The sequence below is a fragment of the Leucopleurus acutus genome (assembly GCF_964270905.1).
Source record: "Leucopleurus acutus genome assembly, chromosome: 13".
NCBI classification, from domain to species: Eukaryota; Metazoa; Chordata; class Mammalia; order Artiodactyla; family Delphinidae; genus Leucopleurus; species Leucopleurus acutus.
Genome location: NC_139155.1, coordinates 12,472,385 through 12,544,473, shown reverse-complemented (window position 1 = coordinate 12,544,473; position 72,089 = coordinate 12,472,385). Strand labels below are relative to the sequence as shown.

Sequence of the window (72,089 nt, the reverse complement as noted above, 5' to 3'; positions counted from 1 at the left end):
TGATTTTGGGCCTAATGGGTAAGTTGGTCCTGGACATCCTAACTCAGCCAATATTATCTCTTCTGGGCCTCAAACATGCAATGTTTTTTCACTGATCTCTCGTGTGTGTGTGTGTGTGTGTGTGTGTGTGTGTGTGTGTGTGTGTGTGTGTGCCTTTAAGGCCTTGCAGCCTCCTCAGGGGTTGCAAATTCCTACCCAGCCATGGAGACGCACCTCAAATTTTATCTCTTCTGTAAAGTTTTTCCTGAATCCCCAGGTAGAATTAGTCATACCAAGAAGTTCTCTTGGTACTTTCTATACAACTTTACAGAATTGAAGAGAAACCTAGCAACCACCGTTGTAAATATCTTGTACTATCACTTACCATATTTGTTTTTGGATGAACTTTAAATTTTGGAATAATTTTTGATTTACTGAAAAACTGCAAAGATACAGAGAGTTCCCACATATGCTTCACTGTTTCAGCTATCCCTGACATCGTTATCTTGCATTATTGTGGTGCCCTTGTCAAATCTAAGAAACCAACCTTAGTACTTTACTATTAACTAAATTTCAGATTTTATTCTGATTTCATCAGGTGTATGATCAGGCCATTCAAGATGGCTGTTCTCTTGATCTCCGTACATCCCCTGCTCCACCAGTCCCTGTTTCAATCACATGACTATCCAATCCTCTGAATTATAGGGCTTAATCAGTAACTGCCTGCTAATTGCCCTCTGCCCCAACCTCTGGTTTCCCTGGTAACTGATGAGCCAACCTGATGTCAATCCCCCTTATAAATGGTAGCCTCCTTCTCCCCTGAGTAACGAAGATTGCTACCTTGTCCTGCCGCGTTTTCTGTACCGGGTGGGGAGCTGCTCCAGGACTTTTGTTTCGCATGTGTAAGATCCTCTATCCAATAAACCACTGATATCACTGTCCCTGTCTCTAGATTCTCTCTTACGTAGTGAGGCTGGGCAATTACTGGACTTTTAGGCCTGTGGGGTGCAGCCTAACATCAAGTTTTCCAAAAACGTTTTTCTTTCTTTCTTTTCTAGGATCCTATCCAGGGTCCCCTATTGCATTTACTTATCATGTCTCCTCAATCTCTCCTGGACTGTGACAGTTTCTCTGGATTTTTCTAGTTTCACGTGATCTTGATACTTATGAAGAGGAATGACCAGGTATTTTGTAGATTGTCCCTCAGTTTGGGTTTGTTTGTTTTTTGGCTGTTGGTTATTTTCATGATTAGACTGAGGTTATGGAATTTTGGAAAAAATACCATCACGGTGAAGGATCCTCTCATGTCGTATCAGAGGTACCACATTAATTGTGAGCTGTGTATCTACATGTTTACTTCTTTATTAAGGATAGGGTCCTGGGTTAAACTGAAAGTGCTTGTATTTCCCATATTCACTTAATATATTCTTAAATAGCACGTTGATTTGTTGTCTCCCTTGCTAGATAAGGAGCCTCTTAAACTACAGACTTGTCTTGTGCATTTGCTTCTCTATACCCTCTGCACTAAGCCCAGTACTTGGTGTAAAGAAATGCCAAATAAAGGTTTTGAAATTTATGTTAAATTAATTGTTCACTCTTTTTCGTAGCTATTTTCAAGGGCCTGCCATGTTTAATGTGTTCACACAAAGAAAGTAGTTGGCAAGTCACAGGCTCTTTTACTTAAGCTGATAAATGGTTATTCTTTGTGGTAAGTGCAAATAAGACTCAAATTAATGCTCTTCCCCGTTTATGAACATTAGTCCAACTTGATCTTTACAGAACAGAGACTTACTGAAGCTGTACTGAAGCACTGCCTCTTAATGCTGCCCCCAGGGTCTGTACTAGGATTTCTTATTCATTAGAAGTTAATTCCTTCACTAGGAGACACTCTGAGTGCTCCTGGCTTATGCTGAACCTGGCCTAGCAATTTATGACACAGGGGAACTAATATGGTAGATAAAAGAGAAAGTGATACAAAAAGGCTCCAAATTAGAGAACTGATAGAGGTTAGTAGGGCGGCCAAGAAGAACAAGGCATAATCTAAAGATCTTTAACAGGACAATATTTACATAAATTATGAAACTAAATATAATGGGCTATTAAATAATCATTACAATTTTTGTTTAAAAAGCAATTTTAAGGGCTTAAGTTTTGTTCTTTGAGACATAAATAGTATTTACTGGAAGAACCGTTAACAAAGACACGCAAAAGTAGAATATCCCCAATCCCACCCACTCCTTTTTCCTATTCGTATGGGTGATGTCGAAGAGAGGAAGACAGACTGTCAGAACAGAGGGACAGACAAAATGTGTATATGCTGGTCTTTCAACAAAATTGGGCTTTTCCATACACATTATTTTGTAGGATTTCATGTTTTGTGTAAGCAATCCACACATTTTTTGGATATTAAGCTTGCTTCAAATAATTGTTTTATTGAAAGTTTAGATGTTTCAAATTTTCTGTCTTATAAATAGTGTACAACAGAGTAATGGTGAAAATCAGTTTGAGTTAAGAAAACATAGTAAGATATTTTTTAAAGTGACAAATACATTTAAACATTTTGGTCAGTTCAATAGTCTACTTAGTACCACAGACTACAAATATTAAAAATCAGTGTTTGTTGTTTAACATTTTGATTTTAATATTGAAGATATTAAAAATATCTTATGGGGTACCAAAATTAACACTAGTTAAAAGAACAACAGCCAGATACATTTATTTTCAATTCATCATGTTTCATCAAATTCTTTTTGTTTCTCCTTTTGCAATTGATCTCTTAAGCTCTTCTTTTTATCATGTGTTTTATAGTATAGTCACTAATTTATGACTACCATAAGATTCTCTAAACAAATAACAATATAATAATAACAACAATAACAACCTTTTAGTACTTATGTTTACTGAATGTGAAGGACTGGGCTAAGGGTTTTACAAATAATAGCTTACGTAATCAGTACAGTAACCCTCTGGTCTAGGTATCATCTATCCCATTTTGCTGATGAGAAAATTGATAGGCTAGGCAACTTTCTAAAGGTCACAGGGATAGTTAAATGACACAGTAATTAGAACTGAGGACTTTAGATCTACATACCCCCAGGCTTTTCCACAAAGTTGTCTATCCTGCCTCTCCAAACTCTACTGCCTGTCTTCCCATCCTCACTGAAAATGTATTTTCTACCTATAACGCCATCTGTTAGGAAATGTACGTGGTTCAATTTAATGTGCTATAGGTGTTGAGTCTAGCTTATGGTTATTTTACCTCTTATCTCATATCTCATCCATTTCCATTCTCTCTACTCTTTTTAGAGCTATGGCATCATGGTACAGCATATGAGCATAGGCTCCAAGGACAAATTTAGATCAGGTGAGGTTCTACTATTTAATAGCAATTTAATCAATACTTTTCAGCCTCATTTTCCTAATCTGTGAAATGGAAATCATATTCTCTTTCACCGTTCACCTTTGTGAAGACTAAAGCAGAGGACTCACGCAAAGCACCAGACACAAGCTTGATGCATTCCCTCTTGAGTACTTGTATTAGTTTCCTTTTGCTGCTGTAACACATTATCACAAACTTCCTAGCTTAAAACAACACAAATTTATTAGTGTAAAGCCCTGAAGATCAGAAATACAAAGTGGGTCTCATGCGGGCTAAAATAAAGGTAACCACTGGGCTGTGTTCCTTCTGGATGTTCTGGGGATAATCCATTCCTTGCCTTTTCCCGTTTCCTTGGCTTGTAGCCCCTTCTAGCAATGGTATCACTCTGACCCTTGCTTCTATTGTAACATCTTCTCCTCTGACACACTTGTGACTAAACTGGATTCACCCACATAAACAAAGATAATCTCCCTATGTCAAGATCCTTAATCGCTTTTGAAAACAATTTTTTTTTTTTTTTTGCCATGTATGGTAACATATTCACAGGTTCCAGCAATTAGTGGATGGACACCTTTCAGGGCAACCACAGGACTCCTTTCCCCTTCCTCCTAAAATACAAGTCAGATGTCATTATTTTCCATCTTAAAAATTACACACATACACACACACTCATACACACATACACACACACATTTGGTGGATTTCTAATATCTCAGACTAAAACTCAAACTTCTTAGCAGTAATACTTGAGACCTTCCATGATTCAGCCCATTCACAATCTTTTCTAACTCAACTTCTCTCACTTTTCCCACCCACCACTGCCAGCATTCTTCTACCTGCATGTTGTTTTCGCAAAAAAACTTCAAAGCCTTTGCCCATATTTTTTTCCTGGGCCCGGAATCTCTCCCTCTCCTCCCACCCCAACCCTCCATATGTGGTCTCCAAGTATGAGCTCAAATTCTCCCTTTTTTATGAAGCTTTTTCTGTTTACTTCAACTGAAAGAGTCATTCACTTTCCTGCACAGACACAAGTCTTTGTGCACACTATCAAACCTATTTCATTCTCCTTTGCGTACACCTGTTTCTCAGGCCACTACTACATCAAGAACAAAGCCTGCCTTTACTTTTTTGTAACAGAGCCACAAAATAGTCTGTATGTGATATGCAGCATCTCCAGACCTTTGAAATTTTGCCCCCTCAACTATTTCTGGAAGACCCTGAGGCTGCCTAGTATCTGCCTGGTTTGTGTAAATAGTTTGTTGCCATCCATATGGCAACCGCCGTTTTATTTCTTACCATTAACTGCAGAGATCTGGAGCTGAGGGTTCTAAAGATGGTGCAAAGGACCAATGGATGTGACAAAGCAATATACCAAACTCCCTGCCAGTACTGTTCTAGGAGCTGTCTCCTGACATCTCTGCTACCACAGTGAAGTTGTCCCAATGTTGCTCATTGCTGAAGCCTATCCACCTTTGTTTTACACTCTCTCTGAAAGCAATAGTACTTGAACATCTCATTTCTGCCCCCGAAGATTTAGGTGCTGTAACTCTTTCAGTTTTTAGTAATAGTTCCTCTGACCCTGAGACGAAGCACAAGTTCATAGGGAATGGGCTGTGTGATGATCTAATCCACTTTCCTTGGAGCTTTGTTCAAAATAACTTGATTCTCAGGTTTTATTCTTAGATCAAGGTGTTATGGTTTGACCCTTTCCTCTGAGATTTGAGTTGTTTGCTAAATGCCTCTCAAGCATGCATGCAACTAGATTCCTGGCAGAACTACTCTCTAGTCTTCAAGTTATGCCCAGATATCCATGAATACTGGGATGCCCTCTAAAATTACTTTATGATTCATGTTAACATTCTATTATGATTTATTGTTTATGTGTCTTTCTGTTTGAATATTATATAAAGTCTTTGAGAGCAGGGAATAATTTCTGCATCTATCCCAGTGTTTGTGTCACGCTTTGTACAAAGTAAGGGTTGAATAAGTAATTTTTGAATGAATTTAACTGGGCCATTTGTAACATGGAAACTTTTCTCCCTATGCAGTTAGTGAAAGGGTTAACTTCACTGTTCAAAGAAGAGCTAGATCAAGCACAAATAAGTACACAATAAATGTGGGTAGCCAGCAGATTCTGGAACTCTGCCAAAATGTTTCAGGATATTTATTCAAATCTGCCATTTTCTCCATGCATACACAGGCACAGTTAGGGTTGATGTGCCCTGGGAGAACTGGCATTCATCAAGGTTTTCAAGACATTACTTTTTCTATGTGCCCTAGCTGACGCTCCCTTCAAAAAATGTGAAAGGCCTGCTACTTTCTTCCAATGAAAGAGCAACAGAGGCACAAAAGTTGAAACCTGAAAGGTCATTCTGTGAAATACACAAGGTGGGGGGCAATGCCCAGAAATAAGAAAATGAAAATGAATTCATTAGATCATCAGGGTTCTATTAATAATCCTTAATAAATATGGACATTTGGTTCCCATTGAAAAGGAACTTAAAAAAGAGCATTTGTCTATTTTGAATTATTAAAATACCTATCCTTTTTCAAAATGTTTTTGAAAAGAATAATAAATAATGACAATATAGTTTATGGCAAATTCTCTTTACATTATTATTGAACCTCCTGAGGATGACTAGGAACTGAGCAACTTCTGGAGGCCAGTTCAAAGTCAAGGGTTCATCAAGGCCATGCTCTCTCTGAAGGCTCTGAAGAAGAATCCCCCTTGCCTGTGCCAGCACCTGCTGACTCTCAGCAATCTCTGCCATTCCTTGGCTTGTAGGTGCATCACTCCAATCTCCGCCTCCATCTTCACATGGTCATTTTCCTTCTGTGTATCCTCTCCTCTTCTTATAAGAATACAAGTCATTGGACTTAGGGCTCTGAGTTTTTGGTTAGATATGAATTTGGGGGAGACACTAGTGAAACGACTTCAGGGTATTATGGCCAGAGCTAGGCAAACAAGCATTTCAATCAACCCAGAGTCCACATCGTAATGGGTTGCAAACATCCCACCAGTAGCCCAAAGGGCTTCTTGGTGAGAAAAAGCCTTTCCTCCATCACAACACTTACTGCTATCTGCAGGAAAGTATATAAATCTAGGATGACTACCCATGGGAATGGTTTCCTAGAGGTGAGTGGGCCACATTCTCTGCAATGTAGGTAGCATGTGTCCTCAAGACATTCAGTTACTTCTCTGGACCCCTCCCTGGGAATCCAGAGGAACATTTGGGAACGGAAAATGTGCAGAAGACTGAACTTCAAGTGAGTAAGGCACGTGGGAATGCAGACCATCGAGACGGGGGGAAACTGTAGAAATTGTGACCAAATTTATACTCATCAACTCTTCAAGATATGAAATCAGAATCTTGGAGTATAGTTTTTCTGAAAAATCTCCCTTTTGTCTAAACAATTCCAAGGGAAGTTCAAAGCAATCACATTTTGTAAGTAATTTACATGAGAAATTTAGGTGGAGGTAGGGGGTACCTGAATTGTGGAGGAAATGGCCTTATTTCTCTTTCCAGCCTTTGTGGCAGGAACTTTTTTTTAACCTGTTTGATCCTGGAAGTCTCTCAATTTCTCAGTGTTTCTTTTATCCAACGGCCCAAGGAAGAATTAGGGAGGCTCAGGAAGCAGGTGGTTTGGAGGTAAAAATGTTCTCTGTTCTGTTTTTTCTAATTATTTGCTTGCGGCATGTGGCGAGAGAGAGTCAGGCGGCTAGGGTACGGACCACCAACATCCTTATAGATTCAGATTTGCACTTGCATCCTGATGGGACACAAGCAGGAAGCTATTTGTTTCAGGGATCCTAACATTTTAACTGCTACCAAATCTAGCCCCTTCTAGAATGGAAAGCAAGAGCTCTTTAATTGCCCTCAGTACCTCCCTCTAAAAATTAAGAACAGGAAGTGAAAAGCATGGAGTCCAATTCCAACTGCAAAGGCAATAACTAATGAGAAATAAGAGGTCTTGTTGTTGTAGTTTCTTTTGGTTCTGATAAACAACATTGGTTGGGTATTCACTGTGAATTTCACAATTTATTTCAACACAGAGCTGTGGCACATTAAATGTGTAGTACGAGCATTGTCTGTAAAATTTCATGCAGTGGAAAATACTATGTAATGGCTGGTTTATAACAGCAAGTTATGGTGTCCTATGAAATATATTACAAGATTAAATAGAAATGGTTTGAGAAAAAAGAAAATAATTGTTGAGCAAGGGGATGCTAGCGGAGAATTTTGGGGGACTCTTCTTCACTGTATTTGAAGTGTTCATTTTCATAGGAAGGTTGGATTTGCACATGTTGGGTCAAACACATCTGGGTCCAGGAGTGGATAAGAACTGTCCACATGGATACTTGTATATGAGTCCAGACTCAGATCCAAGCAGAAACCAAGAGGTCCTGGTCCAGCTGTGACAACTTGTTTGCTTTTGTAGACTTGGCCAGGGTCTTGCTATGAGAAGATGTATCTGTGGTAGCCAGTATGAATACCATTAAAGACAGTGCAGGCATACATTAAACAACTGCCACCCATCTCATGCATCTAGGGGCAGGAGTTGGCTTTGTGGATTATCTCGGAGAGATATTTTATATCACACACAACTTTCTCCTGCCACTCAGTAGACTTCTGGGCTGTGGATCTAGCTACCACTCAGAGCGTTCAGAGGAGACAAACCAGTACAGACTTTAATCCAAGGGGTCGGGGACAATTGGGAGGTAGATGGTTTTCTTTTAATTAATTAATTTTAAAAAATATATATATTTATTTATTTTTGGTTGCATTGGGTCTTCATTGCTGTGCACGGGCTTTCTCTAGTTGCGGCGAGCAGGGGCTACTCTTTGTTGTAGTGCGCGGGCTTCTCATTGCGGTGGCTTCTCTTGTTGCGGAGCATGGGTTCTAGGCCCGCAGGCTTCAGTAGTTGTGGCTCGTAGGCTCAGTACTTGTGGCTCGTGGGCTCTAGAGCACAGGCTCAGTCGTTGTGGCACACGGGTTTAGTTGCTCCGTGGCACGTGGGATCTTCCTGGACCCGGGCTTGAACTTGTGTCCCCTGCATTGGCAGGCAGATTCTTAACCACTGCACCACCAGGGGAGCCCGGATTATAGTTGTTTCTTAAATGCAGGTATAAATTGGTTTTGTAGTTGAAGCAGATGCTGTGGATATCTGCCTGTATCTCCTTGGGTCACCAACTCCCAGTACCTGTAACTCTTTGCCTGAAGTCTTGCTCTACTGACAGAGCCCGGACTGCCCGAGCATGTGGCAGATCAACATGCAATGAGATAGATCCTCACCTCCACCCCCAGGCAGCCCCTCACCAGTGGCTGAAGGAGCTGGGGGATTAACATCCTGCAATCTTGCCCTTGGGCATAACTTTGAGGTGCATGTCCTCACCAGTTTTCTAAGCGCTTTGGTGGGAGTAAGCTTCAGTTCCCACAGTGGCAATTTGGTCAATGATACAAACTTTGCTTTTGACCTTCCCTCTCCTGTCTCCCTTCCTTGCTTCTCTCCCAGGGTTTCTTGGGATTACCTCCCCAAATACAAGACCTGAACTTGAGTGCTGCCTCAGGCTGTGTTTCTGCAGAGCCCCATGTAAGAGAGCAGTCACCTTCCACTTTTTATTATCTTGCCAGATTCAGAAAGCCAATTAAGCATGCATTGAAACAATGCTTGCTATGTGTCCTGGGAGCCTGTTATGTGCTCAGACTGTGTTGGGAGCTGCACATTTAGCGTTTCTGATCCTCATATATCCATCGTGATGGGACTCAGTCACTGAATAAGTCATGTGCTCAGCCCGAAATCCTAACCCAATCCCTCTGCATCTCACTCTCCCAAGTTAAATAGTTATGAGGTGCATTTTGAGAAACAACAAACATGAACGCACCACTTAGCAGGACTTTCTCCTCTGTCATCAAGTGTCTGTGCCCAGGCAGAAGGGAGGCAGCCAGCGTGAGGCTCTCTTGAGGCCCCGAGTCACTCGCTAAAGAGGCAGTTAGGAATCAGAGAGTGCAGGAAACTTCGGGCAAAGCCGGTTCATTAGTGCCTCTGCCGATTAATCAAGACTGGGCTGCCACTTTGTTAAATGCCTCGAGGTGAGGCTGGAGGCAATCAGCTCCGTGGAAATTGCTTGATTGCTTCTCAAAGTGGCAGTTTGCTTTTGGACACTGTACTCATTCCCATCAGATCTGCACTGTGACCTTCAGTAAGGACGATGACCCTGCCTCCAAGTGCACAGTGTATGATCACACTATCTTGGAGCCGGCTGTACGCAGATAGTTATACATGAAGAACCAGCCGCAAAATCCCCGAATGCAATTATGTTTTGGTTTCATAAACGCAGCTCAATTATTGCATTTGTCTTGCTTTTGTATTTAGCTTGGAACAGGCACTCCCACTAAATGTGCCAAACGCTTTATTTTTGTCTCCTCTTTAGACCGTACATCAGGAAAATGAAGTGCGCTCTTTCTCCCTCCCACAGTAAACAGCCACATAACTGTAATAAGAAGCTTTCTGAATAATTTATAATTTGCAAACAAAAATTCATCTGATTATGCTGAAATGACAGACACTCTGCATAACAATGGGTATTATCAAAGAGAGCTTTTTTCTTGTTTCCATTCTGGTTACTATTTACGCAAATGGAAGAGAAATTACTATGTACACTATTACCTTTAAATTATTTCTTAATCTACCTTTTAATCTCTCAAAACTATACAGGAAGAATATAATTATGCTCTGCCAATCACTGATGATGATGCATTCAGAAGTGTTTTCCTATGCGGATGAACGAAACACACGTTCAAGATAATATGCTGTTTCCGAGGTAATGGGTGTTTTAGGGTTACATATCATCAGCGGCTCATGACTATTTTACGCTCAATTTTCTTTTCTTACTGGCAAAAAGCAGATAATACATACATTTTGCTCCGTAGTTACACCATCCCTTCTTTTCTCCTCTTGGCTTAGTGTCAAATGTGAAAATGATGGAGCTCTTATTTTGTTTCAAGGCAAAAGTCTTTGATTAAAACTGATGGTTTGGTTGCAGCCACACTGAGAACTAATCAGAAGATATGGAGAGCAGAAGACGTAAGCCCTCTCCAAGATGCTGGGGGAAGATTATATAATCTGGAAGGAGTATGAAGTTTGGCTGAAAATCATGACGGTGTGGATGAATCCTCTGCGGGGCTCTCCACATATGTTTAAATGATAGAATCTCATATCGTGTGATTGCTCTGGAGCTACAAGTCACAGCTGGGTTATAACATATAACCTCCTACGTTTTCAGAAGAATGATGATTTTTCTTGATTGAGTTAATTGTTTCCTCAAACAATCCACAATACCAACATGTTTTCCCAAAATTATTTATTATTACCTAATTTTACCCCATGTGGGTTTTTGTATTGCTGAGAAAGGAAACTATTTTTTTTCCTACCCTTCTAGGTCCTTCTGGCTGGTTTAAGAACTAAACTGACATGAGGCAGATGAACAGGAGAAAATCCAGCTTAAATATGTACATACGGGGCCCCATAAGAAAAATGAGACTCACGGACAAATGAGGCAGTTGAGGCTTATACGGCATCTGAGAGAAGGAGAAGCAGGTAGGGGGTTGAGACTTCACAGGGGAGGGAAAGACTCACAGGACGGTGGGGGAAAACAAATGTTTGGTAAACACATGTTTGCCATGATATTGAGAGAACCTTTCGTTTCTCAAAAACAACCAACCTAAAATAATCCTCAGGCCAAAGAGACATATTTTGGGGTGGCAAATTTTGCTCCCCTACTGTATATTTCACCAGAATATATAAAAACTGGGTTATTGGGTTAAATAAGTATGCATGGCATGATTCATGTATCAGACACCTCTTTTCCCACAACACTGTAGCTAATTCTGGGAGACTTTAAGAATATTTAAAAATTTACAATATAATACTTCTGCCTTCTAGGACTTGAGAATTCATTTGCAAACAACACAAAATTACTGTCCGTTAGAGCCACAGATTCCTAGTATTTGCAAAGAGAGAATTTATTTTTAATAGCTTCAGTTGGGCATTTTCCCATAGAAATGGGTATTCAGGTGGCAACTACACTGCTCATCAGGTTAGAACCCAAGAACACAATGGGAAATTGACCATAGAGATCCGCAAGGTTTATGGTCACCTGGAACCAGATTTCCTTTTTAGAGGTGCAAACTAAAGAATGTCACTCGCCATCTGGCTCTATAAGGATTAAGTCACTAGACACTGCAGTTGCTGACCTTTAATACACCCTGAAAGGGGTTCGGGGTGGAGATCAGGAATGAGGCGCTCTGTGCTCTCGGAAAATCTGGCAGAACAGGCCTTCAGATAGATAATTTCGGGAGAGAATTTTACTAACCCAAATGTTTCCATCTTGTCATACTTAGACAAGTATGACACTAACAAAGACATCTGCTCCTTGTGACCAGCAGCAATCTCCTACCAAGGTGTGTGCTTGACTGCACGTACCCCATTCACCAAAGTCATATATATACTGACCTCCTCCCTTCCCCCTCCACCTCTTCGGAGCAGGTCCTCAGAACTATCTGAGAGGCTGTCTCCTGGGCTATCATCCCCAGTAAGGTCCAAATAAAACTGAACTCACAGCTCTCACGTTGTGAATTCTTTTTTTCTTTTTCTTAGTAGACAGAGGAATCTGGCCAAACCTTTAGAATCAAGCAAAGATCTAGAAATCATCTGTGAACCCAGAAATTCTGAAGTGTGTGCATTCTGCCTTCTCTTGGAAGTACATGTGAATAACACTAGAGGCCAATTGGAAAAGCTGCCACCACCGTGGTAGCCAGCTCTGCTTCTTTCTCATCCCAAGTCAATAACAAGTGTGGTGACAGGAGGAGCATGGGCTGTCTGCAAGGTCAGTACCTCTTCCTTACAACCTGGCAGCGTGCTGCAAGGGGAGAACACTGATGTTTACAAGTGTGTCCAGTGTGTCGGATCTGGGATTAAATGGGTGGTCTCATGGCAGCACTGTGGGTAGAACTGGGGTCTGGTTTGATTGACAGCACTTGTAGGCTCCCATTATTTCACCATCAGGGTGAAACCTGCACTCTTGGCCTAAAACCATTTTGCACCAACATTGTCTTTAGAAATTCCATTTGGCTAACATTTCTCTGTGTATAATTTCACTAATATTTTACTTGGAAAGCAGCCACTAGTTCTTTTTAAACTCCTTAACAGTTGTCAGATGATGAAACTTTCCATTCCATAATAACCTGGGGTGGATTAAACTATGTCATATTTCCCAGTTTCCAAATCATCCCATCTCCCCTGTATTAGCACATTTCTTAATGGTTAGGAGAAGGCAGACAGTCCACTTAGAACACTCCAAATAAGAATGTCAAGAAGGAAGACACCTCTACGCTGAGCAGTGGCTAGTGCCAGCTCTCTTAGTTTGAGGAATCTGACTGCATAATAAGGCAGGAACTTTCTTGCATTGGTGAAAATGATTTAAATAATACATTTAAGGATTTTATTTGCCTTTATCTGTCGGGGGTTTCAATTTCTATGCGGAGGAATATTTTTCCGGTCCTATAGTAATGTGATGAAACATGTCTAGAGATTCAGAAGTATCCCATCTATAAGGAAAGTACTACAGAAACCCAGATATGGGCCAAGGAAACTGTTCTTTGCCCCTTTGTGTTGATCTTGCCTGAGCACCCTAAAAGCAGCCCCCAGAGGGGATTGATGTTGGGCTGATGTCAATTCTCCAGGGCAAGAGATGCTCCTCCAAAGAATCGTATGTTTATGGTTTTGATCCCTGTACTACGGTTTAGTTGCATTTTTGGTAGGAACACAAGTGACCTTGTGAAGGACAACAGTAAACAGGATGGGAATGGACCAGACACTATCATAATAAGGCCTCTGGAAACAGACATTTCATTCCAAAAATTGAGTCTCGAATATAAAACTCTATTTTTTATTGTCTCAGCAATGACTCCATATACACAGGAGTTGGCTAATCAAATGTTTCCTTGATGATTTTCACTCACTCAAAGTTAGGGTGATGTTAAAGGATTTAATGAGATATGGGTCCTGAATTTTTATTAATTTTTAAAATTCTCATTTGTATTGACCACCAACAAAAAACAGTAACAAGCCAAACAGAGCCAGAGTTAACAGGAATCCAAATTTCTAACATTTGTCTCTTCAAAAATTTATTTGGATTAAACTTTAAATAAAATGGAACCTAAAATATGTATTCTATGAAGGGAGAGTTGAATGGGAATGGAAAATGTTCTTACAGGGATAAAAATGGAAATTTACAAATCATTTCATATTTAGGTTTCTCTTTTCATATTTGAAGTTTATGAATCTTTCCTCCCAGCAGAAAGGAAAAACCCCATAGTTACATTCCTTGGCCACATAAAGGGGTTGATGATACATCTGAGGATGTTTCCTACCTAGAAAAGAAGCCTGGAAGGACTAAGACTGAGAGGGCAGAACATTTTTTTTCCCTGGTACGCGGGCCTCTCACTGTTGTGGCCTCTCCCGTTGCGGAGCACAGGCTCTGGAAGCGCAGGCTCAGCGGCCATGGCTCACGGGCCCAGCTGCTCTGCGGCATGTGAGATCTTCCCGGACCAGGGCACGAACCCATGCCCCCTGCCTCAGCAGGCGGACTCTCAACCACTGTGCCACCAGGGAAGCCCGGGCAGAACATTTTTGTGAGAGCAAAATAAGATCTCATGTGAATGGTCCCCTTGCAAACACCTGGCACATCACAGAAATTAAGGAACATTGTGACCTTCCCTACAAGAAGAGAGAAGTGAGTAGCCTTCTGGGTCAGAAAAGCTCTCTTTTTACCTTTGGAGGTTAGTGAAAAAGAGCTATTCCTCCAATAATTTAATCTTTGTCTTTCTGAGCAAGGGCAAAGTTCTTTCTGATCAGAGAAGTCTTCTTTGATAGCGTCTTTTGTTATCCCAAAGCATAAATGAATTGGGACTGAGTTTTGTGGTTGACCTTTTTCCATTTTCTTCAGACAATGCTAGTGTTGGACAGGAGAACAGGAAGGACAGAGGACAAGGTGAGAGCAAGTAGAATTATATTTATGAAATATGATAGCAGCCACCATTGACTGAGCTTCTATAATACACAAAAAGTGTCATACGTAGTATTTTACTTCTTACAACGCTACCACAAAGCTAGTGTTATTGCCCTTATTTTACAGATGAATGGAACTGAAAGCCAGAAAAATTCAGAAATATTATCAAAATAATACAACGTGCAAGAAGCAGCTATGATTTGAAGTGGAGTCTTTTGGATCCCAAGTTAGTATGATTTCCATGGTGCTTTACTGCTTCTCACTGGTTTATCTCTGCTACATAAGAAAACATCCCTAGCCGTTGAAGTGGGACCAGGTCCTCGCACTCTCTTGGTGCGCCCTGACCTCCTACACCTACTAGGGGCAAGTCTCCAAGACAGTGGCTCTCACGACTGGGCAGTGACTTGTTGAGATCAAGGCAAGAACAAAGAGGAAGAGGTAAAGACAGGCACCAGAAGAGAAGACCTGGGCAGGGGCCAGAGGAGTGAGGAGTTTAGGGAGACGTGACCAACAATCAATCGTAAATTTTGTGTGATGCTTCCTAGACGAAGCTCACTCCAAACTGGCTCCTTCACAGTTACCGAGGGATCACGAGGATCTGTCTGCCGCATTCCAATCTTTTTTATGCACTACCTGTTGCTACTTAACAGATCTTCTATACTTTGCCCATGTAGAAAGAACAGAATCTAACAGCTGCATTACTGATCCCATTCTTCAGAGGCATGTGCACACCCAGTCTCTTGGATTTTCCCAAGTCCTGGTCCCCCACTCCAGCAGCAATGGGAAATGAACTTGAAATTGTGCATGGGAAGGAGGACTCGAGCAGTGCATTGAAAGGTAAGGACATCAGTCTTCCTGTCAAGAAAGACAAAGACACCCACAAGTGGGCTTGTTTCACAGAAGACTAAAGTCTCATTTATCTACTACTGCTTAGACCCACCCATTCAGTTTTACTGTGGTTCAGAATGAGGTCTCTGTGGGCACTCCTGTGCCCTAAGGAGTCTCCTTGGGGTGTTGAGGGTACTTCCAAAGAGCTGGTTTCTTTTTTTTTCTTTTTTTTTTTTTTTTTGCGGGACGCGGGCCTCTCACTGCTGTGGCCTCTCCCGCTGCGGAGCACAGGCTCCGGACGCGCAGGCTCAGCGGCCATGGCTCACGGGCCCAGCCGCTCCGCGGCATGTGGGATCCTCCCGGACCGGGGCACGAACCCGTGTCCCCTGCCTCGGCAGGCGGACTCTCAACCACTGCGCCACCAGGGAAGCCCAGAGCTGGTTTCTTGAGGCCGAAGTATTGAAAATGAGCAGGAGGCTGGGAAAGACGCGCAGAAAATTATGGTTGGGGGCGTTACCTCCTCCACCTTTGTTAGCCCTGTCAGTCTTCGTGCTGGAGAGTAATGGGAAGAAGAATTTGATCAATCGTCCAGAAAAGCTTGTGGAGGAGAAAAGAAGGGGAGTGGATTCTAAAGTACAGCTGCTGAAGGGATGTTCGTTCCACCTTGATCAGTGGTGCATCACCAAGGGACCATGGTGCCAAGGGCAGCACTGCTCAGACACATTTCCCATCATTGTCTACACTGGATACCTACTGGCTACTCCAATGAAACATACAGTCTAAGTACAAAGTGTGTTTGCTAAACTAGTACAGCTCTAGGCCAAGTATCCAAGCTCATCATTCCAACTAGAAGGAGCCCCACCATAAAGAGATTCTGAGGTGGCCACAGATGTCACCATAAAGCACAGATTAAGTCTGACATACACACTGAGTGACTGGGAGTTAATCTGTCTACAAATGTGTAGGTGTATAAATTATATATATATATATATATGCACATTTATATGTAGATAGACAATGCACAATTCACAAATGTATACTCGCCTCCCCCCTGTCAATCTATCTTAGAACCCAAAGGTTCCTAAACTCCATTTATGAAAATATAATCATATTTAATTTAACACCATATTTAAGCCAAATAAACAATTTTAAATTACACTATTGTGAATCACTCTTTGCCTCATCTTATTTTGAGCTTAGAAGTACAATTACAATATCCAACATGAGGACTAAGTTTCAGAAGACAGGAATCACAGGTGTAGGGAACTCAATTATTTGATTTCAGACGTAAAAAGATACATTCTTACAGGGATCGTGGAAAGAGGAGTGCATTTACAGATGCTCAGCTGCAATTTGTAAGAGAAGCATAAAAACAAAGGAGCTGCTCCAACGATTATCCTTGCCCTGGTCTCCCAACAGTGGGCTGACCCTGAAGAACGCCTACTGCTAGTACCAGAGGAAATATGGCATAAGGGAGAAAGTACTAGACTTTAGAAAATATGTGTATTGGGAAATAGAAAATAAGACAGTTGTAAAGGCAGCATTTTATTAAGGGAGCTGCCTGGGAGGACTCTGAATGCCAGAGGGACAGGAGCTGGGGTGGGGATGGAAGGAGATTTTGGTTCACCACCCTCAGTGCTCTCGTTGATTGGATTTCAAATAGACGCATTTTGTCTTTTGAAAAAACAGTATTCTCTCTGTGACAAATAGGAATTATTCTCTCCATAACTACACACTGTTAGTTTAAAGAGGTCTCTTTCATTCTGACATGAAATTAGCACCTTTCTGTCATCACAAGAGAGTGAAAGTATTTCCCAGATAAGTTGGGAGCAATCTTGAACTTTAGGCAGATATGTAAGTACAAAACTCTGATGCCTTTAATAGAAAATTAATATTTCATAATATTTTGTTCTACTATAAAGGAAAAAAATAATCCTAAATCTTAGGCATAACTTGGATGGGGGCATCTCAGCTTCCCAGTGCCCTACGTTCCAGAGGAAAAAGGAAGACGTATCTGTAGAAAAAGTGTTAAACTGGGTTTCCCTGGTGGCGCAGTGGTTGAGGGTCCACCTGCCGATGGAGGGGACACGGGTTCGTGCCCCGGTCCGGGAGGATCCCACATGCCGCGGAGCGGCTGGGCCCGTGAGCCATGGCCGCTGAGCCTGCGCGTCCGGAGCCTGTGCTCCGCAACGGGAGAGGCCACAACAGTGAGAGGCCCGCGTACACCGCCCCCACAAAAAAAAAAAAAAAAAAAAAAAGACTGCCAACAACTTGTAACCTAAGAACCTAGAAGTAGTCACGAAAAATACTTACCTCTCTTATTTTATGTTTTCTCTTGCACATTGACCCTTAAAAGGAAAATCATATTGTACCCCAACTGCTTTTCTCTACATACAATTTTTGAGAAAGATACAAGGGAAAGCTACACTGCATTCGTTCTGAAACTAAACAAAGGTGTAAACGTAAGGTTATTCTCCTTCAGAGAAAGGTTATTTTTGTTTGTTTTTGGCACTATCTGGTCACTAAACTGGAAGATTATAATACAGTATCTTTTGCTGTGGTTCCCATTTCTACTCCTTATACTCTGGCACCTACTCTATTCCAGTGTTTAAGAAATTGTTTCTAAATCTAGAAACAATTTTAGCATAGTCACTGCATCAATACCTGAGCCCACCTTTTGAAAAATGTAAGTACCTTTAAAATATGTGCAGGAGGCACATATATGAAGGAGGCAGAGGAAATAAAGAATATATAGGAATATAAAGTCTAGGTAACGATTTGCATTGAGCAGCAAAAATTTTTTTAATCCAACCACACTTCATATTTAAAGTATCTACCTTAAACACCTTAATGCATTCAGATGATTAATCAATGCTGACACTTTTTCATTTTGAGAGGAAAAAAAGGAAAAAATAATGAGATAATCTCTATTAAAAATAACAAATTTAAAAGTCCACGTTTAATTCCGTTTATTTTAATGCATTTCAACACATGTTTATTGAGCACCTACTATCTTCCAGGAATTCCCCTGAGGACGGGAAGCATAGGGATTGACAAGACAGAACAAGGCACTTCACTGCATGAAGTTTACAGTAGAGTAGGGAATAGAGACATAGAACAAGTCATTCTGGTGTGATGACTGTTAAATAGCAGTGAAGTGTAAGGAGCTATGAGAACACAGAACAGAGGAATTTAACCTATTCCAGGGGTTAGGGAAGCCACGCTCACTCCATACCTGGGATGCTCCCGACTGAGATATGAGTTGATATGCTGTTGCAATCATACACTGGGGGATGGAACTGAGCTTCCTATGTGCGCTTAAATCATGCATATTTGGCAAAGTATTTGTAAACATCTTTGTGGTTTGTTCAGTTCATTTTGAAAATCCAACTGAAGAATACCAGAAAATCTATTCCCCTATTTAGGTGATCCTTCCTCTCTTCCACATAAGATAGTGGGGCAGGTTAAAAATCCACTTCTGAATGCTTGAGTGGAATGATGTCTAGGACTTCCCACCCTCCCTCTACACCTGAGATACTTCCAGGCCAAATAGATAGTATTTGGGGTGAACCCCTTGCAGTGCCTTATCCCAGGGAAAGTTCACTCAGGAAAAGTACTGACTGTCCATACTGGTACCAAGGTCTCTATGTGTTTTCTGACGCTCTACTAGTTCCCAAGAATAGCTGTTAATGGGCCTCTTCCTGGTTGTTTGTCTTCTTCCTGTCTCTTGATCTCCAGACTGTCAAGTTCTTCTCATACTTTTAGGATGAAACACACAGAGAGAAAGGGTCTAATTGCCTTAGATGATTTTCCTATCAGACAGTATTATTGTTGGTTGCCAACTATCTTTGGGTGAGATGTCCATTTCTGACTCAATTATTGGCCACCTCTGAGTAAAGAAAGCCTTGTAATATTTTCCCAAATGAGGATTGCTTAATTCTAAATGGGGAATCTGAGAAGGGCAAATGTGATTATCTCTGTTACAAGAGAAGTACAGTACTACTCTCTCCTTACTTCATATTCCTTCATTGTATTCATCACTATTTGATGTCATAGTATTACATATTTACTCATTTCTGTCTGTCTTCTTTGCTAGAATTAACTTCCAGGAGGTCGGGAAATTAGTTTTGGTCACTGCTGTGCTCAGGACGAGAACAGCTTCCCAAAGTCAATTGTCAACAAATATTTCTTTAATGATGCATGAACAGTTAGAACATTCAGGCTGTGTGCATTTTTTCCTCCAACATGCACAGGTTTCCAACATTTTATATAAAATCTAACCCCTAGGATTTAAAGTTAAAATTTAAGGCAAATTTTAGATTTAATAGTAATTGGTCCTTTCTTTTCCCAAAGTTTCACTGTTTAGACATGTTATAATTGTTACTAAGGAATATTTTATGAGAGCTATGAAGACTGCTTTCGCCAGATGAAATGAGTTCGAGGAAGAATTCGAGGTTCTAAGATATAAAATCACCTCTTAGAAATTGTACTCCATGGGCCTTGACTGAAGCCAGCACATTCTCTTGGCTCTATTACAACACTGAAGAGACTCCTGGGGTGGATTAAACTCCCTACACGAAAGTCATTTCTGGACCCCTCTACAGGGTGAAATTCTTAGTAAGGGCATTTCAAAGGAAAACACTTACTTTCTCACCTGGCTCACTGTTTCACTAACTACTGGAAGAAATAGTGTATAATTGTGGTGAACACTAACATAAAAGGATATATTCACTTTAATTCCAAATCTGTATCTTTTTTTTCACTCTCCTTATAGAAAACAATGTCTCTAAAAGTTATTCCTACTTGCAAACATTGAACAAGTTCCTAAACCCACCCTAGCCCCTTTAGGGCAACAGCATGTGAACAACTCTCCTGCTAGAGGATGCCTTTTTGAATTTTCCCAGTGGTACACTTAAGGGGGCTAAGGATCATGATAGTTTTCCCTAGAGCTGAGTGAGCAGATTTGCTAAGACCAGTACAAAGTATTTTCACAAAGGCGGGGGGGGGGGGGGGGGGGGGGGGGGGGGGGGGGGGGGGGGGGGGGTCTGTGATTTGAGCTAGTTTGTAATCGTAATTGCCTGGAGGGCTTGTTAAACAGATTGCCAGGCCTCACTTCTAGCACTGAAAATCAATAGGTGTAGGGCCTGCAGCCAGTTCCCAGGTGATGCTAATGTTGCTGATTGAAGACCCCACTTAGCCACCTTGATGGCCAAATTTGCATTGTAACGTTTACACCTGGCAATTAATTCTCTTTAAATTTCCCTGTGAATTCTCAGGGTTCCTCGGAAGAAAGCTCACAGAGCACTTTGCCAACACAGGATCTAGAATAGTGAGTAAAATCTGACCAAAGGAAGGGTGTCCTTTCCTGCTCTGATGACCTTAGCTGTGATTCTGAAATGTAAGTCCTTAATGAGTAACCTCATACAAATGTTGACTATCCTAAACTCTTAAAATAGTGGCCTAAAAACTCTAAAGAACGCCACTTTTCCCCATTGTGCCTATTTTATGAGGTGGGGAACAGTAGGAAAACCTAGAGTTTCAACAGCACAGAAGAGTTACTAATTACTTTTGATTGCTCTGGGAATGTGGGAAGTCACCCACCATGACGTCCCTCTTGCGAGGAGGTAGGGAAGGAAGGGGATGTGGGGCCAACGTATGATATAACGGATCTTGGAAGCTCACTTGGGTATGCTAACGCTTCGAGTCATAAAGAAGTGATTGAAAAGTGGGTCAGATTTCCACCTCTCTAATTGGGATGTCATCCTGGTGTGTAATGCCTGTGAAGGAGCGTGTATAAGTGTGGACATAATCAGCCTTTTGTGTAAGCTCCCTCTGAGCTTACTGAGGAAGGAATTTAGGCCAGGCCTACCTTGCGGGAAATCAAGATTCCAAAAAAATAGCCCTTGTTCCAGGTAGGTGAGTTAAATGCATTCCCCTTATGAGGCAAGAGTGAAGTGAAGGTAGAAAGTGGATTCATGAACAGCAGAGTTTTAAGTATAGAGGCGCCCTTTTTTTTGCCAGTGAAAGATTCAGAACGAACACCTATGGCATTGTTTAAAAGTGGAGTGAGTGCAGAGTTCAGAGCCTTATTTTTGTTTGGGTAAGGTACATTCAAGCAAGTTAGGCAATTCTGAATTAGAACTCTAGACCTAGAGAATATCATTTAATCAAGTGTATAACCATCAGCAAACTAAACGATTCATGAGGAGGATGAGGTGGGCAGCAGGGCTTAAAGTTAATGTAGTTTCTAAACCTGTTCATCTAGATTCTTTCTGTGTAGCAAATCAATCAATCAATCAATCAAATTGGTGGTTACTTGCCTCTATGGCAGAGACTCTAGACTTTTGTTTACTAATTGCAGTACCTATACCTGGTCATTCCCTAACTGTAAAGACATCACACATGCTGAATTCATTTTGAGGCAAATACATTCCTTTTGAACTGCCTCGTTTTTAAGGTAAAAATGTGTTCACATTACAAAACCACTGCATCAAAGCACTTCTATTAAAATAGCCCTGCTGCTTGTATTTAATGCTTTCTGGACTGCCGTGTGGCTCAGAGGGGCTGTGTGAAGCACATGGAGGCGTTGCAGTAATCATTAAAGATCAAGGGCTTTCCAATTATCAAGTCATACTTAGTAGACAATAGGCTGAGATAAATGAAGCATGGCTCGGCAGTTGCATATTCTGAAGCAAAGATTTTCAGAATAAGGGAAAGATGCCGGCCCCTTATGAAAGACACAGGCATTTGTCAATACATTCGAGGAAGACGCTCATCAAAACTCTCCAGCAATTCCCTGTTTCCAAGGTTTTAACAGAAAATGTTTATATGAAATTTCTCCCTGTGATAAAAAACCCGGGGGTACATTTGCAAGACCACTGCCCACATTCCCATTCCAAAGCTATTATTCCAAAATAAGGTACAGTACACTGTCCATCGATGAAATCTACTAAAGCTTCAATTAACTAGCAGTTTTGTTTCTTCTGTGCTTAATTTTAGTAAAGAGAAAGTTCACAAGAAACTGAGCTGTAAGGAAGGATTTTTTTCAAAAGACTGACTTCCAAGGTATGTCCTGAGGTCAAAGAGACACAGACCAATCTTCTTTTTTCTTTATATTTACAACTACAGCACTGCACTGTGATTCTCGAGACTCCAAATGATCCCCCCAAGGCAGTGCAAGATGCTCACTCATCTTAGAAAGATTCAATTATATTTGCTGGACAGCATCTGCTAAGGCAGAAAAGGGGACTAATGTGTTTTAGGAAGATTTCCAGCAGCAGGAGAGGAAGAAAAAAGACATGGCTGGGTAGTCTCATTTTCATAAAGTGCTAAGCACAGTTCATTGCAAGCACAGGGAGATCAGCTCCGTGCTTTGTGACCACCTAGAGGGGTGGGATAGGGAGGGTGGGAGAGAGATGCAAGAGGGAGGGGATATGGGGATATATGTATACATATAGCTGATTCACTTTGTTATACAGCAGAAACTAACACAACACTGTAAAGCAATTATACTCCAATAAAGATGTTAAAAAGTGTTTCTTTAATTATATTATATTTAAAATAAAAGATTGGTTAGCATCAGGTAATTGGAGGCCAGATCATGTTCACGACTGCTCCCAGTTCGGGCTTGCTTTCTATGGCAGTGTAACCTAACTTTGGAAGACATGACCACTCTCGGTATATACATGGGAGAAGCTTGTTTCAAGGTCTCTGTAGGCATTTAACTCATATTTAGGTTTCTGTTTCTTCCATTCAACAAGGTCTCCAGACAATAATATTTTTAAAAATTCTCCTCCTTGCCAACTTACTCAGATCCAACCAACATTTATTGCATTATTACTATGTGTGTGCACCAGGAACATTCATGCAAACTTAATTACTTTAATCCTCACAAAAATCATGTAAGAACACCAATAACATTTCTAAGTGAGAAAAATGAGTCTTTGAGAGCTAATCTATCCAAACCACTTATAAAATAAATGACAAAAGGAGGATTTGATACAGGTGTGTGAGTGTGTGTGTGTGTTTATTTCTACAATTTTGGTGTTTGGTGCTCTATACCGTTCACTCAAATATAGTGCACTGGGATTTGGGGCCAAAGCTCCTCTCTTCAACCAGAGACCGTATCCTCTTGGGTCTCCCCGGCTATTTCTTACTTCCAAAGGCTAAGGGTTTCTCTCCCACTCAGCCCAGAGAGTCAGTGTTGAATAGCTCTTCCCTGTCTTCATAATAACATCCATCATATACTGAGGTTTCCTATGGTTCTTACTTCTGTGGGCACATCAGGGGTGAGACAGCCTTATTTTAGCCCTTGAATGCCTGTTAAAGAGTGTGTCACCATCAGGGCTCTGCTCATTCCTCTGATGAGAACGCAATGCTACTCAGCTATTGTAAGGAGAACCCTCGGGAAAGAAACTTGAATTGCCTTAGTTATGCTCCCCTGGTCCAGGATGCATTCTCGTAACTTGATTCAATATTACTGAGAATCTTTTGTATGCTGAAATAGTTCTGGAAGATGGTGAAATAGTTCTGGAAGATAGTTCTGGAAGATGGTTAACTTCCATGAACTCAGAGGGAACACAATAACCAATAATTGTGGCCTGTTAAGGGGTTTAATAAAGGCATGTATGGGATATTATAAGGAGGCATATTATGATGTGATTAATTCTGATTAAGGAAATTTCAGAGAGGGCTTCAGAGAAAAAGTGACAATTGATTCGAGCCTTGAAGGATTAGTCGTCTTTGCCAAGCAGAAAACTAGGGACAGAGCTGTGTAGGAAGAAGAAATAATATTGAAAAATTGGGGAGCCTGAGAAGATGACTAGGGATTGATTTGCAGTACTGACCATTTTCCTTCATTTGGGTAACAGTTTAAGTCATTAAGAGACTTATCAAGAAGCTCCAGAGTCCTCTCTTGGTGTATCCCCTGTACTTTGGACTCCAGGGCACTTGTAAAAATGATGTCCTCGGAACAGCCAGACATTCTGCATCTTCCTGTACTAAGTGACCATGTGTGTCTTGTTGACTGTTTTATATGCAGTGCCACACGCAGTGCCTGTCACGGGATAGTGCCACATGAACATTTATTAAAATAATTAATATGCAAATAAAACTAAATGGAAAATATGATCTTAGGAAAAACACCCGGGTTTTTTTTCTCATCATTTCATGTATATTTCAGTTGATGACAAATTCTAGTTGGCCTCTAGTTCTGCTGATCAAGGTACCAATAAACATTTAAAAAAATTTTTGGATAGTCTATGTGTTAGTTATTTTTTCTATTTTGCATTGGAACTTACCATTCATATACTCTAGTTTGTTAAAGCACAACTTAACCTTGTAATTTATCCCCCTCTTTGCATCAGATAGCTCCAGCTTTATTTGCTAAATGTGGTCACAATGAAGAAACATTTTTTTCCCCCATACACGCAACTACCAGAATTGTGCTTCATTAGGAACAGATGATGAAATATTGCTTAAAGTGTTTGATTTATAAATGCTGTGGGACCTATTGTCATCAGGGTTCTTATTAAAGGGAGTTTCTTTAAAAATACTATTCCCCACTTCTATTAGCATTACCTTCTAGATAAACACAATAGGACTTCATTTATCTAGCATATATAGAGAATGAACTGTCACACATAAATAAAATTTCCAAAGAGCTAAAGCATGCCTTTCAGAAAATGAACCTTTTTTTTTCAACTGTTGTATATTTTTTAAAAAACGACAATAAAAGAACTTTAAAAATCTCTATCGTGCACCCTTGCCTTTTAGAATTTTGGTCATAATTGTGCCTTTTCTTGGTGATTCAGAATTATGACTATGGATGTGAATTATTGTACAGTCCTATAATATAGTAGGTATTGTCCATGAATATCTATTTCCTCCAATGTTAAAAGGCTTTGGACTGAATACCTCCTGCTAATTAGTTTCCGCTTCTTCTATCCTTTTCTAAGTTTACTTGTAATTTGCCAGTTTCTAACAGTTTAGTTTCAATTCATTTCAATTAAAATCAAAACAACAGACATTTAATAAATACTTAGTATATTCCAATTGCTGTGTTGAAGGCTTCAGGATTCCTAGATGAATACACGTCACTCTATGTATGTCACTGTCTTGTATAAACTCGAAAAAAATTATGAGACAAGAGATATATCATGAATAACTTAAAATCCCCTTGTCTGGGGGCTTCTATTTGTCTTGAGCAAAATGCGTAGGCTCTGCAATAGCTTTTTTTTTTCACCCCACATATAGATATTTTTCTATTTTATCTAGGTTCAAAATGTGACCTTTAGGTAAGTCAAGTGTCACCATTTTAACCTACTCTTCTAATTTTTTTTTTTTTTCTCTTCCTGTGTGGAACTTAAAGACCTGGCTCTCTCTATCTGAGTTCTCACAGAAGTGAGGGGTAGACAGTGGGCCAGTCCTTCCTCACTATGTGATACTGGGAGTTGATGGCATCCTCAGTGAGTCTCTGTAGATTATCTTGACAACTTCCATGCTGGGAAGGATGTGGATGAAAGTAATAAGAGTAATAATAATAATAGCAGCAGCAGTTGATAGGTAATATTTGTATTGATAATATTATAGAATATATCATAATTTTAGGTTAAACTATGAGATATTTAAGTTCGTATCCATTACTCTTCTCCCATTATTTGGCATCACTGAGAGCCCCTATATGTTCTACTCTTTCTGATAAGATGGAAATAATCAAAAACTAAGTCAAGTGATTTCAATGGTGATCTCTGGGATGAGATAATTTTTCAAAAATCTCTTTGCCAACCTGTGACAACTGTAGCTGAACAGAAAAGACAGCATACCATATTAGGTAGAGAGAGCTCGCGATAGCACTGCTCATCATCATAAGTTTCTTAGTTTCAGCAGAGGGGAGAGATATACAAAAATTTCTTATGGTATCTGGATCCCTTGCTCTCCCACTCCACCGCAGATACACACACACAGCGAAAGAAACAGAATATAGCAATAGATGCGAATTTTGATGCTGGTGTGCTTCTGTAGGCTGTCATGGTAGTGTAGGGGAAGGAGCAAGGGAGTCCCATGGTGGAGGTCATGGACTGGGCAGCACATACGTGGGACAAGTTGTAGCACACAGCTGATTCCCAGAGGACATACCAGGCAAAGCCAAGAAAGTTTGAACAGGTTAGTGTTGGTGCTGGTGATGGTTAGGAGTGGAGATGGACACAGGAGCCACTAGACTCCCAAGAGCAACAGCAACAAATTGCTTCTGGTAAGAGAACCAACCATGAGATAGATAACTTTAGAAATCAGCGGCTGAGGCAAAGGCCCTTAGATGCTCAGGACCAGGTGGGAAAAGTGACATCTCCTTAGAGACCAGTGAGGACTCACGGATGAAACTCAAACCAGAAAACCCTCACTCAATGCCCTGATAGTAAGTAAGACCTCTAACCAACCAGTTTGGAAATTAGCACTGTGGACAAGAGGCAGGGATGTTGATACAACTGGGTTGAAATCCACACTTGACCAAATTTAAACCTAGTCATGGCAAAGTTAGATGAATGGGTAGGCAAGTTTAAGTTGATGCTGTTGTTTTTATCCTGCCAACATTGAAATACAGGTCTGGATGCTTAAGTGGAGTTGATACAGGAAAAAAAGAAGCTGTAATTTTGTACACTTGTAGAGAGAGCAGCGTGAAATCTCCTGCTTGTCTTCTTAGGTCAGCAGGGATGACCTGGTCCTTGCTCTTGTTTCCTCACCCAGCCTGTGCATAGTGAGGAGACTGGGGGCAGTTTTATGCTTTGTGCTCATCAACATTGAAAACTGGCAAAATCAATCCTGTAGCATCTTTAGGTATCATTGGTGGAATTCATTTTTAGCAAAACGACATTGGGCAAAACTGTTTAACTGTGTAAAATTTATCGCAGCATGATAGTTAATGATACATGAGAATTGTACAGATGGTGCTTCATCTGCTAAGCAAGTGTGGATTATGATACATTTTAAGGGTGGTCAGGTCCAGCTATATTCTGCCATACATTACCAATATTTTCTGAAATGGCTGATAGGTCCTTGCCAGATTTCCGGCAGTTTGATGTTGAAAACATTGTGGATGGTCCATTTGATACTGGAAAATATTACATGTTTTCCTTTTTATATTTATTAAGCAGAACGTTTTCATTTTAGTTTTTACTCACTGTTCATATCCAACATTCTATGTCTTCTTTTGTCTCAAATACAAGAGGTACGATGTTAATGGAAATGAGTTTTCCTTACAGATGATGCGAGAGTTTTTCCTGCTTTTTTTTTTTTTTTAGTTGAGGGAATTAGAAATCTGTTTAATTCATTTTTTTTACATCGCTGACACTTTTTAAAATAACAGATTATTAAGATATAATTCTAACATTCTTTTAAAATGTACAATTCAGTGGTTCTTAGTATATTCACAGAGTTGTACAATCACCAATGATATTTAAGAAAGAACGTTTTCATCACTCCACAGAGAAACTTTATACTCATTAGCAGTCAGTCTCCATTCCATTCTGCTTCTAGCTGTTGGAAATGATTAATTTTTATTCCACATCTAAAGATTTTTCCTAATCTCAACATTTCATATCAATGGAATGATACAATATGTAGTGTTTTATAAAAGGTTTCTTTTATTTATTATAACGTTTTCAAGCTTCATCCATGTTGAAGCATGTATCAGTACTTCATTTTTAAATTGTCAAATAGGATAGCTTGCTGTATGTTGTTGTATGGATATATATCACAATTTGTTATCCATTCATCAATTGATGGACATTTGCATTGCTTCCACTTTTTGGCTATTATGAGCATTGTTGCTATGAACATTCGTGTACAAGTTTTTGTTTGAAAATACATATTCGGATCTCTTGGCTATATACCTGGGAGTAGGATTTCTGGGTCATATGGTAATTGTGTTTAATTTTTTGAGGAACTGACAAGCTATTTTCCACCATGTCTGTACCATTTAATATTCCTTTCTGCAACGTAATGAGAGTTCCAATTTATCTACATCCTTACCAACGCGTGTTATTTTTTTTAAAAAATTATATTGTACTGGATGTGAAGTGGTATTTCAGTGTGGTTTTGATTTGCATTTTCCTAATGACTAGTGGTATTCAGCAACTTTTCATGTGCTTGTTGGCTGTTTGTATATCTTCTTTAGGGACATGCTTAGTCAAGTTTTTTATCCATTTCTTAACTGGGCTGTTTTTTTCTTATTGTTGAGTTCTAAGAATTATTCATGCATTCTGAATACTAGACCCTTATCAAGTAAATAATTCACAAATATTTTCTACCATTCTGTGGGTTGTGTTTTCCACTTTCTTGATAGTGTCCTTTAATGGACCAAAGCTATTAATTTTGAAGTACATTTCATCTTTTTCTTTTGTCGTTTGTGCTTTTAGTATCATATCTGAGAATCTATTGCCTTATCCAAAGTCACAAAGATTTACAACTATATTTTCTTCTAAGAGTTTATAGATGTAGCTCTTATATTAGGGTTCTGATCCATTTTGAGTTAATTATTGTATATAATGTAAGGTAAGAGTCCAACTTCATTTTTTTTGCATATGGCTTTCCAGCATCATTTGTTGCAAAGAAAATTCTTTCCTACATTGAAATTTTAGCATCCTTGTCGGAAACTATGTATCCCAACCTGGGAGGATGTGAGGAGGAATTTTATAGCAATAGTTCAAGGGTGGTTTACTGACAAGATTAGGGTGTGTGCAGGGTCTCAGGTGGTTGTTCTCCTAATCTTGATGAGTTTCTTTGGTCCCTTTAATCTTGTCTCAGGTGGTTTCTTGGCTGTTCTTTCCTTGATTAGCAACTGTTCTGTTCAACTCTGCCCTTTGGAACTCAGGGAAGGTCATGGAGGCTGGAGTCTTACCTACAAGAAACAGGGGACAAAAAAAAGCTTCTGTGCCCAGGACTTCCACAGGGTCCTACTCGGTTTCACTACCACGCAGTCTGATTACTGTTTTTCAAAACAAATAGGAGAAAAAATAGTTACAAATAGAAATGCATTTATTTTCTCTTTTATATTTACCTATGTATTTTCCTTTATTGGTAGTCTTTATTGTGTATGGATTTATTTTACTCTTTGGTTTTCTTTTATTTCAGCTTAAGTACTCTCTTTAGTATTTCTTGTAGGCCAGGCCTACTAGTGACTCATTTTGTCAGTTTTTAATGATCTAGGTATGTCTTATTTTCTCCTTTCATTTTGCTGGATATAGAATTCTTGGATGGTGGTATTCTTCTTTCAGTACTTTCTTTTAATTTCTATGGAGAAGTCAGCTCTTAATCTTAAGGATCCTTGAAATGTGTAGCCACAGGGTACCCAGTTATTTAGTTAAACATTACCTCTGTAAGGTTGTTTCCTGAAGAGATTAGCATCTGAATGGTACACTGTGTAAGCAGATTGCCCTCCCTACTGTGGTGGGCACTATCCAATCCCTTGAGGGCATTAATAGAACAAAAAAGTGGAGGAAGGGAGAATTCACTCTCTCTGTTTGACTGAGTTGAAACACTGGTGTTCTCCTGCCTTTGGACTGACCCACCATCGGCACTCCTGGTTCTCCAGCCTTCGGACGTGGACTACAAGTAACACGTCAGGTTCTCCAGGTCCTCAGGCCTTTGGATTGGGTCTGGAACTACAACATCAGCTTGCTTGGGTCTCCAGTTTGCAGATGGCAGATTATGGGAGTTCTCAGCATCCATCATCATGTGAGCCAATTTCCTAAAATAAATTTCCTATACTATTTCTCTATCTATCTACTAACCAATCTATCTATATCTGTATCTTGGACCTCCAGTGGTGCAATCGGTTAGCGGTACTTATATATATGTATCTATCTACATGCTATTGATTCTGTTTCTCTGGAGAACCCTGACTAATACTGATTTTGGTACTAAGAGTAACTCTAGAAGAATTTTTCTTTTCAATAGACTTTATTTTTTACAGCAGTTTTAGGTTCATATCAAAACTGAGTGGGAGGTACAGAGATTTCACATATAAGCCCTGCCCCCAGGCATGCATAGGTTCTCCCATTATCAACATACTTCACCAGAGTGGTACATTTGTTACAAATGATAAACCAACATTGACATATCATTATCATTGCACCCTAAGTCTACGGTTTACTTTAGGTTCATTCTTGGTGTTATGTATTCTATGGGTTCAGACAAATTCGTCACGACATGTGTAACTATAATAGTATCATACAGAGTAGTTTCACTGCTCTAAGTAACCTCTGTGCTCTATCTATTCATTCCTCCATCTCCCTGGCAACCACTGATCATTTTGGTCTCCCCATAGATCTGCCTTTTCTAGAAAGTCCTGTAGTTGTCCTTACAGTATGATGCCTTTTCAATTGGCTTTTTTTGCTTAGTAATATGCATATGTTTCCTCCATGTCATTTCACGGCTTGATAGTTCATTTTTTAGCACTGAATAATATCTAACTTTCTGCATGTACTATAGTTTATTTATTCATTCATCTAAAAAAAAGGACATCTTGGATGCTACTAAGTTTTGGATTATGAATAAAGCTGCTATAAACATCCATGTGCAAGTTTTTGTTGGATAGATGTTTTCAACTCCCCTTGGTAAATACCAGGGAGCTTGACTGCTGGATCATATGGTAAGAGTATGTTTAATTTTGTAAGAAACCACCATATTGTCTTGCAAAGTGGATATACTACTTTTCATTCCTGCTAGCAATGAGTTAGGATGTCTGTTGTTCCACATCGTAACTGGCATTCGGTGTTGTCAGTGTTCTGGATTTTGGCCATTCTAATAGGTGTGTAGTGGTATCTCACTGTTGTTTTAATTTAAATTTCCCTGATGACATATGATGTGCAACATCCTTTTTCATATACTCATTTGCCATCTGCATATCATCTTTGGTGAGGTGTCTGTTAAGGTATTTGGCACACTTTTAATTGGGTTGTTTTCCTTTTTACTGTTGAGTTTTATAAGTTCCTTGTATATTTTGGGTAACAGGTTTTTATCAGATATGTCTTTTGTAAACGTATTCTCCTAGTCTGTGGCTTTTCTTTTTATGTGAATTTTCTTTTTTAGTCTGTTCATGCAATAGATTACATTATTTGATTTTTGAATGTTTGAAGCAGGCTTGCATACCTGGAATAAATTCCACTTGGTCATGGTGTATAATTCTTTTTATACCTTGTTGGATTCGATTTGCTAATATTTGATTGAGGATTTCTGCATCTATATTCATGAGAGATATTGGTCCGTAGCTTTCTTTTCCTGTTCTGTCTTGTCTGGTTTTCATATTAGGGTAATGCTAGCCTCACAGATTGAGTTAGGAAGAATTACCCCTGCTTCTATCATCTGAAAGTGATTACAGAATATTGGTATAATTTCTTCCTTAAATGTTTGGTAGAATTCACTAGTGAACCTAACTGGGACTGGTGTTTTCTAGTTTTGAAGGTTATTAATCACTGAATTCAATTTCTTTAATAAACACAAGTCCTATTATATTATCTATTTCTTCTTTGAGAGTTTGGAAAATGGCTTCTTTCAAGAAATTGATCCATTTAGTCTAGGTTATCAAAGTTGTGGGGCATAGAGTTGTTCATAGCATTCCCTTATTATCCCTTTAATGTCTCTGATACAGTCCCCTTTTTCATCTTTAACAGTAGCAATTTGCATCCTTTCTTTTTTTACTGGCCTGGCTAGGAGCCTCTCAACTTTATTAGGCTTTTCAAAGAAACAGATTTTGTTTTTTTAATTTTCTCTACTGGTTTCCTGTTTTCAATTTCATTGATTTCTGCTCTAATTCTTATTATTTCTTTTCTTCCTCTTACTTTGGATTTAATTTCTCTTCTTTTCTCTAGTTTTCCAAAGTGGAAGGTTAGATTACTGATTTTATATCTTTCTTTTTTTTCCTAATATATACACTCAATGCTATAAAATTTCCCTTCTAAGCATTGCTTTTACTGCATCACACAAGTTTTTTTTTTTTTTTTTTAAATAAATTTATTTATTTAATTTATTTTTGGCTGCGCTGGGTCCTCATTGCTGTGTGGGCTTTTCTCCAGTTGCGGTGTGCTGGCTTCTCTTGTTGCGGAGCACGGGCTCTAGGCGCGTGGGCTTCAGTAGTTGTGGCTCGTGGGCCCTAGAGCACAGGCTCAGTAGTTGTGGCGCACGGGCCTAGGTGCTCCCCGGCATGTGGGATCTTCCCGGACCAGGGCTTGAACCCGTGTCCCCTGCATCGGCAGGCGGATTCCCAACCACTGCGCCACCAGGGAAGCCCCCATCACACAAGTTTTGATAAGTTGAGTTTTTATTTCCATTTCGTTCAAAAAAGTTTTTAATTTCTTCTGAGATTTTGTCTTTGATCCATGTGTTATTTTGAACTGAGTTGTTTAATATCCAAGCACTTTGGAATTTTCCAGCTATCTTTCTGTTACTGATTTCTAGTTTAAGTCAATGTGGTGAGAGTAGAGAGTGTATGTTTCCTATTCTTTTAAATTTGTTAAGGTGCATCTTATGGCCCATAATGTGGTCTAGCTTAGTGAATGCCAGGTGAACTTAAGAAGAATGTGTAATATGCTGTTGTTGGATGAATTTTTCTATAGATGTCAATTATATTCAGTTGATTGATGCTGCTGTTGAGTTCAGCCTTGTCCTTACTGATTTTTCTCCCTGCTAGATTTGTCCACTTCTGATGGACAGTTGCTGAAGTGTCCAACTATAACAGCAGATTCATCTATTTCTCCTTGGCACATACACATTAAGGATTGTTATATCTTCTTGAAGAATTGACACCTTTATCATTATGTAATGTTCCAATTTATCCCTGATAAATTTCCTCGCTTTGAAGTCCACTCTGTCTGAAATTCATATAGCTACTCCTACTTTTGATTAGTATTAACATGGTTTATTTTCCTCCATTCATTTACTTTTAATATGTGTGTCTTTATATTTAAAGTTTCTTATAGGCAACATATAGTTGAGTCTCACTTTTTGATCCACTCTGACAATCTCTGTCTTTTAATTGGCGCATTTAGACCACTGGCATTCAAAGTGATTACTGATATAGTTGGATTAATATCCAACGTATTTGTAAATGTTTTATAATTTTTCCCTTGTTCTCTTTTTTTCTGGCTGCACTGCAGCATCTTACTTCCAGGGCCCTGGCAGTCCTAACCACTGGACGGCCAGGGAATTCTCCTTCGCTCTTTTTAAAATACTCCTTCCATTTGCAGTGAGATGGATGGACCTAGAGATTGTCATACTGAGTCAAGTAAGTCAGGCAGAGAAAGACATATATTGCTTATATGTGGACTCTAAAATAATGGTACAAATGAACCTATTTACAAAACAGAAATAGAGTCACAGGTACAGAAAACAAACTTATGGTTACCAAGTGGGGAAGGGAGAGGAGGGATAAATTGGAAGATTGGGATTGACATATACACACTACTATATGTAAAATACATAACTAATAAGAATTTACTGTATAGCACAGGGAACTCTACTCCATACTTTGTAATGACCTATATTGGAATATAATCTAAAAAAGAGTGGATATATGTGTATATATATATATGTGTAACTGAGAGGAGAAACTAACACAACATTGTAAATCAACTATACTCCAATAAAATAAATTAAAAAAAAAAAGTCAAACTCAAAGGAGAGAGTAAAATGGTGGTTGCTGGAGCCTGGGGAGAGGGGAAAATGGGGAGGTATTAGTTAAAGGGTACAAATTTTCAGTTATACATGATGAATAAATTCTAGAGATTTACCATACAGCATGGTACCTACAGTTAACAATACTGTATTGTATACTTAAAAATTTGCTAAGAAGGCAGCTCTTTTGTTAAGTATTCTTATCTCACATTACATATAGATAATAATAATAAATAGAATGGGAAGAAACTTCTGGAGATGATGAATATGTTTATGGCTTAGATTGTGGTGATGGTTTCAGAGGTGTATATTTATCTCCAAACTCATCCAGTTGTATACATTAAATACATACAGCTTTTTATTTGTCAGTTATACCTCAATGAGGTGGTTTAAAAAAAGAAAATATTCTTTTTCTGCTTTTTGTAGTTTTAATTGAGCACTTTATGTGATTCTATTTTCTCTACTTTCTTATCATATCAGCTCCTTCTTTTTTCACTTTTTTTAGTGGTTACCCTAGTTTGCAATATTTATTTACAGATAATCCAAGTCCATTTTCAGATAAAACTGTACCACTTTATGTGTAGTGTGAGTGCCTTATAATAACAAAATAACCCTAATTTTTCCCTCTTCTCCCTGTTTTATTGCTGTCATTCACTTCACCTCTATATAAGCATACATAAGCTTATATGTACATAAGATAAGCACATAAGCATGCATAATTGAATACACTGTTGCTATTGTTATTCTGAAAAAGCCATTATCTCTTACGTTAATTAAGAATAAGAAAATTAGATGTTTTTATTTTATCTGCACTTATTCCTTCACTGAGCTCTTCTTTTCTTTACATGTAAATCTGAGTTTCTGACCTATATCATTTTTCCTTCTCTCTAGATCAGTTCTTTTAACATTTCTTACAAGGCAGGTCTACCAGCAACAATTCCCTCAAATTTTGTTTGACAAAGTTTTTATTTCTCCTTCACTTTTGAAGGATAATTTTGCAGGATACAGAATTCTGGGTTGGTGGTTTTATTCTCTCAGTACTTTAAATATTTCACTCCACTTTCTTTTTGCTTGCATGATTTCTGAGAGGTCAGATGTGATTCTTATCTTTGTTCCTCTGTAGGTAAGGTGTTTTTCCCTCTGGCTTCTCTCAAGACTTTTTTTTTTAAGCTTTAATTTTCTGTAGTTTGAAAATGATATGATTATGTATAGTTTTTTTTTGTCATCTATCTGCTCAGTTTCTTCTGAGTTTCCTGAGTCTGTGGTTTGGTGTCTGACATTAGTTTGGGAAAATGATCAACCATTATTTTTTCAAATATTTCTTTTGTTCCTTTCTCTCTTCTACTATTCTTATTACATGTATGTTACAGCTTTGTAGTATCACTCAGTCCTTGGATATCCTGTTCTGTTTTTTTCAGTCTTTGTTCTCTTTGCTTTTCAGTTTTTGAGGCTTCTCTTGAGATATTCTCAAACCCAGAGATTTTTATTTTCCTCAGCTATATCCAGTCTACGAATAAGCCCATCAAAGGCAGTTTTCATTTCTGTTAGAGTTTTTGATCTCTAGCACATCTTTTTGTTTCTTGGAATTTCCATCTCTTGGCTTATATTACCCATTTTTTCCTGGCATACTGTCAACTTTATCCATTAGAACCCTTAGCATAATAATCATAGTTTTAAATTCCTGGTCTGATAATTCCAACATCTCTGCCATGTTTCAGTCTGATTCTGATGATTTCTCTCACTCTTCACATTGTGTTTTTTGTGTTTAGAATGCTTCATAATTTTCTTTTGATATCCAGAGATGATATACTAGGAAACTGTACTGTAAATAGGCCTTTAGAAATGTGGTGGTAAGGTGTCTAGTAGGGGAAGCATTTTATAGTCCCATAATTAGGTCTCCATCTTTTGGTGAGCCTGTGTCTCTGTACGTGAACTTTACATGTGCTTCCCAGTACCCCAGCCGGTAGGTGGAACAGGATGGCTAGAGTGGGCTACGGACAGTAGAGGGAAGAAAACCAACCTGCACACCATATCCAGCCCAAAGTTTGCCAGTGTCCAACTTAATAAGTTTTTAGTTCAGGTATATGAGTTAATGGTGTGCTATGTATAGGGAAGAGGATATATTACTATCTTTTCTCCCTTCACTCAGCTTCAATCCATAAGGGAAGAAACATGAAAACAGACTTCTTGTCCTTTGGCTCTCCCCAACTTCTATTTTTCAATCTCTTTCTACAGAAGAAGAGATGCATTTCTTTTTTTTTTTTTTTAACATGTTTATTGGAGTATAATTGCTTTACAGTGTTGTGTTAGTTTCTGCTGTATAGCAAAGTGAATCAGCTATATGTATACATATATCCCCATATGCCCTCCCTCTTGCGTCTCCCTCCCACCCTCCCTATCCCACCCCTCTAGGTGGTCACAAAGCACAGAGCTGATCTCCCTGTACTTGAGGACACAGGGAGGGGGAAGGGTAAGCTGGGATGAAGTGAGAGAGTAGCACTGACATATACACACTACCAAATGTAAAATAGAGAGCTAGTGGGAAGCAGCTGCATGGCAAAGAGATGCATTTCTGATTGGTCAGAACCGCACTGCCCAGGAGCAGCGTGACTTTCATTTTGTGTACCTATGTTGTAAGAATATGGAGACTGGCCCCATATGGCTGGTTGTTGTGTGGGCATCTAGATTAAGAGGAGAGGATGTAGGGAATTCCCTGGTGGTCCAGTGGTTAGGACTCCAAGATTCACTGCCGAGGGCCTGGGTTTAGTCTCTGGTGGGGGAACTAAGATCCCACAAGTCACGAGGCATGGCCAAAAATAAATAAATTAAAAAAAAAAAAAAAGGAGAGGATGTAGGAAGGAAGAAGCTTTACCTTGTTGCTTAAGCAGCATTCTCCAATCCCACTTCTTCTCAGACAAAGAAGTTCTGCATTGGAGAATCAGATATTTGTTTCACAATTAATTAACAAGCTCCTTTTCCACTTCCTTTGGTGTACCTCACTCCCATGACTTAGAATCCTGGGAGGGGAAGGAGATTAGGAAGCTCACCTTGCATTGTTAGCAGTTTTAATTGAGCTAGATAAAGGAAGAAAAAAATTAGCGTTTTAGGTCAAGGGCAACCAATTCAGATTTGGGTATGTTAAATTTCACTTTGACTTTTGAGACAAATGGCATATTATGTCAATAACATAAATTTGAATTCAGAAAGATTTGAGCTTTATTATTCACTTTTCCAAATATAATTTGTATGACTTTGGGCCTCATTAGTCAAATGAGGATAGTAATGATTTCTTCACATAATTGTTTAGTATTAAGAGAATAAAAGTATTCATGTCCTAGCATGATTATTGGTACAAAAAAGCAGACAGCCAATGGTAGTCCTTTCCTAATCCTGAACTACCTTGGAGATATTAAAAATTTGAGCTTAGAGCTTACTTAAGATGTTAGACCGAAATATACTGATTTCTGAATAATCAATAATAATGGTAACTAAGGCAATAGGAAAAGAAGTCATGGAAGTAGGATATATAAAGTTAAGGGGAAAAAAAAGGTCAATGACTGAAACCATTGACATGACAAAATACACAGGTAAGTAGAAATAGAAGTCCTAGGAAAACAATCATGTAGAATTGTTATGAGAATAAGAATATATCTTGATGGGAGGAAGGCAATGTTATGCATTGGTAAAAGCATGAATATTGGGGCCAAGAAGCATGGGTTTGAATCTTTGTTCTGCAACATGCAGTTGGTACTCTGGAAAAATTATTTAAGCTTTCTATTTCTTGATATCTGCCTCCTTCATGAGATAACCTTAACCATTTCAGTGGTATAACAATCAATGTGACAAAAACACTTAGAGAAAGGTTTGGCTGTGGTTCACAGCAAACAGGGCTTAGTATTATCATGGAAGTGAAGAAGAAGATTACATCATGTGTGCGTAGATACTTCAAAAGATACAACAAAAATCATGAGTTGTTATTTACCTAAAAAGGAGGAGTTTTCGTTCAGTAGAAACTGTGGATTCAGTGGATACATACTGCTTTAGATTGAGGGAAGGGAAATTTACCTTACTTACTTTGAGAAAAGAAGGTCTAGAAAGAACAAAATATTTTAGGAAAGAGACTGAGAATCTTATATCAGGACAAGGCTCACATCTCAGGCCAAGACACAGTATCCAGACCTATTCATTAAATCGGGGGGTTTTGGACTATCTTTTCCTAGCTTATCTCTTTCTGTAGGTGATTTCATCTTGCTGCTATCTTCCAATGCCATTACATACTCGTAACACTAACATATGTATCTCCAGTTCCACATTTCTTCTAAATTCCAGAATCATCTACAAGTGTCTACTCAACCTGACAATTTGAATGTCTCAGTGATAACCTCAATCGCCACACGTCACGATCTTTCTCCACGTTCCCTTCAAAGGTTCGTTTATTCCAGTGAGTGGTTCTGCCATCTATCCATTCAGGTACAGAAACTAGAATCCTGAGAGTTATTCTACATAATTCCTGTTCATCCACCTTCATATATAGCCAATCTTTTACTAGGTGCTGTCAAATTTACCAATTTCTCATCTCCACCCAGTCCCAGCCATCATCACCTGGACTCGAGAGAAATCATTTGTTGGTACTTCCTGAATCTGTTCTTTCCTCCTCACCCTGCCCCCAGCATCCTACGTGTCCTTGACAAAGCATCAGCATATGAACATACCTCTGCTTTCCCACTTTTCTAACACCATTTTTTTATGGTTTTACGTGGCTTTCAGGATAAAGATCAAAACTTATAACATGTCCTACCAGAGGTCTTAATGATATGGTTCCTGCTTTTTCTATAACTTTACTATCATACCCTGCTATGCATAGCACTTGACATACAATAGATGTGAAACAAATGTACTAAATAAATAAAGAAGTCAATATCCACAGTGAGGCTCATTTTATTTTCATATATAAGGGAGGGGAGAAATAAGCCGTAACACCCTGGAAAGAGTCGCTGCGGAAAAGAGGAAATAAATTCTCTACTTTCTCTTGCCAAATCACTTCCTTCCATGTAGAAAACTGCTGCTGCTGAGGGTAGCATGGTCACCTTGATCAGACCTCTGCCTAATTCCTGAACTCATCCTGAAACTGTTGGATGAAATCTGTTTTAAAGGCTCTGCTGTTTCTTTGTCTTCCGATACTTGAAAACCAGAATTCACTTTTCTGTAGATATTCTGACTTGGAGAAAATACAAAAAATGTTGTTCGGAGAGACTGAATATAATAAAAAGGAGTTACACTACAAGGCCTGGAGGAAAGGTGACAGCAAAGGGACTTTCTGAGACACTAGAGAAATGATGACCTTTGGGAACAGTGATGGCTGACATCCTATCCTGATGCTAAACATAGTCTCCTTTGTTACTTCTTCCTTCCTCTTCATCACCTCTTCAGTCTCAGTCTTCAGTAAAGCATTTTTTTACCATTAAAATTAGAGCAGGGCTTGTCTTACCTCTGTCTAGAATAAAGACAGGAAGGCCAAGATCATGGTTTGGAGCAAAGTAAGATCTGAGAGAACAAGAGGAGCTTGTGTGATATACTTGGAGGTGATGGAGGTAAAACCTGAAGTTGAAGACTGATGGGTGATGATCAGATTATAAAACACACAGTATCCCCAAATCCAAATCCAAAGAAAAATTAGAGACAAGATATTTTTTGAAATTAAATGTGGTTTAATGTGGTTTTGAAGTTACTCTATTTGGAAATTAAAGCTAAAAGTGAGTCTTGAATTTCACCCCTCTGCTAAAATGATTTTTGCTGAATTTGCAGAATGACCTAAAAAGGAAGATGGTTATACAATACTTTTTGACAACATATATAAGTCATAGAGCACGGAACTATGTCTCAAGGTTGTAATACCAAATACAGAAAACAAAAACAAGTGCTACTCATTCTTAGGTGCTGTCATGGTACACAGGGCAGTCAGCCTCTGCTCTCTCTGTTCTCTTGGGAATCTGTTTGAGGATTCTTATAGGGACTCACTCTAGCCGAAGTTCTAGCACAGAGTTTCAGAAGCAACTGTGTTCTAGCCTGGCAGCTTTGATCTGTGCCGTGTTTTTTTCCAGCCATCCTAAGCTCATGGCATTTTTCAGGATACCCCACTGAGATGATGACTGATGGTCAGTCACTTTGGTAATGGAGACTGGGTCCCCTGTACACCAGGTTACCACCATTAACATTTTTCAACCCCCCATGGGTGGATTACTGATGCTTTTCATGAGCTTCCTTGACCTTTCCTTAAGCTTTACAATCCATGGTGATGAATTTATAGTGATTGTGACTGTGCATAAATCGTGTAACAGAAATAAATGGGCATTAGATGTTGACAAAGCAGAGAGAAAAATATTGTTCTTGACACCTTTTGTTAGCAAACGCATGATTTGTTATAACTCTTCTTCAGTGACTTACCTATAAATCTTCTTTTTTCATTTAATAAAATGCCCCCCACAGCTCCTCTGGGGCTGATACCATGTTTTTGTAATACATTATTAAAGCCATGTCAAACTCAAGGTGCAATGTGCTTGGGGGCTCAGAGTAGTATTCTTTACCTTCCAGCTCTGAAAAATACTCAGTTCCAAGGATGTACAAGCTCGCTTCTGCATTGTTCTTTACAACTTAACCATGGCTACCTAAAGCTTTGTCGGTGGGTATGTTTCTTTCACAAAGTTTTCTCATAGGTGTTCCATGAAGTTTTGGGAAAATTATTTTTAAAAATGGATTGTAGGACTTGAAAAATGAGAGTTGTTCTTCTCAAAATTAAGTTCAGAAGAATCATTTACACAAGGGTCCTAGATCTAAAAAAGGTCAAATGTTACTATTATTCTGTAACTCTTTTGCTGACTGGCTTTAAAGAGCCATATTCTCTTTTTCATTTTCTTGTTTATGCTCCAAAAAAGGTATGTTATTCTCATGTTTTCAATCTTTCTTTCTTTCTTTTCAGGCCAAGGCAAGAAAGTTGGCTGACAAATAATTTCCAGCGAATTTGTCTGCTGTATGTGGACTCTCCTGGCTACAGTCAAGAAAGCGCTGTCAGCCACTCTTCTTCAGGTTTATGACCTAATTAACTCTGTGCCTGCTTCCTGTGGTCCATGACCACTCCCAGGTCTTCTAGGATGAAGTTCAGAACCAATTCACCAAAGTCAGCATGTAGCCAAGTATGACAGGCCCAAGCTTAGGACTTTACCATACATGGCAGTGGGTCAAGGTGCCAATACTTTTTTGGTTAGGATTTATCATGATGTGATTTCTTTTGTATTATGATTCCCACTCATCTTGTGTGAGACTTATAAGCTATGTTAAGTCATGTTAAGTAGTTCAAAATGGAGTCACAGTGGCCAAGGTGAACTTCCACATTAGTTGTTTTGGAAGGTCTGCTGCAGAACTGTGAGGGTCTTAGAGTGACAAATGAAGAATATTACTTTACACAAGTGGTTTGATGGCTCACGTGCATCACTGGAACAGAAGGAGCAACTGATGGAGTCAAGACTCCCTCCCCTGGGGTAACTGCTGCTTCTTAAAAAGAGACCACGAAGCTGAGTGACTTGAATGATCTTCTCTGGAGGACCTGAATCCATGCTGCTGAGAGCTGCTGCAGAAAGATGCTGCCACAGGTCCCGTTAGAGCAGAAGGGGACTTCCTCTCACACTTGTTGCCAGACCCATTGCTGGCCAGAGGCTGCTGGTACTGAGATGCCTGCTCCCCGGACTTGCCCTGGGGGTGGTTCCTCACCTGCTCTTCCCTATCTTTACTAACCGGTGTTGTGTGCTGATTGTATGCCATAAACCAAGTGATTCATGAATTGCTTATTGGCTACTGTTCCGTATATCTCCAATCCCTGCCCTTACTGCTGGGCCCTGCGGCAAACAAGATCCCCAAAGGTTTCTTATATGCAGCTATTTTGGAACATTGAACAAGACCTGGAGAGATGCATGGAGTTTTGGCTTTTGAAGATGTGGAGAAATACCAGTGCAAAAAAGGGTGGCAGCAACCGTTTGCATTAGATTTTAAAATAGAGATTCAGTCAACTTGGCCTGTGTTGTGTTAAGATGATCAGTTGAAAAGAGAGTTTGAAGCTGGGTAAGATTAATCTGAAGGTCCCAGTAATAACTGTGGTTTTTATTTATAAGTAGAAGATACTCTGTATGTTTTTACAGGTGACTTAACTGGACTGTTCCTCAGGAAGATAAATTTAATGGTAATGAGCTGGATGAATCAGGGAGAAAATAGATTGGAAGGAGGGCTATTAGCTGGGAGATTTTAAAAGGTCAGGCAAGTGGTCAAAAGGACCTGATCCTGGGAAATAAGGGGTTTTTTATTAGATAGAAGGAGACAGAAACTTAAGACCTTCTGGTAAACTGGGTAGAATGATTCCAGGTAAGTTCAAAAAATGCCATGCAGAAAATAGTGAAGGAAATCAAACAGTTCTGTCATGCATGTAAACATGTCACTCCTCTCAAAGTCTGTCATCCTATTACTACATGACAGTCTCCTCTGGGTTATTTTTCCATCACAAGAAGTTACAGGAGCTGGTAAGCCTGTGACTAATTTAAAATGTAATTGTTGTCCTGTCTTCCTCAGACATAGTTTGTGTCTCATTTCCTTTAAGTAAACAGTATAAAGAATTATAGTCAAGTTCAATATTAGGAGCCTGATTCTTAGAAATGGAAATGGGCTTAAGAAAGATCCCTAGCTGTAAGCCCAAAGCGATCTCCAAATTCCCATACCCCACCGATGGTGTGTCATGCTGTCGTGGGTGAGACCTTGTCCCCAGTTCTGTGCTTCCAGATTGAGTGAGGTTTTCTGGTACTGATACCAGTGAAGGACACAAAGTAAACATGTACCACTGAAAGGGACTGCTGGGTTAACAGGCCATGGAAAATTCATTTGGAGGAGAGATTTCATAAATCATAGAATGTTAGCCCTGTAAGGGATTATAGAGATCACCTAGTTAAATGTAAGAGTTTCAGAGCCAGGTCAAACTGGCAATGAATTCTCAGATCCCCATATAGGTACTACACATATGGCTTTTATTTTACTAGTAACCATTTTTCTGAAACAGTTTCTCCATCTTACAGAGGGAGAAATAACCAATCACAGAGTCACTGCAAGGATTAAACAAGTTAAAAAATGGACAGCACTCAGCCCAGTACATGGCAAACACTTAGCCCGTAACAGCTGTTACTAGCAATAAAACCCAGACCACGACTCGGGTCTCCTGAATGCAGACTGGGGCTCCCACCCAGAGCTATACCATCCTCTTGTATATTCCCACTTGAAATCAACTATTCCAGAAAACTTCCTCCAATTATATTGACAACACCTTCCATATCAGATTGTTTCCATCATTACTAAGAAGCTATTAAAGTCAACTCTACCTAATCAATAGTTTAAAAAATAGAGTATCTGAAAAGAACATGCTATGATAAGTAACACGCCATCATTAAAAACTTAATTATTACCTATTGCCCTGCAAAATATTGATCAACATTATTATTTTTAACCAGAAATAAGAGGCACTGTTCTGGAATGAAGGGGTTTGGGATTGGATGTGTGAGTAAAAACCAGCCCCTTGGATGAGGGTTATGAGTCACTGCTGTCAGGATTCAGCTGCAGTTTGGAAGGACATATTCTGGTTATTTGGAATAGGCCTTCAGAAGCATGCAATATAGTCCAATATTTAAAATTATTATCTGATTAAACGAAAGTATCAGCAACACTTGGTAGAGAAAATACGTCAAAGCAAAATAAGAAGTAGATGGGAAGAGAAGGAAAGGACATCATATCAGCAGAGCCGCCCACTCTGGCCAGACTCTTGGTATAAATCATTGCCTCTCATTCTCAGGACAGCTCTAAAGGGTGAGTGTACTTATTTTTATTCACATTTTATTGAGAAGGAAACTAAGGCTCAGAGGTGAACTTGCCAGTCTCACAGATGATATGTGATAGGTCAGGATTTGAACTCAGATTTTATTTCACTCAAAAACTTTCATTCTTTGTTTCTTTTATAAATCTTTTTGCTATAACATAAAACACAGTTACAGAAAACCACACATAACAAATTCATAGCTGAGTGAATTTTTAGAAGGGGAACAATTTTGTAACCACCATCCAGGTCAAAAAATAGAAGCCTGCCCCTTGCTCCAGACGCCACGCTCCCTCTCTCCAAAAGCAAGCACTACCCCAACTTTCATAGTAATCACTTCTGTGCATTTATTTATGATTTTATTAGCCAAATGCACATCCCTCTAGCATAGTTCAGGTGTTCATACATTTTTAAGCTTAATATGTCTGTGATATCTCATTTAATATAGAAATCCCTTTTGTTTTCCTTATTTTACCTGCTGAAAAACCCAGGCCATTTTACCTGTAGCATTTCCAGCTGTCTGGATTCTGGAGGTTGAAAACTCATGGTGCAATTCAAACTACTGCTCTGTCCTTTATTCCTTGTTAATTGACCTCTGGATCCAGAGTTTTGATGAGACTCAGGTTTGATCCCTTGGGCAAAATCTTAGGGGAGGGTGAGTTTTTCCACCAGGGGGCAGGCACATGAATCTGCGTTTTGTTTTGTTTTATTTTAGCATCTATTGAGGCTCAATACCTCACCATGAACCCTCTGGAGGCTGCAAATGGTGATAATTTGTCACTTACATTTCACTATTCACTGGAATAATTTTAAAGGAAGAAGCTTACTCACCTAGTATTTGGTTCCTTTTCATACAGAAAAAGAAGAATAATGCTGATTCTTTCATTTACCCAGTTTTTAAATATATGTGGTGTGCTCCACTCCATTCTAATTTTCATCCTTATTGAAGCTCAAATATCTCAGTCTTTGACCTTAGTTCTTTTGATATGGCATTAGAAGTTTTTGATAACTTCCTAGCTATTTGATATGACACAATGTTCCAAACTCTTCTTGCGTATTTCTAAATACCTAGATAGCCATTTCTACAAGAAGCTTCATTTATTTGAATAGGAAATGGTATTTCAAGATCAGAATCTGGGCATAGAGATGATAATTGCTACTGGGTTGATAATTGTTTCTATCTTTTTAGATAGGATATGGTTAAAATACCTTGTGATTTAATAGCAGTATTTCTAATTCAAACTTAAAGAGTTTTACTTAATTTCTTTGATATTACATTTGTATTTCTTTTTTTCCACACTGAGAGTCCTACTTTTCCAGGGCATAAGGGATGACAGAATTAAAATGTGCCATAAATATTCATTTGTTTTTCCCCATACTATATACAGTAGCCCCACTCCCCGTTCTTACTTAGCAACTTCATTTTACAATTTTTTTCCTTCCTCATTAAGTTGAGAACTCTCACCTTCTCACCTAAAGGTAGCACTTTATGTCTTCTCTTTGACACATCTGAATTGCCAGAGCCACTGTTCTTGCCCTTATGGCCATTATTAAGTAAAATAAGGCTCACTTGAACACTCTAAAGCACTGCAGTACTGAGACAGTCAGTCTGATGACCAAGAGGGCTACTGACTAACAGGCAGGGTACACTGGACAAAGAGCTGATTCATGCCCCAGGGGACAGAGCAGGACAACACAAGATTTCATCAGCTCCTAGCAGCAGTGCTTGATGTAAAATTTATGAATTGTTTTGTTCTGGAACTTTTCATTTAATGTTTTTGGACCATGGTTGACCACAAGTAACTGAAACTGCAGAAAGCAAAACCACAGATGAGGGCAGACTACTAAGGATTTTTTTCAACAACAACAACAACAAAATTCAGACAGCTTTCTCGAATTATCATTGTTTTTTCCCAGAACCTTCTATTATCTGTAGGTTGAATCTTCTTTGTCTATGTTCACTACTTATCTATCTAGTCTCAGGTTCATCTCTTTTATTTTTAAAAATTTCTTCCTTTAAAAAAAATAAATTTATTGTATTTATATTATTTATTTGGGGCTGTGTTGGGTCTTTGTTGTTGCGTGCAGGCTTTCTCTAGCTGCAGAGAGCAGGGGCTACTCTTCGTTGCGGTGCGCGGGCTTCTCATTGCAGTGGCTTCTCTTGTTGTGGAGCACAGGCTCTAGGCACGTGGACTTCAGTAGCTGTGGAACGCAGGCTCAGTAGTTGTGGCCCACGGGCTCTAGAGCGCAGGCTCAGTAGTTATGGCGCACAGGCTTAGTTGCTCCGTGGCATGTGGGATCTTCCCGGACCAGGGCTTGAACCCATGTCGAGAATAGAAAACAAATAGCAGAATATCTTCCTTATAGATAATAAAAATATGCCAAGTGGACTTATTTAAAAACAGATCAAAACAGTAATGTACTGAATTAAAAGTAAGCTAAAAACACTTAAGAAAATAATACATGATATAAAAGAACAATGCATATCAGAATCAGAAACAATAATTAGAAAAATCATTTTAGAAATAAAGACTAAACTTAGAAGGAGCACAAGAGTGAAAAACACATCAGAAACTTACTAGGATAAAAAGAAGATTAAAAAGGAAGAAAATTGTATGGACTTCCCTGGTGGTGCAGTCATTAAGAATCTGCCTGCCAATACAGGGGACATGAGTTCGAGCGCTGGTCCGGGAAGATCCCACATGCCACAGAGCAGCTAAGCATGCGCACCACAGCTACTGAGCCTGTGCTCTAGGGCCCGCAAGCCACAACACCTCTGACCCCGCGTGCCTAGAGCCTGTGCATCGTCACGAAGAGTAGCCCCTGCTCGCCGCAACTAGAGAAAGCCCCCGTGCAGCAATGAAGACCCAACGCAGCCAAAAAAAAAAAAAAAAAACCATCAGCAACCCAGGGATCCTTCTGCTTTCTGGTGCCTGCTACTTGTCTGTTCCCCCTAATTCAGATGTTGCTAACGTAAAGGCCATTGATGGTCTGCCCCTAATCGCTTGCATTTTGTGGCTCCTCTGGACATCTCTGCACCTAGTTTTAATGCAAATGCTGGTCATGGATGTGTGACTTTGCTACCTAGTCACTCTTTCTAGTTTTTATGTAGGGGTTTAGAAAGACCCAGAATCCATGCTTCTACTGCTGTCACGATATCCCTAGATTTTAATTTTCTGAAATCTAGGCATTTCATGTACCGCCACCATGTTACCTTCATATATGAATGCAATGACCATCACAGCTCAAATACTCAATGTGTTTGTAACTGAATTGGAACATGAGGACTCCATTTAGGAAGCAACATCTCTGAGTATATTCTAATCAGATTCTAGATACACCCTGATCTTTCCTGCAGGAAACGTTGATGCCCCAGATGATCCACACAAGTTTTTACTGGGTGAGGCAAAAACGTATTTATTGGGGCAATACGGTGTAATGGAAAGAGTGTGGATTTTGAAACCAAAGGAGCTGAAGTTCATATCCTTATTCTACCATTAAATAGCTGTAAAACACAGGCAAAGTGTTTATGCCTTCTAAGTACAAATTTCCTTATTTGTGAAATGAACATAACTGTATCTGTCTCTCAGTACACAGCACATTTTGAATACATTTTAGCTTCCTTCTATAGATCTGAGAATCTCCAGCACTGTTTAAAGATCAAAACTTTTAGGTCCTTTCTTATTTAGTTGTGTACTCAATTGGATGAAACGTACACAGGTACCCTATTCAGATGTGTAAAAAATTATACACTTTCTCCTAAAGAATTATTTGCTTTTTATAAACTAGAGTTATTTTTCCCTTTGTTCCCCCAGTATCTGTTTTGATTTGCTCCAACCCACTCAATTTAGGAAAATATGGGGAAGGAAGGCAAAGAAATGTAGAATTTGGAAAGCAATTATATAGATTTAAGCACACTTTAGAACTATCTCTTTCTACTGTCCAGGGCAAACCCACAGGGAGAGTTTTCTTTTTTTTTTTCTCCCTCATGCAGACTGTCACATAATGAATTATAAGCAGAATTCGACTTCTGTGAAATGTTGGAACTGGGGATTTGGTGTGTGCTCAGAAAATAGGCAACCATGATTAAAAAGCTTTGTCAAATGCGAACTTTGAACACGCTGTGGTTTGGTTTCTTTTAATGTAACTATGAGCAGAAAATAGCATTTTCTCACTCCATGAAGTCACACCTCTCTTTGTCAATGGAACAGCTGATAAAGCAGTGAAAACAAAATTAAATGTAAATTGAGCTTTCCATCTGGCCACTGTGATACCCTTTAATTCAAGCCAAACAACTTGTCTTTGAGGAAGTCTTTTCTGAAGTACACTGGATTGACATGATAAAGGGATCCTTTTATGGTGCAGGAAAATATATAGGGTATTTGAGGAAAAAAATTCTGAGCAGAACAAAAGAAGAATATAAAAAGGGAATGTCTGGTTAGTTACCTTTACTCTGAGACAGAAGGTATGTTTGCATTTAAAGAACATAAATAATTCTGTCAGTTACCCACCACTTTTTTGCAGTGTGCTGATTTTCCTTCTGTCCGGGCTCTTTTTGTTTTCCTTTATTTCCTTCTTGTTGTTATTTCATTGATTTTAAGGACCCCAAGGGAGAGGGGAGGGAGGAGCAGAAAGAAAAGGAAACCAATAACAAATTCAGGAGCTTGAGAGAGAAATGGTTAAGGGATTCAACTTTGGAGTCTGCCAGACCAGAATACTAAGTCCCGCTGGGTCATTTATTAGCTGAATAAGCAAGTTCCTTAACTTCTGTAGGCTTCAGAAATAGATGTCACAATATAGGTATATGTCATATAGTAAGCACTCATTAAAGTATTATTTTTATCAGCACATGGTTTGAGGACTAGGTTAGAATATCTACTTCTTTGACACTATACCTTAAGTTATATTTTTTTATATGGTGGCCCATTAACATATAGTGAGCTTATTTTATATTTAGTGGTGTATCTGATGATATAGAATTAAATGAAATATGACAGCTACTTCTCTTCATAGTTGAACATAACTAGTCATTTGGAGCACACCTATTGTGTTCAGAGGAGAGTCACTTGAATTTCTTATCTTAGATATGGCTGGTAGGTTTCCAGAGGGATGACAAAAATACAATCCTTTGTGAGTTAAGGAGGGAGTCCCCAGACAATGATCATTTCTACGTACAATTCTAAAGAAGGGATGGACCAATTTCCATAAGATGTCCTTTTTGGGGATGAAAGAATGCAAAACTGGCACAGGTTGGAGTCTCTAAAATCAGAGATGGAGTTGGAGATGGGATGCAAGGCATGTATTAGGGATGAGTATGTGTAACAGAAAGAGGAAGGAAGAAGGATTGGGAAGAAGAAGGTGAACGTCTATGCCAGCCTGACAAAGTCTCCACCAACCCAGCAAGGGTTCTGGACCAAATATTATCTATTTGTTCATCTGAAATGGCCTGATCTGTTTACTTCTGCTTTGCACAGCCACCAAATATGGGCAACTGTAGGAAAGTGTAGCCTCTGGGCAAGGTGGCTCTCAGCAGTTCGGACAGGTCCTGAAGGAGTCAATGCTGGAGGCTGTCTGTTGACTGTACTCCGGCAGCTGGGAGCAAGTCCTTTCTCAAAAGGGGATCTGATCCGGCATCTCCATGTTCGCCACAGACACTGAAACAGTACCACCTGAAATTGAGAACTGTAAATCCTGATCTAGTGGAACTGGCTGAGTAGCCCCTAAACGTTATTATCATAGTAATTAATGTCTTTGGGACGGAAAGGACACCAAGGACCCCAGGGAAAAACTGATGAAGGAAGAAGGGAGAGTCTGGGCTAAGGGAGCAAGATTAATACAAATACCTAAGGGTTTTGTTTTTGGTGGAGGGGAGCTATTTCTGGTTATGCTGAACAGCACACAAAGTCTCTAAACACAATAAATTGTCAGCTTTTCTTTATAACATTACTGTTGTGTTGAATTTAATTTACTTTATGTCTCACATTTAAAATAAACATATTTTAGTGTTAGCTTTTCCTAATATTGAAATAAATATTTAGCAGTATTTTGGAGCCACCACTGTTATATACCCACACTAAAATATTCGTACTCATTCTTTCCCTTTCTGCAAAAGAGCTGTTGTAAAAGTGCAAATCCTTCCAAACATTGTATGAGGAGGAAAATGTAGTGTCCCTTGTTTAGTACTGTACTTCTGTATTCTTAAAAGATATATTAATTCTAGCTAATAATACTATTGGTATCATCAAACTCATCACAGCAAAATAAATGAAAGTATATTGTCTCACTTGGGAAGCAATGGCTGAGTGTGTTATGAATGAACTAAAGGAGATGCAACCTTGGAAAAGTGCGCCATGGCTGCATGTAGAGGAACCTGGATCAGTGCTTGGCAGCGGGCGAGTATCCATGGCAGAGGACTAGGCTTCAGTAGCAATGTTGCTTGGCTGAAAGTAGCAAGGGCGCTAGTACGTAACTCATGCTTTCTGTTCCAGTAATTGGAAAGAAGGACGGGGCTCTTTTGGACTGACCAAACCTCAAAGATTTTTTTTGCCAATTAAAGTATATGTGTATGTGGGAGGGGCAATCAGGGGAGAAAACAGACCTTTTGCTAGTAACGGAGCTGGGTACTTGAATCAATTTGAAAAATTAAAAATATATATCGATATTTATATTATGAGGTTGTGAAGCAGATCATATTAATTACATATATAAGAGGGGAAGCAAAGTGTATTGCTTCCTCTTCCTTTAGAGGTGATAACAGTATTTTGGTTTTTTTTTATATTTAAAGACCTTTTTTTATATCAGTTTTTGGTACAGAGATTTCTCATAAACCCCACTTTCCCCACACATGCCTAGCATCCCCTACCAGAGTGACACACTTGCTACAATTGATGAGCCTGCACTGACACATCATCATCACCCAAAGTCCATAGTTTACACTACATTTCACTTTTGGTGTTGTACATTCTGAGTTTGGACAAATGTATAATGACATGTATCAATCATTAGGGTATTCTACAGGGTGTTTCCGCTGCCCTAAAAACCCTCTGTGCTCTGCTTAATCATTGGACCTCCATCACTCCACCTTCTGGCAGCCACTGATCTTTTTATGGTCTCCATAGTTTTGCCATTTCCAAAATGTCATATAGTTGGAATCATAAGTATTTAGCCTTTTTAGGTTGGCTTCTTTCACTTAGTAGTATGCATTTAAGATTCCTTCTTGTCTTTTTGTGGCTTGATGACTCATTTCTCTGTAATACTGAATAATATTCCATTGTCTTGATGTATCAAAGTTTATTTCTGCATTCACCTACTGAAGGGCATCTTGGGTGTCTCCAAGTTTGGGCAATTATGAATAAAGCTGCTATAAACATCTGTGTGCAGGTTTTTGTGTGAACACACGTTTTCAACTATTTTGAGTGAATACCAAGGAGCGTGATTGCTAGATCATATGATAAGAGTATGATTAGTTTTGTAAGAAACTACTAAATTATCTTCCAAAGTGGATGTACCATTTTGCATTTCCACTAGCAATGTATGAGAGGTCCTGTTTCTCTACAAACTTGCCAGCATTTGGTGTTGTCAGTGTTTTGGATTTTGGTCATCCTGATAGGTGTGTAATGATATCTCGTTTTAATATGTATTTTTCTGGTGACATATGCTGGGGAGCTTTTTGTTTCTTTTTGAATATATGTACTATACCAGGTAAGTTCCTTCATCATTCTGGAATTACATTTTCTAAGCTAAAAAAAAAAAAAAAAGCAGTTGAACTAGATCTCGTGAATTCTTTTAATTTTCTATGATGCTTAAATACATTCTACCAGTGCTATCCACGTATGATTTTAGCCTCTTGCATATAGAGAAAATTGGCATTTTACTTTTCTGTAAAAATTAGGAACAAGCAAATAGATCCTCCCCAACTCTGCCTTCAGTTTCCTAGAATACTGAGCTGTGGTGTTTATAAGGAAGATTATCCTTTAAATCCTGGTTTTCAATTTTTTGCTGTCATGAGGACAAAACTCTAGCAAGAATTAGATAATGAAGTTGAAATACAAAACGACAACAAAATAGGACATCAAATAAAGCTCACAGGTGTCCATCGTGGAAATTAGGCAGATCAGTTTCTGAATTTAGACAATCTTCAGTTGTTTCTAACTGAATATTGAATAAAAGAAACCCCAAAGAATTTATGGTTACCATCTCTTACTGAACAAATCATATTGGACTGAGTAGGTTAAGGTTCAGCAGTGCAGTACTTTTCTCTTAAAATCTATAGCAGCACCTTTAGTATCAAGTTCCCCTTATTCTCTTCCCTTCACAAGTGGTAAGTATTTTCCTGAATTTCTCAAATTCCTTATGACCTTTACCCCATATTTCAGTGTCATTCCTTTCCCAACTGTGACTAGGGTATTCTCTTCTAGCACATTGTGATGGACAGAGCAATCCATTTTGTTGTCTAACCTCTATATCAAAGCGACAGAAGATTCAGAGGTTTAACAGCTGGAGAAATTTTCATGACATGAAGGAGATTTAGATAACACTTCCATTAACAGTACTTAAGATCAATGTCCGTAAACATAGCATTCCCAAATCCCGAGTTTATTGTGTGTTTTAACACTTTAGAGCCACAGAGTTTTTCTGATTCAAAATGCCTGTCACACAATTTGGAGGGAAAATTATTTAAATAAATGTTCAGATAATTTATTCGAAACCCTCAGTGAGTAGCTGAAGATGGCCCTCCCACACACCAAAAGAGAAAAAGTAAAATAAAATAATAAAAAGAAACAAAATAAAATAAAATACAGATCTTTTAAGAGGCCAGTACACCGCTTCTTTACCTCCTAGCGGTGCTTACAGAATTCACTGCCAACTTGGAGAAATGAAGTGTACAGAGGAACAACTTTCAGTCACTTTAGTCTACCAGTCTAAGCTTCCTTCCAACTGGTGGGGTTCAGGGCAGGCCACCCCAAAATGTGCCCCTGTGGCCTGTGGACTATTTCGAGCTGAAAACAAGAAAGGCCTCCAAAGACCCAGGAAGAACCTCTGCCCTTCCATCTAAAAGAAATTAGCATAGGAGGCTTAGGACTGGAAGGAGCTAGGGAGCTATCACCACAGATAATCATAGTCAAGTAAGAACTAGCTGTGGCAGACAGGGAAGAATCTAGCAAGGCTCAGTTTGATCAAAGTCCTCTTTGTGTCCCATTGTCTTTGGATGGCCCAGCAATCCTTTGTTTACCAAACATTAACTCTTTTTACCTTCCTGTGAATGCCTTTACTTCAGTTTGAAGTCCCAGACCCCTACCTCCTTCTCCTTAGTCCAGAATAATATACACCTCACCTCGCCTTGCTGTCTGTGGGATTCTTCATGGTTATGTGGATTCCCCATGTGTACATAATAAATTTGATTTTTCTCCTGTTAACATGCCTTATTCAGTTGAATTGCCAGCCAAAAGAATTAAGAGGGGAAAGAGAGGAGCAACTGCCTCACCCACATTACCTACAACTCTTTCAAATAACGCAAACGTAAGTCAGAACCATGACCTTGTTTTAAAATTCTATCTTCTGGCATAGCACAGGGAATTATACTGAATATCTTGTAATAACCCATAATGGAAAAAAAAATCTAAAGAAGAATATATATATACTGAATCACTTTGCTGTATACCTGAAACTAACTCAACATCGTAAATCAACTACATTTCAATAAAAATTTAAAAAAATGGTTAAAAAAACCCACATTCACTGAATAAAAGGAACTCCTGTGATTTGGCCATTCATATTTCTGCAAATATATTGTAAATCAGTAGTAATCCTCAAACAAATCTTACTCCCCTGTACGTGCCTAGACTTTTGCACACATCAGCAGTCCCATCTCGGGCATTTATAAAATTATTAAAGTGAAATGCAACTGCTTTTGTATTAACAAACACAATTTTCAATTTAGTGATATCGTGACATTACTTCCTGAATTAAATGTCTCAAAATTTGTTTTGTTTTTCATAGAATTTAAGATATACTAGTTTAACTTTTATCTAAAGTAATTGCTTGATATTCTGTGTGCCAAGACAATTTTTGGTCTCAAGGGTTCATTTTTTAAAAAAATTGATATAAAACAAAAACAAACTGACAGTTCTCAAGAATTATTAAAATCAGTGGTTGCTAATGTTATAGAAAGACTGTTCATCTTGTAGTATCCAACACAAACGCTCCCCTAAAAATCTATGGAGTACTCTCTTGATATCAGGGAAAACAACATTTCCTAAATTTCCAACACCCTCCTGTCTTCCCCACAAAGAACTCAGCACAACAGCAGTGAAAGATGGACTTGAAGACTCCACTGGTCAGATGAACAAGATAAGGCACTGGAATGAAGAGTGAGTGAGTTTAAAATAGCATGAAAAAAATCAGGCATTTGCATAGCTAGAGCATCGCACGGGTCTCAAAAAGAGAAGCAGAGGGAAGCAGTGGAGGAACATGCTCTCATGTGTTCTGATAAGGGGGGTTGGTTTCAGGGGGTGCTAGGGAAAAGGATGTATCTCTAATTTTATTGGCTTGATTCACAAAATGGCCAGTATAATCTTCATGACATAAATGTTGACTGCAACCTCAAGCCAAGTTACATGGAAAGAAGAAAGATAGTTATGTTCCCACACACTCCTACTGCATTATACAAAGACCGTCCTGTTAGTTATAGTATCTGGTCAAGTGTACGTTCTCACGCATAGAGTTTGACGGAGGGAAGGAAAAATTGATCTTTCCTGTGTTAGTACATGTGGTTTGTCCCTGGTAATTCCCTGATAAATATATGAAGTTATTTCTTAATCAGACCACTGTCAGCATTCTGTACATACTTGTTATGCTCTCTCAGGTTGGATAATTAAACTATGGTTGATTTATTTGATGGAGACAGTCCAAGAAAATCAAACCCGATAATTGAATTTTGCCTATGATTTCATCACTTTTTTAAAGTGAGACAACTTAGCCAGATGATTTTGATTATAACTGATACTCGAGCACACATTTCCTGTTCTATTGTTGCACCCGGATAAAAATATTGGACTGTGGCTATTTCAATGTTTTCTCCTTGTGTTGTGGAGGTTTATTTGGTTAATTTCGGTTTTAACCTACCCTTACCCTGAAAAATGAAGCTTCAGATAGTCATGCACAGAAGTGAATCTGATCAACTATATTCATCCATGCCACTGAAGTCACTTGAAAAATACTGATTCCCATGTCCCTAGACTTTTCAGTTTTTTAATTATCTAAAATATTGAGCTCATATCAAATACTATCTTTTATTTCTGACTAATGTGTTTCAAAGACCGTAGTGTTTGCTCATGTCAAAGAAGCTAATAAAGAAACTCATTTCTTCATGTTACATGAAATTGATTCTTGAAGTTCCAGCTTTCCTACCTGGGTGAGATATTTTACCCAAGGAAAGACTTTACCTCTTTCCTGCATTTCTTTATTAGGAACTGAAAATAGCAATATAAGATTATGCCACTAATAGCAATAATTCAGAAAGCTGATTTTAACCCTGAAAACTGCATTTAAAAAAAAAAAAAAGAAGGAAAGAAAACTGGGTGGAAAACGGTTTCTAATTTGCCTTGGTAATAGGCAAATAGACTGATGATTTTTCCCTAATTGTCCTTAGAAATGGCAAAATCCTGTATCATTACCAGTGATGTAGATCTCTGAGCAGGCAACAGTCTGACAGGAGCTAATTTCTCTACTTTTTTAAAAAAAATAAAAAGCAAAACAATAAGGGGCAAGCATATGTTTTGCATTTTTGGCACAGAGAAGTGATGCTGGAAAGCTCTGGTTTTCAGACGTTTTCTAAGCGATTTCTGTGCTGTTCCCAATCTGTATGTTTCCACCATGTGCATCTCCCTGGTGTGAAATTGATTAGTAGCAGCGTGAATCTGTCACCCAGAGTTACAGTGACTAGGATTTAGGGAGATTTCAGCTTATTTTTGTTGATGCTGTACTGTGCCCACACATCCCTTCAAATGTGACCTGGGTCTGGAAATGATGTGGTTTGATGTATCAAGGTCCTTAGGGACAGGGATTTCTTTTTGAGGAAAAATAAAAACAATTTCCACCCCCTAGGTGTCCTCAAACAAAGAATGAACAGGTCAGGGAGATTAAAATGTCTCTCAATAAGGCAGTGAATATCTACAGAGTTATATCTGAGGAAAAGGACAGAAAATGTGAGAAAACTACCCAGCAGCAGCTTAAAAGATCATAGTTGTCTTTTATGTGCATAACAATAACCCTTTTCATAATACATACTACTTCAAATTCCTTGAATTTAGGGGCCTTCAAATGTTTCTTCTATCATATATTATTATTTATAGGTAAAAGTACATGTCAGTGCTCTGTGCTAAGAGGATGAGTTAGCTTGGATTGCAATGGCACTGACGTCTATAGTTGAAAAGTGGTAGACGGTTAAGTTCTAACAATGTCTTCTTGCAGTTAAACAGAAATATTCAATATCTGAATTTAATTTTGTAGCAAATGTGCATAAAATCCATTAGATCTGGTCAAATAAATCACAAGATATATATTTTTAAACATACACTTGAATTTACTGAAATTTTAATACTTATGGTTGGTTGTTTACTTAAATTAATATAGCTGCTTTGCTTTATTATTGGGTTCTATATTTCTAAAAAACATAAAAAAGGGAAAGTGGCTGTATTTCTTACCAAATAAACACTTTCTTTAACTCTTGAAAATGTTTTTATAAAAACTCAGTACAGCTACTGTGAAGCTATTGTATCAATTACATTAGGTTATCATAAAACAATCATATTGCTGCTTTTTCGTTATCCATGCATTAATCATTATACCTATAAATAAATATGAATTTTTTCACATTATCTTTTCATTTTTGATGGCTTGTATTGGTATACATATAACATCTATAGTGTTTTGTTTTGTATAAGACCATATTGACAAAGGTACTGACAGACGATTCATCTTATAAACAGATGATGTAAACTTTCAGTATCTATATAGACAGTACAGTACTGTAAATATATTTTCTCTTCTTTATGATTTTTTTAACATTTTTTTTCTCTAGTTTACTTTATACTAAGAATATAGTATATAATACATATAACATACAAAATATGTATTAATTGACAGTTTATGTTATTGGTAAGGCTTCCATGGGCTATTAGTAGTTAAGCTTTTTGGGGAGTCAAAAGTTATACACAGATTTTCGACTGTTCAAGAATCAACTGTACTCTCATTTTTTTTTTTTTAATTTGCCCACTGTAGACTATGGTAGTATTTCAGCTAGTGGTTCAAGGAATAAAACAGATACTTTTCATTTGGAGTAGCCCAAAATACTGAAATGCCATATTTTGTTTTGAGAAGAAATATTTCATCTTATTTGAAAATGAATAATTATAATAGTTACAACTGTACCTGTTGTATGCTAGTGACTTTCTGTGTATTGAACTTCATTGAATTAGAGTCTGGGGTCTAGGCACTGGATCTTTTAACAGCTTCTCAACCAGGATTGAGAACCATTAACCTAGCTCAAATGTTACTTTCTTCTTTCTGTGCCCTCTTTTTTGCATACTCCCTCTAAGCTGACATAACTTTCAGCAGCCTCTCTGTTAGAAAAGCATTTTACAGATAAATCTTATCTATGGTATTTATCATATTCCACACTGTATTAGAATTGTTTATGATCATGTAGGATTTCCCTTACTAGATTGTTAGACCATTCAGGTCATGCTCAGTGCTCTTATCTGACATGATATGTTTGCAAATATAAAGATTTAGGCAGACAAAGGAATAACCACACATATGAAAATTTAAGAAAATCTAAGTATGTGCTTTTAAAAACTTAGATGACTTCAACTGACTGAATCCAAATACATGGTTGTGGACTTTGAAGAAAATAAAGATGAAGCTGGGGTCCAAAGAAGGAAACCACATGGTCTGTGTATAGCAATAAACACAGCACATTGGGGAGACTGCGGAGACCATGTGGGTTTCTGAGACATGGTGACTGTGAAGAGGATGCCAGGACTTGGGCTTACCTCTGCTAACTCATGTCAGTTTTGTCCCAAAGATTATGGTCCTCAAGATCATGTGACACTCAGCATGCCGGGTAAACAGGGTGATGCCATTTGGATATTCAGGTGTCCTATGCGAGAATGTAGAGCAAGGAACTACCATCTAATTTCCCTCTTACTTTCACAGAAAGTGGGAGATTCGGAAGGAGTCAAGTTAAGGAAGGAGGCTGTTCCCAGAAAAGCCATATTGGAAGTGGGACAGGAAAATGAAGATATCAAGTCTTGCCAGGTCAGATCCGGTTAGAAAATGTGCAGCACAGTGTGTTGCTCAGTCATTTCTTATACATATTTTCTCTTTATCTGGATTTTTAGTGAGATGCTCCCTCAAGTTATTTTCAGGTGCCTCTTTCCCTCATGCTTTAATTTCTGGGTTCTTATCCTGCTATGAAATCCTCTGCCTCCAGCAAAGCACAATACTGATCTTGCCAATGTCACAGAGACCTCGAAATCATATGTGCTTTGGTGTGAAAGGGGAGTACAGAGCTCATAAAACTCTTATCTTTATTAGGGAAAGAAAAGAACATGATGCAGCATCTTTTCTTTTCTTACCCTGGTTATATTCCACAGTCTGCTAATAATGACACTTTTAATATGAGAGCATTTGCAAGCACGACTCTTTTCCCCCTTAATGCCTGGTTGTTATTTACTATTTACGTATAGTGTTGGGGATGTAGAGAGTGGTAATCCAAACACTGAATCCTAAAATTAGTTAAAATAACTTAATGCTTTAACCAGCACTCCACAGGAGAAGGCTGGTACAGAAGGACCATAGAATATTGCCCCTGGTTTTATTAAGAAATATAGAATAAGAACATTAGCAGAAGTGGTTTTATGTTAGGCAAAATTTTCTCCAATTTACCATTTACTCTACAAAATGATATGTTTTATGAGGGTGAAATCTTTAAAATGCAATTCTAAGAGCTTTTTATTCTTGTCATTAAAAAAACAGACATCATACAGGTTAGGAGCAAAAGTGAGTTCTCACAGTAAGATAAATATGAATGTTTTAGTATATATGAGACTAGTACATGGCTAATAATTTACAGTAACTACATGGCTTTTGATTTTTTGAATCCTGTCTCTCTTCCATCATTTCAGTGAAAAGCAGAATTCACCATAGGGGAAAAGTATGGTATTTTCCTATATTTCTATAGCTAATCTCTTCTGTTATATAAAACCTAGCTTTCATGGCCCAGAGCAATAATTTTTATCTACTAAGGAAGTTTTAACTATGGATTATTATGGGAATTATTTTCCTTTGCTCAACTTCTATAGACCCAGAAAAGTTTAAAATATCAGGGATCGTATTCCTCTATTCTACTTTTAGAATTCCTGAATATTATATTTATATGAGTCAGCAGAGGTAATAATTTATATAATATATACATTATAAGTCAGACAGTTATATTACCATGAGCCCATGACAAATTCATATCAATTAAATGTTCCACTTTTTCAGATTAAAATTCTATAAATTCTTTTCCACTTTACCAATAATTTGGAGCTCACATTTTAAATTATTACATTTCTGTGACTTTTTTTTCCTTCTTTACCCTCTCAATTGTCTGAAAGTCCAGCTGTGTCAAGAATGTATCAAAGTATTGAATGCCTAACCAGTCTTCTCCTTTGCCTTTTTTCTTTTTTTCTTTTTTTTTGCGGTACGCGGGCCTCTCACTGTTGTGGCCTCTCCCGTTGCGGAGCACAGGCTCCGGACGCGCAGGCTCAGCGGCCATGGCTCACGGGCCCAGGCGCTCCGTGGCCTGTGGGATCTTCCCGGACCGGGGCACGAACCCGTGTCCCCTGCATCGGCAGGCGGACTCTCAACCACTGTGCCACCAGGGAAGCCCTCTTTGCCTTTTAATTTGATAAAATTGACTTTGTTGAGTGCTTTCCTTGTGAAATAAGCTGTGTATTTTCCCTGCTCTTTCACTTGCTCTCACTCTCACTCCGACACTCTCTCTCATTCTCTTCTCCCCACAGCGTATTTAGTAGCCACTTTTTCAGGCTCAAGATGTTCAATTAGCTTCAGAAAATATGCAAAATGGAGCATGATCTCCATGGTCAGTATATTTTGTTTGTTTCCTTTCTCATTTCAGCTAGTTTTGTCTCTGTCTTTTCCTTAGCTGTTAAATGCTCTAAGGGTATAAAATTAGGGGTATGATGTTGAAGAACTCCAGATAAAGAAATAAAAAATGTGTATCTTCTTTTTATTTTAAAAACTAGTATGTCCTTGCCACTTATTTATCTTGAATCAGTTTTCTAGGGGTTATAAGGAAGGACTGAACCATAAACCACAAGGGTTTTTTTTATGGAATATTTGAGCTCTGGAGGATACAGAGATCTGCCCTCTGAGGAGGAAGGCGCCATCTCAGGTCCTCTGGCACTGCTCCTCCAGCCAGGCGCACGGGAAGGGCGGGTGAACAGCCAGTGCTGCTTCTTCCAGCTACTGTTCACCTGCCACTGGAAAGGAAGGATGATCTGAAAATAAGAGGATGCTATACCTTGAAAAAGACCATCTAAATAGCACAATAAACAAGGCCACTACTCCCATCATGTCTTTACTCCCATTACCACCTTTCCAAGGTGATGCTTTCAGCTTACCATTCTCCTTGACTGTCTGTCTTCTCCATTCTCTTCCGCATCTACGTTCTACTCCTCTGCTTCAAATCAGTTAATGAGCCACCTTATCACTGCCTGTGCTTTGCCTTACCTGTGGAGGTTTTGCTCATTTTCCATTTCTATTTTCTGACCATTCTGACCATTCCTTAATGCCTCTGACATCACTTTGACTATCACACACACACACAAACACACACACATGACACATGTCAGCATACATGCTTCTCATTTATTTACAGTTTAGAAACATAGACATGAATTTGCTTTACCCACATAACTTTCCATTTCCCTTTTTCATTTGCTTATGTACTATAAATATTGTGGTTTTAGGGAAGTTATGTTTTATTACTTTTCTTCTTGAGGTAGAATGAGAGTTTCAGAAATTGGGCTCAGAAAATCAAGGTTTACAAAGCAGATTAAAGTGTGCCCTGAGGGTTTCCCTTGTGGCGCAGCGGTTGAGGGTCCACCTGCCGGTGCGGGTGACACGGGTTCGTGCCCCATGTGCCGTGGGGCGGCTGGGTCCGTGAGCCATGACCGCTGGGCCTGCACGTCCAGAGCCTGTGCTCCGCAACGGGAGAGGCCACAACAGTGAGAGGCCCACGTACCGCAAAAAAAAAAAAAAAAAAAAAAGAAGTGTGCCCTGAGGGGAGGGCAGAACTGCACATCTATAAAGGGAGCGCAGGGCTGTTGCTAATATTCGTGAGAATTCTTCCTGAATGGCCAGATCACAAAGATGTTTCTCGCCCTCTTTACATGGTCCTCTCCTCTGCACTTCTGATTCCAGACTGTTCCATGGACAGTGGCTCAGACCCTGGACCTGCCCAGATTTCAGGATCTCTTCACAATGGTGTGAAACCCTGGCTCTGCTCTGACATCATCAATTGGGTTCTGGTATCCCATGTGTACTTTTCCAGCATTTTGACCCTTGACATTTTCTTACATTGTACTTTGAATCATTCATGAATAGGTTCAACTGCCCAAAGAGAAAAATGAAAATAACAGTCATTTCATAAATGAATTCTGGAAATAGGCAATCCAGGGTTGGCATAGGAGCTTTATGAATTGTCATAGACATGGTCCTTTTAGCTTCTGCTCTGTTATTTTCAACACATCCTCAAGGTTGCTTCATGTACCAAACGGCTGCTTGAACACCCTGCATCACATCAGAATTCCAGGATGCAGGGAAGAGGTAGTAAGGGAGGGAAGGGGAACTCCTGTCAGTTCAGTCACTTCCTTTTGAGTAACCTGCCTGAATTTTTGTCACATATCCATGTACTTCTTGTTTGGAAAGGCAGGGGAAAACCTCCTGGCTAAATGCATTGTGGCTATGTTTCTTTTCTAGGCAAATAAAAGGGGGATTAAATAATAGATTGAAACAAGAATTCTCTGACATATTATATTTTTATTTCTGGGCTGACTATTCCACAAAGAAGAAAAGGAATGGGACTTGCGCTCACTTCCCTACTAATGTGAGAAGCAGAGTACGTTTTTTTATTCCTTTTTGAGACCAAAGTTAGTCCTCACAAAGCATATTTTCAGAGACTAAATCCTTTTTGAAATACAGTTTAGTTTCCTTCAAAAATCTTTCATTTATTTTGCAGCTGTTTATTATTTCTTCTCCTTTTCCTTCTTTTCTTTTCTCTTCTTTTTTTTTTTTTTAGGAGAGTCCCTGAATTTCATTTCATTTCAACAACTTGCAAACTCACTCCTAAGTCTCTTACATGAATGCGGCTGACACAAGTTCAGATCAGTCTGAGGGTGTGGATTCTACAGTCTTCAAGCCTGTGTCCTACCTTGAGAACTCCCCTACTGAAGTGTTTACCATGAAGAAAGCGTCTCTGGTGTGCAGGGCAGATGTCCAGGGGTGGCCCTTTCCTCACTCTCCAAAGCCTGAAATAAGACTTCCTATCACTCATGGGGCTGAGACAGAGGGAGAGATGGATCGCTCCTATTTGGTCTGGAGAAACTCTGTCCCCAGGGGACAGGCTCCCTGAAAGCCTTGCTGCATTTAGTCTGAGCAGTCCCCATTAAGGTCACATGATGCTTATGACAGACTTCAACCACTTCCTGTCCCCACTGGGAGACTGCTGCCCTGAAGTCAGCTCTGTTACTGAAAATCACTCAAGAAAAGTTCACTAGGTGCCACTAATACATATTCTTAGCCTTGTCTTCACCACTGTATGAATTCTTCCCTCCCTCCTTCTTGGAGGGCTCCTTCTAAGGTAACCCCTGGTCCTTAGACCAGAGCGAGAAAGGCACTTAGGATATTTTTCTCTCTGGGAGAGGTTCTATTGCTCAAGATAGTCTGAAAGTATACTCTCTCTGTATTAGTGTTTTTTCACTTTGCCTGAATATTTGATTTGTTTGGGGCTAAGTCCTAGAGTTGCCAACTTCCACACCCCTCACCAGAGTTCATATTCTGTATCCTCTCCAACTTCATTGGAATTTACCAGGAACACCTTGTGAATCTGACTACAAGGGATCAAAGTCTACAGAGGGTGAGAAATGTTGGAAAACATCAGATGTATTCAGGGGAATTCCTCCCCAAAACCTTCCTTAGGTGATAAGGTGATCACCCTCATCCTTCAGGATTCTTAGTCCTCCAACAAATTCCTGCCCGTTCTTTCAAAATTCTGTTCTCAGTCTTAGAATGCTAATGCCCATATGAAAATTTACTTGTATTGAGACACTCCTGACCTCTGTTTTCTCCCAGGAGGATATATTTAGTTCAATACATGCTTTATGTTCCTTTGGCATGTGGTATCACAGCACAATGATGGGTCATGGTTCATGGTGAAGGACATGTTACAAATAGCAAAAATACCAAAGCTTATAAATAATTTTCTTGGAATAAATCAATGAAATAAAATCAAATTTAAAAAGTATGGGTCTAAGGTTTCTCGCTCTGGTCAAGGTAGAGTAAGAAGCACCAGATTTATTCTATTATTCAAAACAATAAACAGGAAAAAAATATATGAAGCAATGGCTTTCAAGAAATTGGACATATGCAAAAAAATGACAGTGGTCCTTGAGAGAAACAGATGAGGTGAGCCCTCTGATTGCCCGACATACTGCCTGGGAAGTTTCTAGGCTGCAGGGTAAGGAGGGGGCACCCAGCCAGGACCTGTTCTCACCTGCCAGACTGAAAACCTCATAATTGAAGGGATATTATGTAAACTACTTAAGAGTGTCTTGTCTCAGTAATGGGTAATTTAACCCTAGGTCAAATGCTGCTTGGATTCCCACCCACCAAATATTAAAAGCAAGACCTGAAAAGATCAAATTATTTCCAAGTAACTTAATCATGTCACAAAGAAAGTACAGAAAAGATTTCAAGAATACGAAAATATTTAGCTCCCCAACATGGTAAAATTTACAAAGTCTTGCAAGTTACAGAGATGCAAAGGGAAGAAAAACACTCTCTACAACGAAGAGAAAAACCATCAATCAAAACTGGCCCAGAGCTTCCCTGGTGGCGCAGTGGTTGAGAATCTGCCTGCCAAAGCAGGGGACACGGGTTCGAGCCCTGGTCTGGGAGGATCCCACATGCCGCGGAGCAACTAGGCCTGTGAGCCACAACTGCTGAGCCTGCGCGTCTGGAGCCTGTGCGCTGCAGCAAGACAGGCCATGATAGTGAGAGGCCCGCGCACCGCAATTAAGAGTACCTCCCGCTTGCTGCAACTAGAGAAAGCCCTCGCACAGAAACGAAGACCCAACACAGCCAAAAAAAAAAATTTAATTAATTAAAAAAAAAAAAACTGGCCCAAAAATTACCCATGATAGAATTAGTGGACAAAAACATTTAAACAGTAATTACAAATGTATTCCATATGTTCCAGAAGCTAGAGGAAGGACTAAGCATGCTAATAAGAGATGTGTATAATTTTTAAAAGGCCCAAGTAGAATTTCTAGAGATGAAAACTGCAATGTCAAAGATAAAAAACACACTGACAGCATTAATGGTGACAATATCAGAATATTAGAAAAAAATAAGTGAACTTTTAAGACATAACAGACATTATCTAAAATGAAAATACACAAAGACGACGAAAAATAATTAACAAGCATCAATGAACGGAGAGGAAATTTAAGAGGCCAAATGTATGTGTAACTGGACTCCCCAAAAGAGGAGGGAAAGGAAAATAAAGTAAATAGCATCTGAAATTTTCCAAATCTGAGTAAAACTAGAAACCCACTAATCAGTGCCCAATTATAATCAAACTGGTTAAAACCAGTAAAAAAGAGAAAATTTTAAAAGCAGCTGGAGGGCAGGGAGAGCACATTCAATAGAGAGGAACAGAGACAAGGAAGACAGCAGATTTCTCACTGGAAACAATGCAGGTGAGGAGAGCATGTAGCAACATCTTTAAGTAATGAAAGAGGGAAGAAAACCCCCTGCTGATCCGGAATTGATTATCCAGTGAAAATATTTTTTAAAAATGAAGGTAAAATAAAAATTTTTTTCAGATGCCCAGAAGTTGAAAGGATTAATCATACTATGAGTTTTTAGAAAAAGTCATTCAAACAAAAGTAAAACGATACAAGATAGAAATCTGGATCCACATGAAGGTATGGAGGCTCATGAAACTGTAACTATAAGGACAAATATTAAAATGTTCTCTTATAGCTTTTAAAAACTATTTCTATTAAATTTTTATTTATCATTTGTAAAAGGGAAATGTATGACCACAAGAGCACAAAGGCCAGGAGGGGAGAAATGGGATCACACTGCTGTATATTATACTATACACGAAGCACAATCAAGAGTTATGCATCTGTGGAGTCAATCACCATGGATCAAAAATATTAGGAAAAATAATTCCAGGAAGTTCCAAAAAGCAAACTTGAATTTACCACGTGCCTACAACTATTCACATAGCACTTACATTGTATTAGGTATTGTAATTAATCTAGAGATGCTTTAAAGTATATGGGATATATGTGTAGGTTATTTGCAAATACTATGCCATTTTTTATAATGAACTTGAGCATCCTCAGGTTTTAGTATTTGTGGAGGGTCCTGGAACCAATCCTCTGTGGATACTAAGGGACAACTGTAGTACAATGCCACCTGAAGGTGGGCTGTGATTAAGTTAAAAATGTATAGTATAAACCCTAAGGTAACCACTAAAATAAAAAAAAAATTATGCTGATAGCCGAACTAAAAAGGAGGAATATTTTAAAAGTATACCATTAAATCAAAAAAGGATTGAATGAAAAGGGAATAAAGAACCAAGAGAACAAGTGAAAAACAAATAGCAAGATATTAAAGATGGTACATGTAAAATCAACCATATCCATAATTATGTTAAATGTAAATGGTTTAAATACCCCCTTGAGTTGCAGAATCTCTCAGATTACATAAAAACAAAGCAAGTTCTAGCTACATGCTGCTGCAAATTAACAGGGAGTTATACAAAACATACATCTTGGAGATTTCCTTAAGCTGTAAGTCCTCTTTGAACAAGTTTTTTGACAGATCCTCAGGCAACTGTTTATGTTCTTGTGATCAGGGATATTTTCCCTTACGTTTAGGATTGGTAATATCTTCAGATATTACATATCTTGAAATTCAGATACTAAGGTCACATGGTGTTTTTTCAGAAATGGGAAGGTTAATATATATCTTTGTAGAAGTAAGAACAGTTTCAGGAGGAAGAGATGTATTGTGTAAATCCCAATGGCAGCTATCAGGTACATATTATGAAACTGCCTGAAAGAAGAAGAAGAAAGAGATCGTTTCTAGCCAATATACATTAAAAAGAAAGAGATGGCAGATATGAAAATAAATTAAAATTATCAGTGTTTAAGTGCATAAAATATCACCAAGATTCATCAGACACTAATTAGGTTGGCTCGGTAGAAGATGGATGTGATGGTTCATTCTGTCTCTGCAGGAATGGAGGATGCCAGGGTACCTGGGGAAGAGCAGAGCTACACTTATCAATAGCTGCAGGCAGCAACATTTTGTGGTCTCTGATAACTAAGAAACATTGCTTTATTGACCACTCAGGGAGGGGCAGAAGTACAAATAGGACAGGAGAACATTTAGTTTGCAATCATCTCTTCTACTGTAGAAATGTCTAAACTGTGGGTGATGTCAATATGTGGTCGAGATAAGTCCCTTGCTTCCTGTGTTAATCTGGGAAAAGTCTTTTAAAATCATTTCTCTTATCCACAAAATGGATGTGTGTGTGTGTGTGTGTGTGTGTGTGTGTTTGTGGAGGGCGGTGTGTGGGTGTGTGTCTTTCAATCATATTATAACCTCTGTAGACTGAAAACTACTTGAACTTTTGGTAGAAATGGGGAAGGTCAACAGAGCTTTTAGCAGCCTAGCTTCACCTCTCTATCCTTTGAAACTTTTTCAGTGAAGTCATTTATACATTCAAAAATATTTCTTGAGTTGCCTACAATGTGTCTGGCATAGAGAACATGGCTGTAAACATCACTGCCTTTATGGATTTCACATGCTCTGTCTTTGTTGTCATTGTTACTGAAGGACATGGACTTGCAGATATGAAGAGCTTCTGGAACTCGCATACTCATTTCTGACATCCTCTTTTTCTAGCAGGATACACTAAAAGTATTCACGAAGTGAGTGAACTAATAAATGAACAGGTGAGAGCAACAGAGTATTCCCACCTCCTCCATTTGACCTGACTCCTGAAGACCTTGAATCAATATGGGTTTCTCTTTTCCCGTAACTACTTCTTCCCTTGAATTTTCTGTTATGCTCCCTGAACACAGGCATACATATATATGTTGCAGGGGCGTCTGTTGCTTTAAAAATCAAGAACAAAGGTTTTCTCCCCCGTAGTTGTTATGTAGCCCCTTAACTCTCAGTGACTCTTATTTCCCTAGCCACCAATAGTAATTTGGTCTTTTCATGGTTTTTAATATATTTTTCCATCTCCCTGGAGCACTATGAGAATTACCTTCTTTTATGTCAGATTCTGTAAAAGGCACCTTCACGGTCCAAGGAGGAAAGGTGCTGTACATAATATATGTAATCTCATAACGATGCATCATAGGAATATTGCAAGGAATAATTGGAAGCTGTCTGTAAAATATGGTGAACTCCTCAGAAGACAGGTGCGACTGCAATTTTCTTCTGTGTAACTAAGCTTTCTGGCTCATAAAAAAAGTGTGTGTCTCTTTTTAAATGCCCATTTTTTTCATTTCCAAGTATTATGTCTCTGGGTCTTGAAAGATGTTTGAAATAAAGGATGAAAGTAGAAAAAACTTTAAATGGTAGTTGAATACATTTTATTGTCAGTTGCATAGCAGAAAGGGCACCAATATGAAAATTAAGAGGAATGGGCTCTAATCTCCTTTCGGTTCCTGGATTACTGTACACCTTTAGGAGAGTGGCAGATCTCTTTAAACTTGAAGAACTCCCTCTTGTGTGAAGCCAAGATGGAGATGGTGAGCTTCAGGGTCCTTTTCCACATTTTTCAATTCTGATTCCACTTGTTCCTTGAAGGCAGAGACTATGAATTGTTTTTCATTTCCTGATTCTTAGTCATGAGCATGGCGCTAGGCAAGTGTTAGACCCTCCGTAAACATTCATTGAATGGATGCCTTTCAACATATAATTGGTGATAGATATTTGTGAAAGAGATGCAGCAATTCCAAGGTTTCATATCCTCTGATATGAAACAACACTTATCTGTTCAAAACACGACCGAGGAGTTGATATCATTAAGACATCCTCTTGGGAAAGCAATAAAAACTGTCAGACTGTGTCATATGGACCAGCTCTGAACAGATGCTGTGCTGAGGGATCTGGGAAAGAACCCCATGAATTACATTCTAAAATTAACTGTGCGAAATTGTATGTGTTTCTGGCTGTCAAGTGGAAATGGGTTTGTGCGGTTAGTTCTGCTTCTGTGTTTGAGTGAACCAGTTGGAAGGTTTCTGAGTCACCAGCATGCAGAAGGTTGAAGGCTATGGTGAGCTTGCTTCAACCCTGTTCAGCAGTGAGTTAGTCTAGGGTACCAGTTAAAAATCTTCTAAAAAAGAACACTGAAATTTGGAGGCTGAGTGAAGCATACACCATTACCTCTAGAGATACCTGGAGAAGAAGAAAATGTCTGCATTCATTATAGCTAAATTTTAGGGTCTAGATTATGAAATATGTTTTAGTCTTCTGGGTACAAAATATAAATTAAAAGACAAAACAGCAGCAAGCAAGAGGATGGGTACATTTCACAGCTGAGAGTCTATATGCTTTTGCTTCTCATTATTTTCCTTATTTCTCAACTTGCTTTATCTCTAAGGGTCTGAGGAAAATCATCACTAGGAAATTGAGACTGGAAGAAAGATTAATCTTAGAATATAGGAAAACCAAAAAGACCTGGATTTTAGGAAATCTAAAATAGACTATTCTAGACAGAGCAGAGCATTGATGACAAGAACGTATCAAGAAAAGGATAAAGAATAAAAATCTATTTGACAAGCTTGCTTTGAGGGATTTTTTGGTTTTTCTGTTTCTTTGTTTTTAAAGGAGGAATAAGCTCAGATTTTAAGATTGACTTAAAATCACCTGGGCAATGTGTTCTGAAGGAGATATTCCTGAAATCCGTCATGAGAAATTCTGAATTAGAAAATCTGGCTTTTGTTTGCTTGCTTTTTTACAGTTTTCCAATATAAACAGCTGCCATGTCCATGTAATGTTTGCTAATATCCTAGGAGGAGCTTCTCAGGTGTAGACCGACCATACTTGGCTTAAACACTACAAACAGCTTGATCTGTCCCTACTCCTGCCTGGAATGTGGCCTTGATTGAAGGTGTGAATAAAGAGAATGTATGCTGGTCACAGCTAATTTGTGTGCTTCACTTCATCCTATTATTTCTGGTCCATTTCATAAATCCTAGCCTGTTATAACTAATTTCTCTCCCTCTGTCTAAAATTTCCCAATCGTGAAGGTAGATCACTGTGAACATATCTTTTATTGAAAAATAGCCATCCTAGGACTTCCCTGGTGGCGCAGTGGTTAAGAATCCGCCTGCCAATGCAGGGGACACGGGTTCGAGCTCTGGTCTGTGAAGATCCCACATGCCACGGAGCAACTAAGCCCGTGTGCCACAACTACTGAGCCTGCACTCTAGAGCCCACGAGCCACAACTACTGAGCCTGCATGCCACAGCTACTGAAGCCCACATGCCTAGAGCCCATGCTCGGCAAGAAAGAGAAGCCACCACAATGAGAAGCCCGCGCACCTCAACGAAGAGTAGCCTTCACTAGCTGCAGCTAGAGAAAACCCACAAGCAGCAACGAAGACCCAACACAGCCAAAAGCAGATAAATAAATAAATAAATTTATAAAAAAATAAAAATAAATAAAATTTAAAAAGATAAAAATAGCCATCTTCACATGATGATTTTAGAGTAAATCTTAATAGAGCCTGAGAGATAATTTTTTCCTTTATTAGAGTGCATGTTGGACCTTCATTTATTAAGTAAGAGTGAACAAAAACATTAAAAAAATTAGGAATCCTAGGTATATGGAATGCTAAGTACTTTAAAATAGTGATAGATTAAACTTAATGAGATAAACAATTAATAGAGATGCATCAGAATATCAGCTATTGATGCTGGGCAAATGAGAATTTGCAGTAGATGATATTTGATGACTCTAGTTGATCTTTAATATTGCAAGAGAATGATAACTTCTGCCACTGGTTTGCTTTTAAAACACTTCAGAAGAGTCCCTATGTATCAATGGAAGCTGCAGATTAATACAGCTGCATAAAAGCTCCACTCATGCCAAGATGCTAAAGAGAATCATTTGCTTTCCTAATAGCTCTATTTCAAGAAAAGCCGTGTTACCAACGTTGTCATTCCACAATAATCTCTGGATGAAAGAACAATGATATAGAGCACAGATTTCTGCATTTATTGAAGAATAGCATTTTTCCTTTATTTTTGAAAGAATTCATAATTTGTGTTCCATTTTCCTTTGGCTATAATGGACTGAGGTTTGATTCAAGGTAAAAACTCACCTGAGTAGGGAATTATACACTGGAGAAATATTTACAAGATGCACTGTAATCTTTCCAGCTAGAGTACGTTAGATTTTCTTCTCATATCCAGGCACTTGAAATTGATACACTGAATATTTCCTTTTCCCCAGGTCACAGTATAAGAATAATATCATGTAGTTTACAAACTATACCTTGGGAGTCAAACTTTATGTGGCATAAAACTAAAGATGGGTTGATACTGTTTGGGCAATTTACAGACAAACATCTTCAGTGCCCATGGGCCTGTAGGAATAACGAAGGAGATATGATTAAATGGCAGTCCCCTGCTTGATATTATTCCACAGCTTCTGATCACCTTGGATTTAATTCAAATCCTCTCCATGGCCTACGAGGCCTTACTGGATCTCAGTCTAGACTCTCTCTTGGACTTCATCTTGTATCAGGCATCTTTTTTTTTTACTTTCCAGGTACACTTGCCTTCTTAATGTCCTTCACACATCAACCTCATTCCTCATGCATGGAATTTGCCCTAGTTCTTTCCCCTGCTGAAATGCTCTTTGCATAGAGTATTAACTTGGTGTAATCCTTTTTATTAGATAGGTTTAAATGTCTTCTCCTTTGAGAGGCCTTATGACCACCCATTCCAAACTAGTTTCGCAGACACTCAATTACCTTGCCATGCTTAAAAAAATAATAATAATGGTTTTAACTATTTTTACAAGTGTTCATTTTTTCTTCCCTCCTCACTAGAATGTAAGCTCTGTGAGGTCAGGTCCCCTGTCTGTTTCATTGCTGTGCCTGAGGCAGTACCTGGTGATAACTGGCACTTACTTTTTGTTGAATGAAGCACTGAATGAATAAATTAAGTGGCCTTTCAATCTAAGGACAAAATAAAGCAAGTAAAATCCTATTTTCTCTCTTTCTTTCTCTCTTAATGCACTCATGCTTTAATTTCACATTTAAATTCCATGAAAGGCAATATCAAAGGGTAGTTTCAATTAGCTTCAAACAAAAATTTAAGATAGAGAACACAGAATGTAGAGTTTTTCTTTTTTTTCTGCATCCCTAGAGCCAGCACTCAGGGACTTTGGCCTATTTGCAGCAACGGCTGATTAAGATTCTAAAAGTCTGGCATTTAACATGAGCTTCCACATTGGCTCTATAAATCTCTCTCATTTTTTAACATCTTTATTGGAGTATAATTGCTTTACAGTGGTGTGTTAGTTTCTGCTGTATAACAAAGTGAATCAGCTATACATATACATACATCCCCACATCTCCTCCCTCTTGCGTCTCCCTCCCAGTAACAAAAATCAGTAGGACCAAAACACAGTAAACTTGGATTTTGGAATTACTGGCTATGGACCATAGAATATGAAATAAATTAATGTATAAAGAATAAAAGTATGGGATAAATAATATAAGAGCAAGATATGATATATTAAAAAAGCACCAGGTAGATTTGAAACAAATAAATCAACAATAACAACAACAAAAATGATGACAAAAACTCATCTGATGAGTTAAATAGTAGGTCAGGAATAGCAGAACAGAGCATTAGTGAATTAGAAGA

General features: G+C 38.8%; 1 protein-coding gene across 1 annotated transcript in view; it reads right to left on the bottom strand.

Annotated features, from left to right (window-relative positions):
* The window catches only part of LOC309970625 (activator of basal transcription 1-like), a gene marked incomplete at its 5' end in the record, with an annotated part of 2,265 nt that extends 1,787 nt beyond the window's left edge, over positions 1-478 (bottom strand). The window contains one exon of the mRNA XM_082853063.1: positions 365-478. Within this exon, the coding sequence (XP_082709189.1) occupies positions 365-478 (114 nt within the window). The remainder of the gene's footprint in view (positions 1-364) is intronic.
* Between the last annotated feature and the right edge of the window lie 71,611 nt (positions 479-72,089).